Here is a 68,961-nt window from a genome sequence, read left to right as displayed (position 1 = left end):
TATTTCTCCCCCTTTTGACCAGGATTCTTCTATAGAATCTTTGGTCAAAACATTCAGTCATGGCAGCTGGGCACATCAGAGGATGTTTTAAATGAGCATCTGATAATGTCTCTCCCTAGCTTAAGCCCTCCAATGAGGGGAAGAACCTTCCATAGCACCCCATCACCTTCCATAGTACCCCATCACCCTCTGGAACCTTGGCCTGCAAGGCCTGTCTGGTCAGGTCTCTCTTGACATCATCTCCTTCATCTTCTACTGGGAAGAGCTGGAATTTTATGGTGGGAGGGACTGGTAACCCGTGGAGGGGTATACACTTGAGAGGGTTCAGGTGGACCGAAACAGCCTGCCTGCTGGCCATGAACATTAAGCATTTAACTGGGATTAAGTGGGGACTGAAAATATTTGAGATACAGTCTTCACATTCTTGGCTGGTGAAATCATTCATACTGATTAGGAAAGAAAAAAAAAAAAAAAAAAGATTTGAATGCCAGAAAGGGTCAGGGCAGAGAAAAATAAATTTTCCTTAAAGAGACAGATTTTAACACTGAGGGTTGTCTTCACACTTGTGATTATATTAGTGCATCTAATACGAATCATTTGGGGAGCCTTTAAAAAGAAAAATTAACGGTCCTGAGTTTCTGTTCAAGGTAGTGGAATGATTTGGAAAAGGATGCCGAAAATGGCTGCACGATTCAATGTTCCTGAATTGTACGTGTAGAAATCGTTGAGATGGCATGTTTTGTTATGCATATTTTCACCCCCCCAAAAAATGATGCCCCAGCCCCATCCCACACCAACACAGTCAGCGTCTACACTGGGGGGGCCAGGCACTGGTATTCCTTTTCAAAGCATACATTTTTACCAAGAGCTTACTAGGAGGCAGGCATTGTTCCAGGCACTGTGAATACAGCCAAGAAAGAAGAAAGAAATTATCAGAGTGGGACGGGGAATGATGTCAAGTTGTATCACCTGCTCCTTGGATTCCCCACCTAACCCTGTTCACCCCTGTCTGTGCTGAGGGTGACTCAGCACGAATCTCCTTTCTGAGGGCTCACGGCTACCCCTATGGTCACAAGACTCTCCCCCCCTCAACTTTTAGGTCTCCCTCGGTGATTATTGGGGGTCTTCTTCCACAACCACACACTGCTCTGTTGATTCCCCTCCCTTCCCTCCATCTCCCCAGCCCCCAGCCCACCCAACAACCCTTCAGTGTCTCCACCTGCCCCGAAACTATCCTACTATACTGATTTGATTATAACAAAGGGCTTTTCTGCCACCTGCCAGAAAATTGTCATGATGAGTCTACAAAGCTACACTGATTATGATGTGAATGGTGCCACCCTTTTAGGTGTGGTGTTCTTGCCCAGTGTGAAACCTGCACGACCATATAGGGTGTTATGGACTGAGTTGTGTCCCCCCAAAATAACACGTGTCAACTTGGCTAGTCCATGATTTCCAGCATTGTGTTATTGTCCACCATTTTGTCATCTGATGTGATTTTCCTGTGTGTTGTGAATCTGAACTCTATGGTGTTAATGAGGCAGCATTAGAGGCAGTTATGTTAATGAGGCAGGACTCAATCTCCTTTGAGATGTAAAAGAGAGGAGTGAGCAGAGAGACCTGGGTACCTCATACCACCAAGAAAGGAGCACTGGGACCATAATGTGTCCTTTTGGACCTGCGGTTCCTGCACTGAGAAGCTCCTTGACCAGGGGAAGATTGTTGACAAGGACCTCCCAGAGCCAACAGAGACAGAAAGCCTTCCCCTAGAGCTGAATTTGGACTTGTAGCCTCCTAAATCACAAGAGAATAAATTTCTGTTTGTTAATGCCATCCATTTGTGGTATTTCTGTTACAGCAGCACTAGATAACTAAGACAAACTCCTAACCCCTGGACATGTAAATATGATCCCGTTTAGAAGTAGGTTTTTAGTTATGTTAATGAAGTCACACTACATTAGGGTGGGTCCTAGACCTAAGCATTTCTTGCTTATAAAAAGAGCAGAATAGATATAGACAGACAGAAGGGAAAACAGATGACACATGAGGATTGTGTACAAGCAAAGGGACACAAGGATAACTGGCAGACACCAGAAACTAGAAGAGACATCTACAGAAGGAATGAAAATGGCTGAGACCCTGATTTGGACTTCTAGCCTTCAGAACTGTGAGAATATAAATTCTTGTTCCTTAAAGTCACCCACTCGTGGTACTTCTGTTAAGGCAACACTAGGAGACTAAGACAGATCCACCAGAGAGAAGGAGGAAAGTGCAGAATGTGGCAGGGCTTGGTGGGAATGGGTCATCTCCTCCTCTTTCCCTCCTTGTGTTCCTCCACCTCCACCAACTTGTCCCATGTCATCCTCGCTGTAGACTCCCCTAGGGTTAGGCTGTGACTTTGAGGACCACAAAGGATGAGGCCTGGGTCCCCTTCCAGAGTGAAGGCACATCCAACAAAAGGCCTCATAGAAGCCCGTGATGAGGGGACATGAGAGTAGACAGTCAGATCCACACTTTCTAACTGACAGGCTAGCAGCTCAAATTCATCTAGTGCCTCTTCAGAAGACAGACCTAGTGATCTACTTCCATAAAGATTACACCCCCAAAAAACCCCATGGGGCAGTTCTACTCTGTCACATGGGGTTGCTATGAGTTGGAATCAACTTGATGGCACCCAACAACAACAACTATATATATATATACATATAAATATTATACACAAAAAACTGCACCACAATCCAATTCAGTCATTTGAATGTCCAATGCTCACGCAAAAACCACGTAAATCTAAAACAGAAAATAATAAATGTTGGAGAGGCTGGAGGGAGATTGAAACTCTCATGTGCTGCTGGTGGGAATGCAAAATGGTACAACCGTTTTGGAAAATGATACAGTGCTTCCTTAAAAAACTAGAAATATCATACAACCGAGCAATGCCACTCCTAGGAATATATCTTAGAGAAAGAAGAGCCGTCACACAAATAGACATGTGCACACCCATGTTAACTGCAGCATTATTCGCAATAGCAAAAAGATGGAAACAGCCTAAGTGCCCATCAACAGATAAATGAATAAACGAACTATGGTACATACACACAAAGGAATACTATGAAATGATAAAGAACAATGATGAATCTGTGAAACATCTCACAGCATGGATGAATCTGGAGGGCATTATGCTGAGTGAAATAAGTCAATCACAAAAGGACAAATGCTGTATGAGACCTACTACTACAAAAACTCACTTAAAGGTTTATACACAGAAAAAAACAATCTTTGATGGTTATGAGGGAGGAGGGGGTGTGGAGGGAAAAACACTAACTAGACAACAGATAAGTGATAACTTCAATGAAGGGTAAGACAGTACACAATACTGGGGAAGTCAGTACAACTTGACCAAGGCAAAGTCATAGAAGCTTCATAGACACATCCAAACTCCCTGAGGGACCACATTACTGGGCTGAAGCTGGGGACCATGGTCTCAGGGGACATCTAGTTCAACTGGCATAACATAGTTTATAAAGAAAACGTTCTACATCCTACTTTGGTGAGTAGCACCTGGGGTCTTAAAAGCTTGTGAGGGACCAGCTAAGATACATTTACTGGCTCCACCCCATCTGGAGGAAGGGAGAATGAAGAAAACTATAGACACAGAGAAAGACTAGTCCAAAGGACTAGTGGACCACAACTACCACAGCCTTCACCAGACTGAGGCCGGGACAACTAGATGGTGCCCAGCTACCACCACTGACTGCTCTGACAGGGATCCCAATAGAGGGTCCCAGACAGAGCTGGAGAAGAATGTAGAACAAAATTCTCCCACAAAAAGACCAGGCTTACTGGTCGGACAGAAACTGGAGAAACCCTGAGAGTATGGCCCCGGATACCCTTTTAACTCTGTAGTGAAGTCACTCCTGAGGTTCACCCTTCAGCCAAAGATTAGATAGGCCTATAAAATAAATAATAACACATGTAGTTCAACCAAATATATAAGACTAAATGGGTGCACCAGCCCAGGGGCAAGGAGGAGAAGGCAGGAGGGGACAGGAAAGCTGGATAAACAGAAATGGGGAACCCAAGGTCTAGAAGGGGAGAGTGTTGACACGTCTCGGGGTTGGCAACCAACATCACAAAACAATATGTGTATTACTTGTTTAATGAGAAACTAATTTCCTCTGTAAACTTTCACTTAAAGCACAATTAAAAAAAAAAAAAAGCCAATCTTTCACTGTACTCCATTCAGTGACAAATCTCATAAACAGCTGCAATTCATTGATAGCCTCACCTACCAGTCTACTCGTTAGCTGTTACCAAGTCAGCCCTTGACGCACGGCAAACCCATGCACAAGGGAACAAAACACCCAGATGTGCACCATCCGCACGATCGGTTCCAGGTCGGACTGTTGTGATCCACATGGTTTTCACTGGGTGCTTTTTTGCAAGTAGATCTCCAGGACTTCCTTCCTAGTCTGTCTGAGTCTGGAAGCTCTGCTGAAACCTGCTCAGCATCACAGCAATATACAAGCTTTTAGTCACTAAGTTTGTGGTCATTTGTTACAGTAGCAACAAGAAAACAAATACAGTTACCAAGCTCCACAATGGGGAAAGTTGCTGGGAGGGAGGTGGGAAGTCTTGAGTGAAAAGTAAAGATGGTTGGTTTCATTGTAATTATTTTAACAAGTGGGAAGTCAAGAGCTGTATCTATGGTTTGGAGCTGTGCTGTCCAATGTGGTAGCCACTAGGCACATGTGCCTACTTACATTTCAACTAAAAATGAAATAAAAATTTAGTGCCTTAGTTGCACTAGCCACACTCCAAGTGCTCAGGGGCCACGTGTGGACAGCATAGATCTAGACCATCTCCATCATTCCAGAATATTCTAATGGACAGCGCTAACTGAGAGAATAAAACACAGAGGAGGGGTGTCATAATGTTTAAAGTTACAAGGGCAGTCTAAAAGTAGCGGGGAGGGAGGCAAGCCAGAAATTGACAGGAAACAGCTAAAGCTGACGTATTTTGAGAGAATTGGAGTAACCACCAGAAGGAATACAAAAGAATAAGTAAAACTCTTGCCTTTCAAATGGGCAGCTGGGGATAGGACAGGACGGGGGCAGGGTAGGGCAGGGATTACTGCTTTTCATCATAAGTTCTTCTGCACCATTTGATGCTTTTAAACTGTGCACGTGTATTGCTCTGAAATTGAAAATTAAACAAAGTTTGCAGTCTGTTTTCCATCTACCTGAGACAAGTCCTCCTCTGTCTCCTGTGAATTCTGCTGAGGTGACAGGGTTCCCTCATCTGAGGTTGAGTTGTCACTTGCCTTCCAGTTTATTAATATCATGTTGTAGATAGCTGCTGTAGAGTTGGTTCCCGGCTCATGGCGGCCCCATGGATAATGGAGCGAAATGCTTCTGGGTCCTGTACCATCTCCATGATCAGTTGGGGATCAGGCTGTTGTGCTCCACAGGATTTTCATTGGCTGATTTTTGGAAGTCAATTGCCAGGTCTTTCTTCCTAGTCTGTCTTGGTCTGGAAGCTTCCCTGAAATCTGTTCAGCATTGTAGCAACACAAGCCTCCACTGATGGAGGGGTGGAGGGGTGGTGGCTGTAATGAGGTGCACTGGTGGGGCATTGAACGTGGGACTCCCACATGGAACCTCCAGTGTCTCCACGGTTAACATCATACTGAGTCTCATTCGGCTTTAGGATGTTTCTGAACGGGGCTAAGGGCTAGGGTGAGGCAAGTGAGGCATTCATTCGCAGTGTGGTGAAGTGCAGGGCTGTTGCTTGAGTGTGAGCGCTTCCTTCGATGCTGCACCCTGGATGCCTCACTTGCCCCACCTTAGCCCTCCCTGGCGTTGTTCATGAATGAATGAGGAAGGAAGCCTCATTTCTGCTGCAGCTGTTATAAATGTGTTTCTCCAATTACCAACACAGCCAAGGCTGTGGCTATTTCTTGTTCTCAGTCATCTTTGCTCTTATTTTGATAAAGTTGATCCTTTTGTACCCAAGCTATCTCAGGCACCACCACCTCCCCCCCCCCACACACAACAGCCACTTGTTAACACCAAAGGTTGCTGCCTGTGTTAGCCTGGGTCCTCTGAAAAGTAGACGTCAACACAAAATAGACGTCCAAGAAATTTATTGGAGACAATGCTTGTGGGGACTGGAGAAGGCAGGGAGAGCCTTTAGACCAACTCAGGTCTAAGCCATGTGGAGAAGAGAAGGCAGGCAGGAATGCTGGGCAGGAAAAGTCTCAGACCGCAGCGCAGTCCTAAAGGAAGCTGAGCAAAGTCAGTGGGGACCAAAGCCAGCCAGCCATCCTAGGAGCCCCATGTCTCTTAGCAACCGGTCTGCCTGGGCACTCCTGCCACACAGTCAGTGGCTGGAGCAGCTCGAGGTTAAGCGTGGCCTCCGCAAAAACCTCCTCGTGAATTTTAATGTGCAGCAGGCAAGGATTTGGGTCAAGGTCCATCCCTGCAGTTGAGATGTGAGAGACACATTCTCAAGGCCACCAACCCTTCCACACTTGCTCATGTAGCCCATAGCATGGCACCCACAAACAATGAGAGATGCTCGGGATAATTGGGGAAGGCTGACATGATAGAAAAAGCCCTGGCGGCCCAGTGGTTAAGTGCTTGGCTACTAACCCAAAAGGTTGACGGTTTGAACCCACCAGCTGTTCCATGGGAGAAAGATGTGGCAAATTGCATCCGTATGTATTGTTGTTGTTGTTAGGTGCTGTCGGGTTGGTTGCAACTCATAGCAACCCTACGTACAACAGAACAAAACACTGCCTGGTCTTGTGCCATCCTCACAATCCTTGCTATGCTTGAGCCCACTGTTGTAGCCACTGTGTCAATCCGCCTTCTCAAGGGTCTTCCTCTTTATTGCTGACCCTCCACGTTATCAAGCATGATGTCGCTCTCCAGGGACCGGTCCTGTTGTTAACATGTCCAAAGTACATGAGATGACATCTCGCCATCCTTACTTCCAAGGAGCACTCTGGCTGTACTTCTTCCAAGACACACTTGTTTGTTCTTCTGGCACTCCATGGTATATTCAATATCCTTTCTCAAAACCATAATTAAAAGGCATCAATTCTTATTCATTGTCCAGCTTTCGCATGCATATGAGGTGACTGAAAATATCATGGCTTGGGTCAGGTTCATGTTAGTCCTCAAAGTGATATCATTGCTTTTTAACACTTCAGAGAGGTCTTTTGCAGCAGATTTGCCCAATGCAAATATGCAGAAGTTCTACTCTGCCCTATAGGGTCATTGTAAGTTGGAATCAACTCTACGGCAATGGGTTTGGATGTGGTAGACATTAGTGCTGTTCTCCAGATATTTTCAGCTCTCCCACTTCTGAGCATCTGGTAGGATTGCACTTCCTCGTCCCCTTGGAGTTACACTGATCATGTGACTTGCTTTAGCCAATGAAACCTAAGCAGGAGCAATGCTTTATGGAAGAATCATTTAAGAGCTGGTGCCTTATTCTCCATCTTTCCTTTCCTTTGTCAAGGTACCTGATGATGTTCCAAGGGTGGGGCCTACATCAGCCCAGGTCTGTCATGGATGTGATGAGCAGAATCACCTGCTGACCCTTGAATGAGAAATAAACTTTGGTAACTTTACTCCGCCGAGATTTGGAGGTTTGTGTTTGTGCAGCATGATCAAGCCCATTCTTACTGTTACAATTGATGTTGTTGTTGATGTTGTTCATTGCTATGGAGTCAATTCTGGCAACCCCATGCGTGCATTGTAGAACTGTTCCATAGGGTTTCCAAGGCTGTGGCCTTTCGAAGCAGATTGCCAGGCCTGTCTTCCGAGGGACCTCTGGGTGGGTTCAAACCACTAACCTTTCAGCTAGTAGTCAAGCACTTAACCAGTTGAATCAGGTAAACTCCAAATTTTTTTTTGTTGTTGTTGTTGAAGTGAAAGTTTACAAATCCAGTCAGTCTGTCATAGAAAACCATATATACTCTTAGTTGCTCTCCCCGGAGACAGCACAGTCCTTCTCTCCACCCTGTATTTCTGTGTCCATTTGGCCAGCATCTGTCCCCCTCAGCCTTCACATCTTCCCTCCAGACAGGAGCTGCCCAGATAGTCTCACGTGTCTACTTGATCCAAGAAGTCCACTCCTCACCAGTATCATTTTCTGTCTTGTAGTCCAGTCCAGCCCCTGTCTGAAGAGTTGCCTTTGAGAATGTAAACTCCAAACTTTTAAAAATTTGTTCCATAGCATTAAGAGCTCCTTACCAGGCTCACAGCATGGGAAAGGCTGTCAAGACAAAAAGCAGCTCATCTTCTTCTGGGTGGGTGTCTTGTAAACATCCAGAATGACTTACACCAGTAAACTGTTGTTCATGTAAGATATGGTTTAAAGGTTCTGTCTTAATCTGTGGATACATAGAAGCTTTCCCATGGGCAAGAGGTGTACAGTCATTGTCAGCAAAATAACTTTTAAGAGACTTCCAAAAAATTGTATTTCTGTTACTAATACCCTTATTAGTAACAGTCATGGCACACTTCCCAGGATAGATTACAAAGGAAGTTTGTAAACTCCTACAGAGTCATCAGAGCATTCACTGTCCACATCCGCTCAAAGAATCAAATGCCTCCGTGGAATTCAGAGAATAAAATTAGCCACACAGAACCCATGGGATGCGTGAACAGGAAATCTACTGCAGACTTTTCCGCAAATCTAGAATCAGCCTAAAATAAAGCTAAACACACAAAACAAATTAAAAACAGAACCTGGCACCAGTGAGTGCATATTCCTGAGGTGAAACAAACAAAAAACAAAAGCCATCACAAAGTCCAGGAAAACATAAATTAACAATTGAAACTATACAAAAAGACCTGCTGCTCTTTCCACCTGAGTGAGCAGACCTGCAAGAGGTCTGGTTAGATTCGCCCAGGATGGGTCGTGCATGTGGGCTAGATAATGTACCATTAAATAATGACAAAGCATTTGGGAACAGGCTGTCAAAGTATGCCTTTTCCAAGGAAAGGATATGACCAACCCATCTCCTAAACCTGCTCCAGATGATATCCTGATCGCCACCCTACTAATACTTCCAGTTCTTCTCCATTGCCCTTAGTACAAATCCTCAGATCTTTAACACGGCCTATGAGGCTCTCCTTGAAACCCTGGTGGCACAGCGGTTAGGAGTTCAGGTGCTTACCAAAAGGTCGGCCGTTCAAACCCACCAGGTGCTCCTTGGAAACCCTATGGGGCAGTTCTACTCCATCCTATAGGGTCACTAAGAGTCTGAATTGAGTTGATGGCAATGGGTTTGGTTTTTTGGTTATGAAGCTCTCCAAGGTCATTGGTAGTTCAGTGGTAGAATTCTGACTTTCCATGTGGGAGACCAGGATTGAATTCCTGGCCAGTGGACTTCATACACAGCCATCACCCATCAGTGGAGGTCTGTGTACTGACTGCTATGATGCTAAACAGGTTGCAGTGGAGCTTCCAGACGAAGATGGACTAGGAAGAAAGGGTGGTGATTTATTTCCGAAAAATTAGCCAGTGATCCACAGCCCACCATGGGAATGGTGCAGGACCGGGCAGCACTTTGCTCCATTGTACCTGGGGTTGCCATGAATTGGGGCCAACTTAGTGGGAGTGAACAGCAACAACGTGAGGCTCTCCAGAACCTGCCCATCTCCCAAACTTCCTTCTCCATGGAGGTCTGGCCCAAGCCAGCAAGTCATTTTTGCAGGGTCTCCAAGGCTGACCACAGGACCTGGTGGAGAGTAGATGCACACCTCCCTAAACATGTCAATGGATGGCCATGCCATTACTGTTACCACCACCGCCTGCCCCTCCTTTGCGGCCAGCTGAGCTCCACGTGTCAGGATGTGCACCTGCAAGTGGCTGCATGTCCGGATCTTTGCTCAGTCTATGGTTTAGTCTTACTCCCTTCTTGTCAGAGATTGACGTAAAAAGGGCCACATGATCTAATCCTGGCCAACGAGATAGGAAAGGAAGTCAGCTGAGGGAATTCTGGGAATTGTTTCCTGGCTCATGAAAAGATACGGTTCTTTTTCTGCACTTGGCTGTGTGAAGAGGTGGAGCCTGGAGCTCTCCTGGTTTCATTGCCACAAGGGGAGCTTGTGACATGTCAAGAATGGCCAAATGGAAAGGTGGCGTGAGCCTGGGAAATTCTGGAGCTCATTCCCAAGTTTACCATCTCTGGTGGCAGGGTGGTTTAGCACTTAGCTGCTAACCAAAAGGCTGGCAGTTTGAACCCATGAGTTATTCCACAGGACAAAGATTGGGCAGTCTGCTCCCGTAAAGATTACAGCCTTGGAAAACCTGCGTGGCAGCGCTACTCTCTCCCGTAGGGTTGTTCTGAGTCGGAACCGGCTTGAAGGCAGCAGGTTTGTAGTGGGTTGGGCCTACCCTACCAACGTTCTTACACGAGCCGATGCGCTCCCGGCTGGGTCTGAGCTTTCTGTTACAGATGGAATCATCGTTGTTCAGTATGGATGAGTCAGAGAAAATTCAAAGCTCAAATTCTGAATTTTTGGCATAAACCTAAAATTTACTTGTTCAGATCATCAACCAGCGTATGGGCAATAAGACCATCTTCCCTATGGAATGTTCAGAGACCCCAATTAAAAGACATCAAAAATGTCCACATCCTAACCCCTGGAACCTTACATAGCAAGAGAGGCTTTGCAGGTGTGATTAAAGAAACTTAGGTGGCGAGATTATCTGTGTGAGCCCAATTGCATCAACTAAAACCAAACCAGTTGTCGAGTTGATTCTGACTCACGATGACCCCGTGTGTGTCAGAGTAGAACTGTGCTCCATAGGGTTCTCAGTGGGTGATTTTCTGGAAGTAAATTGCCACCGCTCTTTTCCGAGGTTCCTCTGGATGGTCTCAAACCTACAACCTTTCAGTTAGCAGCCAAGTGCTGTAACTGTTTCCACCACCCAGGGGCTCCTCGTCTTGTTGTAAGCCCCTAAATCTGTGACAATTTGTTGCAGCAGCCACAGAAAACTAACACAGGCCCACAGAAACACGGAGGCCAGAAAAGGCCTAAGGAGGCTACCTACTGCCTTGCCAATTCTCTTGACCTTTACGCTTCTTTTGAGTATTGCTTCTTCACAGAAGTTGTTGGTGCTATCGAGACAATTCCAACTCATAGTGATCCACGTGACAGAGCAGAGCTGCCACACAGGGTTTTCTAGGCTGTAACCTTTACAGGAGCAGATTGCCAGGCCTTTCTCCGGCAGAGCTCCTGGGTGGGTTACAACAGCCAATCTCTCAGCAGCCAAGTGCTTAATTAACCATTGTGCCACCAGGGTTCCTCTTGTTTCTCCTCTAACCTACGTGCGAAGCCAGTTGTCCCAAGTCTGTGTTCACCATCGGCCTCTTCGTGAGCTCAGGGATTCCCCCCGCCCCAGGATCCTGGATGTTCAGAGACTGGCCCCAGTGGGAACTCAGCAATCAGCGGCTGCAGTTGTGGGCGGCAGTTCTGCAGTCCACTGTGGAGGAAAGCTCAGGCATATGAGGCACAAGTTCCCACAGTGTCATCAGAACTGCTATCCTGGGGCTGAGGATTGGGAGAACCAATCCAAGCTTCACCCCTCCACCCCCTGGGGCCACCTCCCACCCTCCTCCTCGTTCACTCTCAGGTCAGGGACGCGGTGCAGAGAGACCAGGCCGGCAGGCTTTTTAAAATAACTGCATCCTTTAATGGCAGTAATACAATTACCGGATTAAGAGACCACAGGAGAAAGGGCAGGTGACGCGCTGGAAGACAGATATGGAGTACAAAAAAGGGTAGAATAGAGTCATGCGGCGATCATTGTAAAAATACAGTACGTTATATACATATTTGCACCATCAACTCTCAACTCTGAAATTGTATTTACACTTTTGTTACAATCCTGGTTAGAGAACAATTTTTCTTTAAAAGCTCCGGCTTGATGGCAAATGGGGATTATGGGTGAATTCATAGTCCCATGAGGTTCTCAGGCTAAATATGCTGGGAGAGGATTCCAGCTTCTAATTCATCCACAGATTTCGGTTTTTAAAAAAGTATTTTTCTTTTACAAAAGAAAAACCTCAAAGATGAGAAGGGGGTGGGGGGAAAAAAAAATCCAACGGAACACCACCACACTTGGTTCTTACTTGTCTTACAAACACCAAGGGCGGCAGCCTTCTCTTTCAAGGCCAACACTGGTGGCTGAAGGAAAAATTTCACTAATGATTGCTTAAAAAAACAAAAACAATAACAAAAAAAAGACGAAAAGACAAACCAAACCAACCTGATCATGGCGTGGTGACCTGGGCCCTCTCTGCCCACAGGCACCGCCTCCCACCGTTGCTTCTGGGCCCAAACCCCAAGAGTATTTGGGGGGCTTCTACAGGCACCTTGCTCGAGTCCACCGAGGGGGAGGGAGGGGATTCTCTGGCTGGGGGACCAGGCTTCCCCCGTCAGCAAGGAGCAGAGATGGGGCCTTGGGTGGGGCAGCAGATGAGGAGAGAAAGGCAGGAGGCAGATGAGCAAACACCTCACCACCTTGGGGCAGGGGGTGCAGGCCTTCTACCAGCCCCACCAAAGGCCAGGCCTGCCCTCAGCGGGGACCTGGGAGAGGCGCCCGGGCAGCCATCTCCACTCCAGTCCCAGCCGCAACTGGTGCAACCCCACTAGGGGGTAGAGGCCAGGCTCTGGTCTTCTCCTGGAGAGAGCCCAGCAGAGCCCCTGCCACCCTGGCTGCAGCCTGAAGTCTTCTTCTCAGGCCCCGTCCATGGAAGCAGCCACACATCCAACACGGTTTCAAGTCTCTGAACATGGCTTAGGACAGGAGAGCCACACACACCAACGCCACGTGCCCTACCAACAAGGTGCAAAAAGGGGGGCGGGGCAGAAATACTTGAAGACTCACCGGGCCTCCCCGGGTCAAGGGGGGTAGCGGCCACGCCACGGATCCGTGAGCTGTCTCCAGAGGGTGGGGAGGGGTCTGGGGCAGACAGTGCAGACACACTTGGTGCTAAGAGGGGCGTGGCCGCAACGGGACAGGTAATACTGACACACAGAGCAGGGATCCCCAAGGCTGCCCCACAAGGCAGCTCTTCTGGGGAGGCTCCCTGACACTGGCCCCTGCGTCTCCGTGTCCGCCGCTCACCCTGGGGCCTCCGGACCCAAGGTGGGGTGTCAGCTTTTAAAGATGAACCCTGGACGGAGGTGGCTGGGAGGGCCCCGCAGACGAATCCAGGTGAGAGACACCAGAGGCAGAGGACTTCGGCCTCCCAGCCACAGGGAACTGTCGAGGGCTTTTCTTTCTCTTTTGGATGGTTTTTGACTTTCGCCATCTCCTGGGGTGGTGCACCACCACCCACACGTTATGGGGGGGCAGTGTACGCTTGCATTCTAGAAAGGCCTGGGTCCTGCTCCACTGTCTCAGTTCCAGCTCTCTTCACTGGTATCACACAGGACGAATGGCCTTCCGGTGCCTTCTTGATTGCCCACTGCTCCCTCTGTCCTGAGAGTTAGGGTAGGCAGGAATTTTCGGCAAGCAGAACAGGGAGGAGGGACCAAGCTTTGCCGAGAAACCCCAGTGGACCCCCAGCAACAGGAGTGGGGCCGGGGACCAGAGGACCCGAGGCCACAGTTCACGTGTGCAGGGACGTGTTCTCGGCAGGAGCCCAGAAGCCCGCAGCACTGACCAGAACTAAAGGTGGTTATATACAATTCATGTTTCAAAGAAAGTACTACTTAAAAAAGAAGGTAAAGGAAAAAAAAAGAAATGACACCCAGGCCCCCTGGCTCCTCACCAAGTCCGCGACTCTGCCTGCTGCACTGCATCATGACCTGGAGGGAGCGTGCACTTGGGCTAACACTACTGGCAGAAAGGAGAGGCGGTGGGGTCAAAACCTTTAAAAACATCCTTGAGGGACCCTGTGTCCTGATCGCCCTCACGGGCCGGGCTATTGCCGGCAAACGGGCTTCCAGAGCCTGGCTTGGGTGCCTGCTTCACGGTCCCGAAGAGGGTTGGCACGGGCAGGTTGTGAACCCCAGGCTGGGGCGGGGCGCCCTCCGGCGGCGGGGTCGGTGCTACGGTGGTGGTGGGGGTCGCAGCAGCCTTGGGCCGGGGCCGGTTGTAGCTGTTGTATCTGTCTGTGGCTGTGCCCCCGTCCGTGCTGGCCTTCGCCACTTCGGGCTGTTCCAGGGCAGACTTGCGGACAAAGGGAGGCTCCTTGGCCTTAGCAGTGGAGGTACCCTTGCCATTGCCCTCGGGGCCCTTGGGCTGGGCACCCCCATCAGCAGCTGGGTCTGCGACAGCCTTGCCCCCTGTGTGTGGAGTCCTTGGGTCATAGAGACTGATACCGCTCAGCACACTGCTCTGCCCACTGCCACTGCCCTGGCCCAGCCCGCCAGCTGCCAGCACGCGTGGGTCATACGGAGCAATGGCTGGGGGTGAAGACTCGCCAGTGGGGCTGCCAGCCGGTGCAGGCACCTCAGCAGGGCCAGGCTTGGCTGCCCGGGAGGCGGCTGCAGGGTCAGACGGCTTCTGGAGCCGGGGGTCAGTGGGGGCCTTGCGCACCCGGGGGTCACTGGGCTTGTCGCTTGGGCTGGGGGCCGTGGTGGGGCCAGTGGCACTGACAGTCTTGAGGATGCGAGAGAGCAGCTCAAAGTCAGGCAGGCTGGAGCCTGACGTGCCAGGCTCCGTAGGGGCACCTGGGCGCTGCCGGGGGTTGGGGGGTGCCGCGGCGCAGGGGCGGTGCAGCCGGGGGTCCAGGGCAGGCATGGACTGCAAGGCTGCAGGCACGGGCGGCACCGCGTCCTGCTTGGGGACGGGCAGGGGGATCAGGTCCTCAGGGTTCCAGAGCACAGTGCGGGCAAAGCTCGGCCGGCTCAGGGTGACGTCCTTCTTGATGTGGCTGAACTGCTGTAGTTGCGAGCGCGGGTCCCTCAGCGGGTGTCCAGGCAGCGGGTCCAGGGGTATGTTCACTGCCTTTTCCCGCAGGGCCCGCTCTCCTTCTTCCTCCTCAGCGGGGGGCAGCCCGGTCCCCTTGGCGCTGCCAGGGCCTGAGGGGCTGGTGTGGAGGCCGCTGTCAGGCTTGGGGGCAGGCAGTGAGCGGGCTAGCCGGGGGTCGGAGGGCCCTGCATCCCCGGGCCCTGGACCACTGGAGGTCTCGGCGTGGCGGATGAGTCTGGGGTCTCGGCTGAGGCGGGGGTCTGCCAGCCGGCCACCTGTGGCATGTCCCTTCTGGAGGCGGGGGTCCCCTAGCCCGCTGCCGCTCAGCTCCCCGACTGAGACCTGGGGTCGGTTGGATGTTTGCTGCCGCAGGCTCTTGAGAATGGACTTAACGCTGCTCCCGCCCTCGTCCTCATCACTCGAGTACCAGTTTCCAGTGTCGCCTGAGAAAAATCAGAAATGAGCGGTCAAGGGTGGGTGGCCACTCCTCCATACCAGCGCTCTGGGACCCACAGGCCACGCACAGGCAAGTGGCTCCTCCACCTCTTCCCTCACAGCCTCAGTTTCTCCTGAGAACCGCCGCCCCTTGCAGGCTGCCCTGAAAGATCCAGGGAGGGCGGAGCACAGATCGCTGGCTAACGTTTACGGATTATCGGCACTGTTCTCTGTTCCTCATGACACCCCAGGAGACAGCACTACGATCACACCCATCAGACAGAAGAGAAAACAGAGGCATAGTACAGCCGCGTCGGGGTACTCCCAGCCCAGGGCTCTGCTGCCTGCTGCTCAAACCCTGGCGGGTGCTCCCACCACCACCACCACCACCAGTTCTGGGTGTCTGGCCCACTAAGTGAGCAGGTTGGGAGCTCACACACTGGGCCCCAGCCCCTCACCATCTCCATGTCCCAGGGAAGGGCAGGTAGGTCTGTGACCCATCACAGCTAATAAGAGTGGGCAGTCTGCTGACTAGGGGGAGACCAGCACAAGTCCCACCTTCAAGGCAGGTGAGACCTGGGCCACCAGGAAGAGGACTGCCTGCTCCTGCTGTCCCACTCTGGTCAGGAGGGCCCCAACATATGTCCCGCCCCACCTGGGGAGGAGGCCCCAGGTTGAGTGAGTGGGCAGCTGGTGTGACTGTGATCACCTCTGGCTCACGTAAGCGAGCACCTCTGTCTGCTTCCTGAGACCTGGTTTGGGAGAGGGGACCGTGAGGGACTCCCTAAAGCCTGCTCTGCAAGGACGCGGGTAGTGAGTCCTGGCGGCTGCTGTCTCTGCTGTCTCAGGGAAACCAGCCCACCCCCCTCCTCAATGAGATCAGAACTCCCCAGCCCAAACACTGACTTCCCAGTTCCCCCCATCTGATTTCCTCAGCACATGCTGTACTCCAGCTGTGTGCTCTGGGAAGGGGTCCTCCCTGGCCACAGGTTCCTTTCCGACATGACACCCCCCAACCCAGGTGTTATCTGGGAGGCCTGCCCCGGGGAGGAAACATGCCTTCCTCATTCTCCCGGTCCTGCTTGCTGCTCTCGGCCAGCCTCCTCGCTCTCTCCTCCTCCTCCTGCTGCTTCTGCTGGATCCGCAGGTACAGGGCCCGCTGGGCCGAGGGCAGGAAGTCGGGGACACCGGCGCCCGGCTTCGGCCGGCCTGGAGGCCCGCCCTCAGAGAAGCTGTCAGGCTCCAGAGGGAGCTCGGGGAAGAGGTGCTCCCCAGGTCCCCCCGCCAGCTCTTCGCAGGGCCCGTAGTCCTCTGTGGCGGGAAGAACCGGGGATTCACGTCGGGCAGGGTCCAGAGCGCTGCCTCCAACCCACCCTCGCCCTTAGCTCAAACACTCAACCGCTGATGCAGTAGGGCAAGAAGGCACAGCCGGTCCTGCCTGCCACTCCCGAGGGCCGCCAGACCAGGGCCCCACGTGGGCAATGGAGCAGCCAGCTGAGGTGTCCCTGCCCCCACGGTACAGCCATTAACAATGAGGTTCACAGAAAGATTTTGGGGACGTGGGCAGATGTAGATGAAGTGGAAAAAGGACGGAACGTTGTATGTATGTTTGTAAGAGGCACAGAAGAGACTTCCAAAAGACAAACGTAAAACAGGCCCCCTGGGAATGGGAGAGAGGAGTGGATAGATGGTCCCCTTTTTACACTACGAGCTGCTGGTTTGTTTTAATCATTTGTGGTGAGCATTGATTTCATGCTGTCTTTTCATAACCAATCAAGAAAAAACACATTACCTCACAAATGAGCTCTTACCATGAGCTTAGCCACGCTCACAGCCAAAAGCCAGCAAGACTAAAATGAAACACACCAAAACGTTGTTGTGGCCACATGTCAACCCAGAGGCTCGTGGAAAACTCCTCCTTCTCCTTTCTCATGCGTTTCTCAACTCCACGTACTGTTTGCTTCCCCTACGGAGTATCTGAAGGAGCCCTGGTGGTGCGAATGGTTAAATACTCGGCTGCTAACCGCAAGGTTGGCAGTTCAAACCCACCAGCCACTCTGCAGGAGAAGGATGTCGCAATCTGCTTCCAGCCTTGGAAACCCTACAGGGCAGTTCTACTCTGTTCTACGTGGTTGCTGAGTTAAAAAGGACTGGACAGCACCTAACAGCAGCAAAGGCAACACAGTATCTAAAAAAGCACAGGCTGAAAGGTGCTTTTACCCTTGAAAGGTGGAGCCCAACATCAGCCACCTCCCTCCACTAACGCCACCAACGCTGCGCCAACAGGAACTCACCCACTTGGGGTGAGCAAACTTTGGAAAAAAGCAGGCTTAGGGCCACTCCAAGGAGCCATGGTATGGCAATGGTTAAGCACTTGGCTGCTAACCAAAAAGTGGGTGGTTCAAACCCACCCAGAGGCTCTGTGGGAGAATGACCTGTTGATCTGCTCCTGTAAAGATTACAGCCTAGAAAACCCTATGGGGCAGTTCTATTCTGTCACATGGCGTCGCTATGAGACAGAGCCAACTCCACAGCACACAAAAGACCACTCCCCTGATACTGTGTGTGCACATGTGCATGCACTCGAGAGAGAATGACAAAGAGAAAGTCAAAGAAACCAAGAGTGTCTACAGCCACCAGTGGCCCGCAGAACACTGGCGTGTGGAAGGAAACGTTCTCTGTCTGCAGTATGCACTCTGGCCGCCACCAGCCACACCTGCCTGCTGTGCATTTGAAATTTACCAAGTGCTAGTGAGCAGCTACATTTGTCATTTCATGTTGTTTAAATTCATTTAAACGTACACAGCTGCGTGTGGCTAGGGGCTACCCTGGTGGACAGAAGAGGGTGGACGCACACAAGTCTATTCAACATGGAGCTGAGATTATGGAAGAAGGGACACTTCTGACCTTTTAGTCTCTACATTCTGCATTATTGAAACTGTACGACAAAGAGAACTGATCCTCATTAGTCATGGATTCCGTATTCGAGAGCCCCCGTTTGCAGCATTTTTTTTTTTTTTGGGCGGTCATTTGCAGACAGGAGCAGAACGAGCACCCTCAGCAAACGTTTCCAGTGAGAGTGAACAAGGCTGTTTCCACAGTGCCTGCTAGTTCAGTGCTGGCGGGAACTTTACAGACCACAATTACTGTGAATAATGAGAATCGACTGTGCTCTTTCTACATCATAGACAAACAATTAAATCTATACATGTTTCCCATGTGAAAGTTTATCAGGCAAAGAGTGAAAGGTCCCCTTCTTCTAGCCCCTGAACTTGGTGATATAACTCCATGGGACACCAGCTCCAGGCCACACTGTGGGCTCAGAGCTGGGGACACATCAGGAAAGGGGACAGGCATGGTCACGCCATCATGGGACTTACAGTCAAGAGAAGCTCACACACCTGGGAAACTACGGTGAAACCTGTGAGAGCCAGAACTTGACGGTACTGCCTCATTTTTTGGGTCTCGCAAGTTTTTCGTTACCACTTTTCTAACCTCTCTATTGGTGAAAAATATTTGAGTTTTCCTTCTCTGCCAGGTTTCTGACTTACACACGTCAGGCTTTCGCAGGTTTTACTTACTAAAACCCACTGGACTACACACTTTAGACCTCGTGTATGCGAATTCTATTGTGGTTTTTTTTTCTTTTTAAAAAAGGGAATTACTCTAGAGACCTGTTAACAGCTTTCAGGTGGCCTTCTCCTCCCTCCCCCCCCCCCACCTTTTCCATGCACGTCTAATACACGCTTTTTAAAAGGGGCTGGGGGAGCCAGCCTGCTGTTTTCACCTGGGAACATGTCCTCCTTCCTAAAACCCTGGCTCCTCTCCCCAGCCTCTGACGGCGCCTGCACAGTGGTTCTCAGTTCATACGCCCCCACGGCTGCAAATACCACTGACAGGCAAGAACGTTCACATTCAGATCTGCGGCCTAGCCTTCTTCCCAGCTCCCCTCCAACCATCTCCTCCAAATTTCCACTTGGCCAACAAACAGGCATCGCACACGCCATGTGGCCAAAGCAGAAGTACTGACACCCACCCCCAAGCCTGTTCTGCCCCTCAGCCCTCCGTGTGTCCGAACCTAGCACCAATCACTCCACCCTGAGTCTAGGTACCGCCCCACATGCCTCTCCTGCCCGCCTGAGAACCACACACACACACACACACACACAAGCACACGCACTCACCCTGGCACTACGGTGCCAGCTCCAAACCAAAATGCCCAAACCTGCTACTGCCTACCACCTCCAGTTCCACTCTGACCCCTACAATCCACCGCCTAACTCCACTGGCCAACGTGGCTCCCTCCACTTCTGACCCCACAGCTCTCCCAGTAAGGCCCACACCTCCCTGTCCTTGTGTTTGGACTTCTCTCCCTCCGCCCTCCTTTCCTGAGCCACATGGCAGCCTTTACTCTTCTCAAATCCTTTGCTCTTTTCAAATGAGCTGGGCTGAGCTGGGGCCTCAGTGCCTGCTGTGCTTTCTTCTCAGACTGCTTGCCCGTGGCGGCCTCCTCCTAGCACACAATCCCCTGCACAGAGAGGTGGCAGCCTCTCTCAGCCCACCTCTCCTCACTCTCCCTCATCACTCCATTCTATTTTTTCCTCACTGAAAGCACCTTACTTGTTTAGTGACAGTTGGCTATGTCCCTCCACTTGGATGTTGCTAAGGCAAGGACTCGGGCTGTCTTGCTTGCTGTGTGATCCCCGGGGCCTAGAGCCATGCCTGGCACCTGGGGCCTTCAGGTATGCCCTGATTCCTTCTAAAGGCTGCCCGCTGGGGCTCAATGGGTGGTGTTGGCCCAGCTCATGTAACCACCTCCCGAGAGCCAGACGTTTAGGCTGTGGCCAATAAGCCGTGTTATTTCAGTGAAAAAGGAAAGAAAGAAGGAAAACTGTCGGTAATGGGAACACAAAAAGCAGTCACGAAGGTGGACACGGGCAGCTCCCAGCCATGAATGGTACAGCAGGAGGCCACTCTAGCCAGGACATGCTACTTATTAACACAGAACCATGGGTTTCTTAGCCCGACACAGCTTCCCACTCCGCCCCCTAACTTCCCACACTCTGATTCCAGGCACACCAAGTAAAGCATTCAAGAAGTTAAATCAATCAGTTACTATCACCACAAAACTCTCTGACCCGAAAAGGTAGTGAAAACAAGGCACTAAAGACACCAAGCAACTGGACGGACAAGAATGGAGGTGGATGTATGCTTTGAGAGGCTCGGACTAAGGACGAAAAACCCCACCTTCTCGCCTAGACTTCCCTGTTTGAGAACCGGTAACCCTGGCCATGCCAGAGCCCTGCATACCTGCATCTCCAATGAGCCCCGGCTCCATCTCCATGCCTTCCTGCTGCTGGTAGAAGTTTTCATAGAAGTTCTGGGCTGGCGGGATGGGGGGCATCATTCCAGAATGCGGGGAGTCTCCAGGGCCGTAGGGCATCATGGGAGGGCCGCCGGGCCCCATGGGTGGGCCAGGGTTCATGCCAGGGCCCATCGGCATGTCGGGGTGCATGTCTGGGTGCATGTCTGGGTGCATGTCCGGATGCATGTCGGGGTGCATGTCTGGGTGCATCGGTCCCCCCATTGGCCCTGGGGGTCCCATGTTGGGCCCAGGGCCCATAGGCCCTGGAGGTCCGCCGGGTCCAGGGAACCTAGGTGGAAGAGGAATGGGTGACTGTGAGGAGGGTAGGGAGGAAAGGTGGAGGCCACCTGCCCAGGAGGCACAGAACGCTCCAAACCTAAGTTGAAGGCTCAGCAGCCCAATGCTCCAGCCCAAGGCTTGAATGGCTTTGGAGGGAGCGGGGACCGCGCCCTAGCCAGGCCCTCCCCCGACAGCCCCAAGCACAGGGAGGAGTTTGATGGAGCCCCCAAACAGCCCCATGGGCCTGGCTTTGGGCCAGGGCACTCACCTCACACCCAACTTCTCGGCCAGCTGCCCTGTGGGCCGGACCACAATCTCAAACAAGGAGGGAATCTTTTTGTTGTACATGTCTTGCTGCTGCTGCAGCTGCTGAGGGGACAGAGGCTCATGCACAGACATGGGCATCTGCGGGGGCCCGGGCGGCGGGGGTGGAGGTGGGGGAGGGGGTGGGGGGCCACCCTGCATGGGCCTGCCATTGGGAGAGGTCGGGGCTGGGGGGCCAGGCGGGCGAGGGGGGGTAGGTAGGAGGCCCACACCGGGCGGTGGTTTGGGCAGGGGGTTGATGCCCTGCTTCTTCAGTTCCTCAACTTCCTTCTCGTCCTCGGCACCTGCTTCCGCGTCGTCAGCCAGCATCTGCGGGGACAGAGGGCACAAGGGGAGTAAGTCTCTCACAAGCTGACGGCACCACTGCCCTCCTTAGAAAAAAAAAGGCCCCTTGCTAGCACATCGTTGAACCTAAGGGTGGTCTTGGGGACCCTGACACAGATCCCTTAGTGGACCCTAATTTGGGAGCTCTGAGGTGTCACACTGTAGCCTTGGCACTGCTCACAGGAGATAAAACTTTTCTGGCTCCTCTGCCCCAGGGTGGCGGTGGCAGGAGGAGGACCCCTCTAGGAGGAGCCCGAATGGGGGATGGGGCTCCCCCTAGAACCAAATGGCCAGGCTTAGAGCAGGAAGGTGTCAGGCCACTCACAGCTTCTCTCCCCACCCCTACAGCATGAGCAGTATCACCTGAGGGTCAGAGAAGATGGGGGGTTCTGGAGGGGTGGAAAAAGGACAAGCAGAAAACCATGTGTGGTCTTCGGCACAGGGAGACCTGCTGACTGGAAGCCACGTCTTAATATGAGTCTGTGACGGGCTGAGAAGCAGCACTGAGAGCAGTCGGCCGGGGCCAGCCCAGCATCTCCCGAAGGCACATAGCTGTCCTCAGGGTGAAGACACCATTCGTGGGACTGCTGGTCTGCTGCCCTCACCACAGTCTGCTCACTTCCCTAGGGCAAGTTAGCCCTGTAGAAGGCTCCTCTCCAAGTGTCAGCCTCCAGGGCAGGGCCTCAGAGGAACTCCTTCACTGCCCTGGCCCAGGTGTCACCAGCACCTGCCCTAGGGGCCCGACTGCCCGTGCTCCTCACTGCTGCACCTCTTGCCAAAGGCAGCACCTGGCACACACTGAGAGCACACGTGTTGGGTGGATGAGCGAGAGAAGCAGTTGCCTGCTTCTCCCTTTGCATTCCGGTCCCCAGAGGGCATCTCGTCGATACCCAGAGAGCAGCGGCGGCGCTGGAGGTGAAGGAGCTGGCCGCTCCCCAGTCACTTTCCCTAGAGGGCCTCCTGTGCTCTGCCAGCTCCCCAAGGTCCTCCTCCCCCAACACCTTTAGTTACCCCAGCGTGGTACTGGGGCGCCCACCCCACCTCCCTGGCAGGGTCTGAGGAACCACCATCCCTTGCTGCACCCCAGTCATGAGTCTGGAACCACAGCTGTCATGGTGTTCCCCACACCGCCTCCTGCGCTACCCACGGACCCTCCATTCACCTGTCGGGCTCCAGCCCCTCCCTCCTCTCATCCCCACGCCCAACACTGGCCTGGGGTTGTTGCCCGGCCCCCTCAACAGCTCATTGCCCACTTCTGTCCCATCTCTCTTTGCACTCCAGCAGGGTAGGCAGTCCTCCTGTCACAAAGATGACCATGCCCCCATGGCTAAATCCTTTCGATGGCGCCTCACTGCCCGCAGGGGAAAGGCAAAGGTAACAGGGTCATACCTCATTATACACGAACAAGCTTGACCACAATCTTCTTCTCTCCACCCTCACCTCCATGGCGCCCTCCTTGGTCCAGCCTCTGGCCCCTCGCACCCCCAGCTGTCACCCAACACACCCCGTTCCTCTCCCCCACATCCTGGTGCCCCTTCTTGTCTGCATGCAGGGGGTCCTGCCCTCTTGTGCCCATTTGGGGCTGCAGAACATGCCGTACTTGTCCCAAAACTCAGCACAGCGCACTGACAATCCGGCCAGCGCCCCTCTTCTCCAGTGACCAAGACTGTACTGATCTTTTCACAGGCGTTTGTGTAATACTCAACACACAGAATAAAAAAAACACCCACTGCCATCAAGTCGATTTCAACTCACAGCGACCCTGCAGCACAGAGTAGAACTCCCTGAGTCTGCACGTGGCGCCTAAGCTTCCCAGCCTCACCCTGGTCGGGGCTCCCGTCTCCCCTCCCAGGCTTGGCACCTCATGCTCCGCTCCCCCATCCCATGCGGACCCCACACGTCCTGAAGAAGATTCCATCTCTGGATGTACACTGCCTCCCTGTTCTCATCTCTTCATTCATCTGCAGTCTCCCTGGGCCACAAACGCCACCTTGAAGGCAGGGGTGGAATCTCACTTGTCTTTGTTGCTCCAAAGCCCAGAACGTTTTCATTTAAAATACATAAAAGGAGCCAATATTCCTTTCAGAAGAAAGGGTGTGCTGTCCCTGCAGCTCTGACCCCTGGTCCAGACACCTCACACTGTCCCCAGCCTTTCAGCCAGCAAGGACAGCAGCCCAATTTCCAGGCCCTTCCCGTCAGACGAGAGCAGTCAGCAATCCTGCCTCATTCACAGGACTGGTCCTGACGTGCTGAGGGGGTTCCAGAAATCAGAGTCACCCTCTCAGAATCTCAAGGGACAGGACTGTCACACTGGCAGAAATGCAAAGGTCTGTGGCCAAGCCTGGAAGAGCGAAGTACCAACAGGCCAGCACTCACTGCACAAATAAACAAACCCAAGTCAACTGGTTAAAAATTCTACATTTTTCCCAAAACTGGGAACAACCCAAATGTCCTTCAACTGATGACTGGACAAACAAAGATACATCGATGTGTCTACAGTAATGGAAAAGTATGGGTCTATGTTTGTTCATCTACAGTAATAGAAGAGTGCCCAGCAACAAATACCAATGAACCACTAATGCTTGCCACGAGAGTGCATCTCAAATACACCAAGGCGGGTGAAAAAAAGCCAGGCTCAAAGGCACCCCCTCTACACACACACCCCGCCATATGCATATGTATTTTTAAAGGCTTTCCACACTGTAGAAGCCCACTGATAGAATACTCTTCAGAAAGCAAAACTAAAGGGACAGAAAACAGGTCAGTGGTTGCCAGAGGTTGAGGGGGAGGAAAGCGCAGAAGAGTTTTTGAGGTGATAGGATGGATTTTCTTTATCTGATGGTGAGGTGATTATACGACTCTGCATTTGTCAAAACTCATAGAACAATAGAGGCAAGACTTCACTAGATACATATCATACCTCCATAACCCTGACTAGGAGTCTCTGGGTGGTATAAATGATTAACTCACTTAGCTGTGGTGCCATGGATCCCTTCTACATAGCCTCTCTCACCTACAAAATGACTGGGTGGGATTATGCAAATAAGGTACTTGTGGCCCACGCAGGGGACTGGATAGCTTGCTAACAATGCAAATAAGGTGGCATGAAACTCCTGCTGGGGTGGAACCATGCAAATACAGTGTATGGAACCCTAACGAGGGGATTAGTATTGCCATCCTGCTAGGCTTAAAGCAGAGACGATCCCAAAGCAGAGAGGGGACCTTACTACGAGCAACAAAGAAAAGCAGGGAGTGGGGCACGTCCGTTGGACCCGGGGTCCCTGTGCTGAGAACCTCCTATACCCAGAGAAAACAGTAATGCCAGAGATGGTGCAAGACAATGAGAAGCTGTGGCAGACGGATGGTGGCAGCAGACCCAGAACATTAACATGAGATGGCATGGCGGAGTGGGGTGCCTCTAGGCAATTACTGGCAGAGCTGAAGAGCTTTGTAACCCTTGCCCTATGAGCAGGGCAGAGGCAAGGCCAAGAGGCCTGCCCGCAGGCACAGCTGAGATGATGATGTCCTGATTGAATAACTGTATCCTGAGTCATTCCTGATCCTGAATTATAGCCCATTACTTCCCTAATAAAAACCCCCTAATCGTGAGTATGGTCTGTGAGTTCTGTGTGGCCACTGCAATGAATTACTGAACCCAGCAGAGAAGTAGAGAGTGCTGTAGGAGGGACGGCTGGGGTCAGAATTGGTAAAAAAAGCTTAGAGGGTGGAGGTATGTTTGACCACCACTTCACAGGAATCAGCCTTGGGCTGATGTCAATCTTGACTCTCCTCTCCCCTGAAGTTAAAAGACCTCTAACTCCACTTCACCATTTTGCACTAACCAAAAGGCTGGCGGTTTGAATCCACCCAGAAGCACTTCAGAAGGCACGCCTGGGGTCTAATTCCAAAAATTCAACCACTGAAAACGCTATGGGGCACCAACCTACTCTGAAACACATGGAGTTGCCATGAGTTGGAATCAACTCAATGGCAATTGGAAAAAACCTGGAAATCTGACTCCAAAAAACGAGGTGTCGCTGAAGTGTTTGAGTAAAGGGCCATAACGCATACAACTTACTACTCTTGAATGGTTCAAGAAAAGATCCACATATGCGTATATATATAAACAGAGACCAAATGCTAAAGCAAATAGAGTTAAACACAAGTAACAAATGAATCTGGGTGAAGGGAAGTCTGTATTGCTCTTGCTGCTCACTCCAGGTAAGGTCAATACTCATCCCAAAGGCAGGCACATTTTCACATCTGGACTGAATGGCTAGAAATAGAGGTTTCTGGACAGACAGAAGTGTTACCGACAAGTGGGAAAGTCAAGTCGAATAAAACAGCACAGACATTTCGGGAGAGAATGGCTTAAAGGCCTAACCCTAAGTGGCACCACAGCCAGGACCCAAAGCTGCCTGGGAGACCCAGGTCTCTAGCTCTGGTCAACCACACCAAACACTTTCTGGGCCATGACTTCATCTAGGTCCTTCCCTTTCTGTGGCAATTAAAAGAACAACCTCCTAGAGGGTCATGTGAGGAACTCTGACAGCAGTGGGTAAGGACTCAGCTGCTAACCAAAAGGTTGACGGTTCGAACCCACCAGCCACTCCGCAGGAGAGAGATGTGGCAGTCTGCTTCCATAAAGATGTACAGCCTTGGAAACCCTACAGGGCAGATGACTCTGTCCTACATGGTCACTATGAGTTGGAATCAACTCAACAGCAATAGCGCTAGAGGGTCATTTAAGTTTTACTTTTTGACCACCCAGAGTTGATTCTGCTGTAGCTATTCCAGGTTCAGGACTAACTTCTAATCTATTGGAGCTTGACTTTAGGTAGGGAATGGTACGGATGCCTTTAAAACGTCTGTGGCCAGAAGTTGAAATGTGCTGCCCTCTTTGCTTTGGGTTTTCCTCACAGCCTAGAGCTGTGTCGTTAAGTACGAGGGCCGCTGGCCACCTGGCTACTGAGCACCTGAAATGTGTCTAGTTCGAATGGAGATGGGCTGCAGGTATAAAACAAGCACCGGATTTCAAAAACTTAGTGCAAAAAAAGAATATATCTTAATAATGTTTTCACATTTATTGCTTGTCGAGATAATATTTGGACATACCGGGAGAAATGACATACGTTGCTAAAACTTATTCCACCTGTTTCTTTTTACTCTTCATTGTTTAATGCAGCTACTAGAAAATTTTACACGGACTCTATGGCTTGCGTTGTGTACCTATCGGACTGCGTCTTGAGCACAAATGCTGAGCCACCAGCAGGGGGCAGGCCTCAGTCAGATATCGTGTTCTTCAAATGAGAAACGAGGCGAGTCATTAGTCTTCCCACTGGTTACACTGCAAAATGACCCACAGACTCTAGGTAATTTTTTATTACAAAACCCTAAACCTAGGGAAGCAGGCTCCCCAAAGGGGCTGGCAAAGATGAGAACTTTGCCAGTGATGAGTGGATGCCGTCTCACTTTTGCTTGTACAGGACTTCCCCTGGGCCGCTTCACACAGCACCTACCACCGTTTAAACACGCCAATCAATGAGGAATGGATTCTGGAAGCTGGCTGATGTCCTGAGGGACTTGACCTTTGCCATCCAGAAAAACAGCCCATCTCCTAAAATGTTTTCAGAACTAGAAATTCTAAACAAGTAAGCCTTCATTTAAAAGAAGACCTGTTCTCTCACCCCATTTGCACCTCAGGAAGCACGCACAGGAACTGGGGACCCCCAAAGTCCTAAGCCTGACTCCTAGGGGAGAACAACAGACAACAGGATGAGTTTCAAGTGCTACCTGGTGAGCAAGAGGGTGCTGACGTCTCATCCCTGGAAGTCCCCCTTCCTACAACTCTCTACTTCCCTGTACTTCCTCAACTGCCTAAGAGAGTCTGTCAGTCTATCGTACTGTGCTGCGCTGCTGGAAGCTATGCGCCAGCATTTCAAATACCAGCAGGGTCACCCAGAATAAAACAGACCAGGAAGAAGGACCTGGTGATCTGGAAAAATCAGCCAAGGAAGAGCCTTTGATTCACTTCAGAATACTGTCTAATACAGTGCTGGAAGATGAGCCCCCAATGTTAGAAGACATTTAAAATACACGGCAGCCGCATCAAGCATATCTACGATCATAAAGATGGTGCAGGACCAGGCTATGCTTCGTTCTGTTGTACATGGGGTCACCGTGACTCGGAGCCGACTCGACGGCAGCTAACAACTCTCAAGTTTTGTGAAGAAACACTTGATGTTTCCATCAAAATAGAATCATCCCAAGTCTCCCTTCTTTTTTTGCATATCACAGGGCTCTCTAATCGATGAATGAGAAGTCACAGATGTGTTCGAAGACACACTAAGTAACATTCCTTTTATACAGCTGCCCCTTTACCCCCAAGAGGAGCCCTGGTGGCACAGTGGTTAAATGCTCGGCTGTTGGCCAAAAGGTCAGCAGTTCAAACCCATCAGTGGCTCCGTGGGAGAAAGATGTGGCAGTCTGCTTCTATTAAGATTACAGCCTTGGATGCCCTATGGGGCAGTTCTACTTTGTCCTATAGGGTCACCAAGAGTCAGAATTGACTTAACAACTAAAAACAGCTGTAGCTTGCCCTGGCTGGAGGTTAAGACACATGCGGGACCACCTCATTCATGTCCCCCTGAAGGAAACAATGTGGTTCCCATTTCCTCCTTAAAATGGCCCAGCTTGGGACTGATGCAGCTGGGAATTCTGACCCCGGCCCCAAGAGTGCCCAGTCGGTGAGAGGCGACTCCCCCGGCTCCCACTGGCTGACTCCCACTGGCCGGGGACCCGCCGCCTGACTCCAAAGCGGGCGCTCACCTTATCCAAGAGCTCCCTGGTCTCCTCAGTCAGCGGGTCGTGGGAGAACATGCAGTCGTCGCCGTTGATGCAGTTCCCAGTCGTGTGGTACAACTTACATGGGAAATCACGTTCACGGCAAGTCAAGGTAAACGCTTCACCTTGTGGAACCCACCCGAGCGCAGAAGGCAATCCCTTTTGTTCTGGAAGCAAAGAAATGGGAACTTAGCGAGGTGAGGTGCCTTGCTCAAAGTGGCACAGCAGGCAGGTGGCACATCCAAGGTCAGCCCCGGATCTCAACACATGCGCTCCCGAGCTGCTCCTGCCCTGCCATGGTGGCCCTGGGGCCGGGTCCCTGGATCCTCAGGGGGAAAGGGGAAGTTAGGCAACTCGTCCCAGCCTACACAGCCAGTTGGAAAAAGCTCAGAAAGCCAACAGGCGAGTCTCAAGAGCGTATGTAAGAGAGACTACATAGCGTGTGTGTGCCTCAACGTTCTCAACTGCAAAATGGGAATAGCAGCCCCACTTACACGGCAGGTGTGAGGGGTAAGTGAGGTGGAGACTCACAGGGCCTGGGACAGAAAGGCCAGTGAGGTCAGCTGTCATCCACTAACGAGAAGCCCTACCCCTCGACCAGGCCTGAAGCGGGCTACAACAAAGGATATCATGCATGTAGGGGCAGTTTTCAGCTCGGGCGCAGAACCCAGTGATGTAAAACTTGCACAGTTCTCGCTTCTTTGGTAGTTCAATATCGTGGCTAAAATTGCAGTGGTCGCCCTGGAAAAGAAGAGATGAGAAGGTAACGCAGCAGCACGGTGAGCCCTAACAACGCTGTCACCACAGAAAAACATTCCCTCAGGAAAGGGGAGGGACAAGCAGGGCTGCCTGGGGAAGGGGCCCAGGTGGGGTAGGCTCACAGGCTTTCAACCTCATTCCCCTCCAGCCTTGAAGCTTCTGACTCCCGACTTCCAGAACAGCTGTGCTTTCTCTCAGGCCTCGGCCTCCCTCGCCATTCCCAAACCTCTCAGCTCTATCCCACTGCCTTCAACTCCTTTCTCCCTCTGCTCTTTTATCTTTCACTTTCTTGCTCTCTCCCCTTTTACTACTCTCCATAGTGCTTTGCGTTGTTAACTACGTGGCAGCCAGTGCTGGTCCCCTACCCAGTATTCAATCCTATGCTTTTTAAAAGAATTCCAATTTTATTTGGGGGAAAATGTATCCAGCTAAAAATACTCCATTTCCCAGCCTCTCTCACAGTTCTATCAGTGAGATGTTAGCAAAAGTCCCTGGGGAGGATAATATTTTCCAAATAAAAAGACCCCTTCACCTGTATTTGTTCCTCCTAGCCCATGGTTGTGATGCCTAGAGGCACAGCAGTCATCATGCAACCATGAGGACAAAAGCTGCATGTTTAAAGACGGCAGAACAGAAGGCAGGAAGCAGCCCGGGTTCCCAGGTGCCCTATGAGTGAAGCCGCCCTTACCCATGTGCACCGCCCTTCCACGAAGTACTTGCAGATGACTTTGCCTTTCTTGTCTGACTGCTGGTGGGGCTTGTCATGGTCGCTCCTTCTGTAGCTCCCACCGCCATCCTGTTGGGGACACAGAGCCTGGGTGAAAGGGGAACTCAAGAGAAGGTAGGGGGAGACAGAGTAGAGAAGGGGTGAGTGGACAGACTGATAGGAGAACTTGGTGGATGGGGGTGGGTGTTCACTTGACAGGAGTGTCTCCATGTGATGTGGGTGTTTACAAACAGGATGTCGCCAATGCCAAGGCTCGCATAAGGCTAGAGCCCGGCGTTATGGTGTCGGCGCTCTGATGGAAAAAGCTCTGGCGCTGGGAGGTGCTGGCAACTGAAGGTTTGCGTTCAGCATCAATACCCAGGAGGGTGTATGCGATTTCCTCTAAACGCTCCAGGCCCTACTGGGTGAGCCGCCCAGAGCCTTTCTAAACACGGAGACTCATTTTCAGGAACTGCCAAGGCTGCCAGAGATGTGTTTAAAAACAGAGGGTCTCACCAGCAGCGGCTCCCCTGTGGAAGATGATTAATGCTGATCATTTCTATGGGGAATGGCTGACAGGAGCCAGGAGACAGGATCTGACTCACAGGACCACTCATTAAAAAAAAACACCAGAGGCTGAGAATGGTTGCACAACTCAAAGAATGTAATCAATGCCGCTGAACTGCCACTTTCAGAAGCTGGAAATGGTGTATGGCCTGCTGTGTGTACATTCTCAGCAACAAATATATTATTTAAAAAAAAAAAGTATTGAGAAAATTCTGTCAGAATAATCAAACTTTTATAGTGCTTTTAATTCATATTAATAAAGAAAAATTTTCAACTATTAAAATAAATTAAAAAACACCCAAGACGGGGCCTTGGCCAAGAATGTCACATCAGGGGGAGACCGGACTCACGCCCATGTCATCATCGTAGAAGTCCTCATCATCGTTCATTCCGCCCTTGTTCATTCCTCCGCGGCTCCCTCCACGACCACGGCCCCGACCCATTCCTTTCCCTCGGCATCGGGAACCCCGGCCTCGGCCTCGACTTAAACCTGCGGAGGGGAGAGGCAGCGTTAGCCCACAGGCCCTCGCCTGGACCCAAGACCCACAGCTGCTGAAAGCAGCACCCGCCAAGTGGGTTGCCTCCCGGACCCCTGCCCACCTCGTCCTCGGCCATCCTTGGACCGACGGTACTGGTTCAGCTCCTTGGAATAGTCATCGTAATCGTCGTCACCCATCGGCTCCTCACTTTCTCCATACTGGAATTCCAGAGGGAAGGACAAACACAGCAGAGAAGTGTCATTAGGCAACACAAACACTGTCCCTAACCGGATCCAATACACACTCTGCCCCTTCCTCTGTTTCTATACTCAGGATGCCCTAACTAGAGAGGAGAGGGCAGGTGACCAACCACAGGGACTCCTGCCTGTGACCCCACTTCACCCACCACCATACCCGAGTGTGGGAGTCCTCATCCCCCCTGCGGTCTTCACTCCTAACACCCCCACCCCACTGGGCAGACCACCTGCAGCACCTCATCCCTCCTGGACAACTGTGCACCTGCAGAAAGAAGGTAGGCTCGTCCAGTACTGACAGGCAGGGACAAAACGGTGACGATGGTATGCATGTGCGTGTGCACGTGTGTGGGGGGAGTAAGCGAACATGCACAGACCGTAAGGACATAAAATGTTTCCAGAGGACATTTAGCAAACTCCAGGGACAGGAACTGAATTGCCAGGGGGAAAAGCGGTGGAAGAAAGACTATTTTCTCTGTCCACCCTAATGCACCTTTTCAGTTTTTCTATCCCTAGATAATAAACGACCCTTTTAAAAACAAGGAGCACACGCCACTCAATGCGTTCTTTCCATCAAAATGCTCACAGTCCTACCACCTCTGTCTTACAGGTGCCCCTATGGTGCGTACAGCCCAGCAAGCCCACCAATTGCCCCGCCAGGGCTAGAGAAACCTTACTTCCATCTCCTCCTCATAGAAGTCCTCCTCATCTTCTGGGTGGTCTCCTCCCAAGGAGCCTCGGCCCCTGCCTCGGCCACCCCGGCCCATGCCTCGGCCTCGAGACCCTCCACGGCTTCCTCGGCCCCTGTAGCCCCTGCCACGGCCTCGGCTGCCTGCAGGGAGATTCAGACAGGTGAGCAGAAACGGAAGTGGACCCACCATCAAGACATAAGTTAACTAAGGCTTGTCCCTACGGTCAATCACTGTTCTCCTCCTCCAGGGAGTCTTCCCAGCCCCCTGGCAGACTGATGGCACCCTGGATGCACGCCTCCCAGGGTCAGCCTACTCAGCCCTGAGCCACCAGAGCTGTAGCCCCCAGCCATATGTGGCTCCTGATCACAGGACATGTGGCTGGTTCAAACTGAGAGACGCTCCAAGTGGACAACACACACCGGATTTCAAAGACTTAGTACAAAAGAGAAAGAATACAGCTCATTAATATAACAAGTTTATATGAATTTTTTTTCCAGCTGCCGTCAAGTAGAAGCCTATTCATGACAACTGTCTTAGTTATTATAATCACTTGCATACAGGTTAGGATTTACGACATTTATTTTTGAGGAACACAATTCAATCCATAATGTTCTACCCTTTGGCCCCCAAAAATTCATGTCCTTTTTGCCATATGCAAAACACATTAACCCCATCACATCATCCCAAAAGTCTTCAATCAACTCTAAGTCCAAAACCTCTTCTTCTGAAGGATCTAAATCAAATACGGGTAAGACATTAGGTGTATTCCGTCTTGGGGCTGTGAACTTGTGAAATCTAGATTACGAGTTATCTGTTTCCAAAGTACTACGGTGGAATAGGTACAAGGTAGACATCTCCATTACGAATGGGAGAAATGAGAGGGAAAGAAGGGGTAAAAGACACCAAGCAAGTCCCAAACCCAGCAGAACAGTTTATACTAGCTCTCAAACCTTGAAAATAATCCCCTGCTCTTTGGGACCATGTAGGCAATGGCCCTACCTTGAGACTCTGGGTGGAGACCCCTTGGCTTCACTATTGCCTTCCAGGCCCACTGGGATGGCAACTCTGCTCCCTCGGCTTTGGGCAGCACCATTCTCCTAATCCATCTGGGTGACAACCCCACCAGGCCCCTTTCTTCTTCCCCTTGGGCATGGCAGCCTCACCCCCTCAGCTTTGGGCAGAGGTCTCACTCCCCAGGCACACCTTAACAGCAGTCCCACACTACGGAATCAAGTTGGTGAAGATTCCACTCTTTGAAACCTAGGAGATCCAGGAGACTGTGGCCCTACCCTTTGAAACCCCAGAAGCCATGACCCCACCATTTGAGACTGAGAACATCCTGCTTCCTGTGATCCTTCCAACCTCTGAGCTGATCCAGGGATGATTCTTTCAGTGGCGTTCTTTCAGAGGCTAGCGCCACCAGGGGAAGGGCCACCAAGGCAGTGGCGTCACTAGGGTTGGTGTCACCCACCACCCAGTGCAGTAACTTGTCACAGCCCCTGCCACTGTCAGTTACTAGGATTAGTGTCACTTAGTGTGGTAACTTGCCACCACCACAACCACCCCACTTCCAGTCAGGATGTGGGCAGCCAGGCAAGGCATTTGCCATTGGGCAAAGAAGAGGGTCTCTGGCTCGGCCAATGAGAGAGAGGTGGGGCCATGATGAGCTGTGGGGGCAGGGCTGCACAAGCGCTTTGGGTGGGGTGCTTCCAGCTGGCCCTAACACCCCTGGGTGGGAAGGGTGATACCATGAGTTACCACACTGTGTTGCACCAACCCTAGTGATGTCACTGGGTTCTCTTCTTTTCTGGGAGAACTAAAGATGTAGCTCCTTTGCCCTGTTTCCTGCCTGTAGAATTTCAAGATGCAGACAGAGAGCATTCTCCTTTCATTTTCATTCTTTCTCTGTCCCCTTCAGTCTAAACTGATAGGTTTCCTGCTGTGGTAGCTGGTTAGATCCATCAGTCACAGGCCTAACTCATCCCTTTAACAAAAGTTTGTGCAGCCACGTCCTTGGTGAAAATTCTAGGACATGTATCCTTAGTTTAACAGAATTTTCCCAATCTTTGTAAGTTTTGTTTTCATTTTACACAGTTCATTTTTAAATCTATTTATTTTCTCTCATATTTTACTATTAAGTGGCAAGGAGAAACCATGCGGCCCTTTCAAGATCTTGCTTAGAAGTCTCCTCAGCTAAATATCCAAGTTTATCACTTGCAAGTTCTACCTTCCAGCAAACATCTGAACATAGTTCAGATGAGTTCTTTGCCACTGCATAAAAAGTACTGACCTTCCTCCATTGCCCAATCACATGTTCATCATTCTCTTTTAAAGCCTCACCGGAAGCACACTTCACATCTGCATTTCTAGAACATTCTGTTGCTGGCACCACGTGTATCCTCTAATACTTCCTTCTGAGCCCTCACCAGAATTGTCTTTGATGTTCCTAATTCTACCAACAGTCTTTTCAAGGAAATCTAGCCTTCTACTATTCTAAAACCAAACCCAGTGCCATCGAGTCGATTCCAACTCGTAGCGACCCTATAGAACAGGGCAGACTGCCCCATAGTGTCCAAGTAGCACCTGGTGGATTCAAAATGCCAACCCTTTGGTTAGCAGCCGTAGCACTTAACCACTACACCACCAGGGTCAGGCACCTTAAAACTCTTCCAGCCTCCACCAATCATTACCCATTCCAAAACTGCTTCCACATTCTAGGTGTCTGTCAGAGCAGCAGCCCACTCTCAGTACCAAGTTCCAGCTTAGTTATCTAGTGCTGCTTTAAGGGAAATACCACAAGTGGGTGGAATTAACAGGTATTTATTTTCTCACAGTTTAGGAAACCAGAAGTCTGAATTCAGGATGCCAGCTCTAGGGGAAGGCTTTCTCTGTCGGCTCTGGAAGAACGTCCTTGTTTCTTTGAGCTTCTGCTACTGAGAGAACTTCATGTGGCTTGGCATCTCTAGTCCTCCATTTCCGCTTCTTTTGCATGCTTGTTTAATCTCTCAAAAGAGACTGACTTAAATTACACCCTACACTAACCCTGTGTTGTTAACATAACAAAGATAACCCATTTCCAAATGGGATCATAACCACAGGCATAGAGATCAGGATTTATAGCACGTGTTTTTGGGGGACACAATTCAATCCATAACAGTGTCCCCATGTGTGTCAGAGTAGAACTGAGCTCCACAGGGATTCATGGCTGATTTTTCAAAAGCAAATCACCAGGCCTCTCTTCTGAGGTGCCTCTGTGTGGACTTTACCCTTCAGTCTTTCAGTGAGTAGCCTAGTACTTAACCATTTCCACCACCCACATATGTTAGTATAAACACATTTACACTTACTACATACTGACATAACAAGATTCTGATTAGGTTAAATAAAATGTTGTTACAGTTAATTTCACCTGTTTCCTTTTACTTTTTTTTAATGTGCTTACTAGAAAATTTAAAATCGCGTGGTAGTGTGTGCTGTGTTTTCACTGGACAGCGCTAGTCTTAGAAGCTCCCCAAGAGTGAATACTGTCCAAGAAAGGCTGCTGAAAGAAAGACTGAATGCCCACCAAAACAAGCTGGGCCTTGGGCAGGAAATCACAAGTTGCCACAGTAGAACTACTGAGCTGGAAGGTTCCAGAAGCCCCCTGGGGCCAGGACATCTTTCTGGCTGGAGATGGTTCTAAGAAGTCAGGCTGGGTTGCCCTCTGTCACCCCCCTCCCCCACTGTCCTCCTAACTGCCACAGGTCAAGGTTCAGAGGCGTGGCAGTCACACCTTGTCAGGTGATGGGAGCTGGGCAGATGGCGGTAGGGGCTGAGGGTCAGGCAGCCAGTTGTGTCACCCTGGCCCATCCCTTCTCTCTCCTCATAGCTAAACAGTAACAACCTATTGGGTAACAACCCCATTGTTGTTGGGTGATGTCAGTCAATTCTGACTCATAGGGGTCCCATGTGACAGAGTAGATTTGGCCCATGGGGTTTTCTAGGCTGTAATCTTTAAGGATTACCAGATCTTTCTCCCACGGAGCTGCTGGGTAGGCTCAAATCACTGATCTTTTGGGTAGCAGCCAAGTGCTTAACAATTTCGCCACCAAGGCTCCTTGAACCAGGGTTAACCAAAAAACCAAACCCACTGCCATCAAGTCGATTCCGACCCATAGTGACCCTACAGGACAGAGAAGAACTGCACCATAGAGTTTCCAAGGAGCGTCTGCCAACTTCTTGGTTAGCAGCCATGGCACTTAACCACCACACCACCAGGGTTTCCGAACCAGGGTTAGAGGGGTATTAAAGATCAGACCAAAATGAGGCTTTCTCCTAGACTTAATGAGAAGGCTCAAAAGAGGTCAAAAGAAAATGTGCATCTTGTACGATATAAGGTGATGAATAAACCAAAAACCAAACCAAACCCACTGCTGTTGCATCGATTTCAATTCATATATGTAGGTGCGATTCTTATACCCATGACCAGGAAGTAAATTAAAAAAAAAACCAAAAAACCCTTCGGCAGCCACACTAGCTTCTCTCTGACCCTCACACTGGCCTGGTTCTGCCTCAGCCTCAGCACAGGACCCTCTTCCCACCGTCCACAGGTCCCCCCGTGCCATGTGTGTGCAGCTCCCCGCCCTCCTTCACAGCCCTCCTCTCAATCCTGCATGATGCCATGTCTCTCCCACTGGGCTTAAGGCTGCTGCTACACCCCAGCCCGCACACAGGGCCTGGCGAAGGCCCTTCTTGTCTAAAGAGGCCCCTTGGGCCTGGCTCAATGCTCTGGCACGCCACCACAGGGGCTCACCTCGGCCCCGGCCGCTGCCCTCCTTGGCGCGCCGGTACTGGTTCAGCTCTTTGGTGAAGTCGTCATAGTCCTCCTTGCCCAGGTCCTCCTCCTCGTCCCCTTCGTACTCCCCATACTGCTCGTTCTCATAGTCCTCGTACATGCCGTAGCCCTTGCTGTCCATCTTGGAGTAGGATTTCTTGGGCAGCGATGTGGGGTGCGATGAGGGATACTGCTGGTGGGACTGCCAAGCCCAGAGAGAAATGCAGGAGAAGGGCTGAGCCAACCGCCCTCCCAGTCTGGACCACCAAGGCCCCTAACACTCCCTGATAGGACATCTTTCTGTGCCAGTCTGCTGTCCTCTGGGTCACAACACCAGTCCCCTGTCCCTCTGGGCACCACATCTCCCCTGAGGGGCTGGGGGCAGTAGGAGGTGCTCAGATGGTTCTGTTATTCGGAAAGAGCCACAGTTTGAAAGAAAACTGAAAATACAGGCCCCACAATCCCTGAAGAACTATGGGGAAAGGAAGGGGCCATTTCTCAGAGATCTACAACAAGCAGAATTGGAGAGAGGGCCCAGCAGGCTCTAGGGAGGCTCCTTAGTCAAAATTTTCCTGGGTCCTTGAAATTCAACTGATGGCCTACTAGGTAACCAAACTAGAAAGCTATTTCAAATGATGCCTTCCAAAGTATGCTGGTGCCAAGTGGTGCTGGGTGAAGATAGGCAGATAGATGATAGAAAGGTTGGTCAGATAGATAGAAAAACAGACAAAAAATCACTTGCCAGCGAGTCGACCTCAATTCATGGCGACCCCATGTGTGTCAGTGTAGAACTGTGCTCCATGGGGTTTTCAATGGCTGATTTTTTGGAAGTAGATTGCCAGGCCTTTCTTTCAAGGCACCTCCGGGTGGACCTGAACTACCAACCATTAGGTTAGTGGCCAAGGGCATTAACCATCTGCACTACCCAGGGCTCCCAGACAGACGGACACACACACACATACACAAGTACTTCTCCAGATCTCAAATCCCTCAATCCCTAGTTCATAATCTAAATGTGCTGTGTTCCCCCCACTTCCTGTGGTGTACCAAGGCCCCGGCAGATTTGAGGCCTGAAGCTACATCAGTAAAACAATCTCAACTAGTATATCTCATAACAAGTAATCCACTATGATGAATGAGGCCGAGTCACGGGATACCTGGGACAGCTTTGAAGAATTGCTAACTTGAAAACATCTCTTACTGAAACTTGGAAATACAAGTTGATTTTTTTTTTCTTTCGGCTTTTACTGGGGCAAGGAAAAAACGGTATACAAACCGAACAAAGCACTGAAATTTAGGCTCTAGCTTGGAGATCAACTGGGAGAAATATTTAACTTCTCACTACATGACACTTGAAATAACTTACTCCCATAATCATTTCATGGTTTTGCCAAGTTTCCACAAAAGGCCATTTCTGAACAGTGGAAAAAGGGTCAGCTCTGACATGGGCAAGTCAGCATCTTTCTCCAGGACATACTGAGTCTTGCCACAGCCACGGGGAAGAGGCAGCAGAGACAGGGATTAAGAGCATAGTTTATGGAGACTAGGTTTCTGCCTGGGTTTGAATCCCAGCTCCTCCGCTTGAGAGCTGTGCAACCTGGCTGACATTTCCTAAGCCTCAGTTTCCTGACCTGTAAAATGGGGATAAGAACAATACCTAACCTCACCACATTATGTGAGAAACTCCACGTCAAGTACCATGCAAGAATACCCAACATGAGTGACGTAAGGGAGACACAAAAGGACAGTGTATGCATGATCCCACTTACAAGTATGGAGAACAGGTAGATACATACGTAGAGACCGAAGTTCATTAGTGGTTACCAGGGGTGAGTGGAAGAGGGAGAGGGATTTACTGCTTAGAGAGTACTGAATTCCTGTTAAAGATGACAGAAAAATCTAGAAAGGACTGTCACTGTGGTTGCACAACATGGGGAATTAATGGCACTGAACTGTACATATAAAAATGGTTGAAATGGCACGTTTGGTCATAAATCCATTTCACCACAGTGGGGCGGGGGGAAGCCTAGCCTGTAATAAGTGCTCAATAAACTCACCGGCGCGTATGGGGGGCTGTACTCCCTGTATTTCCGGTGCCCCTTTTCACTGGGGCTGAAGTCCGAGTCATCTGAGAAGTCAGAGAAGTCATCGCTGGAGGAGGCGTGGCGCTGGAACGACAGGGCAAGCGGACTTGGTGATTCCGCTGCAGGCCAGCAAGGCCTCAGCCCTGGGACAAACAATGCTGGAACGTGCCAGAAGAGCCCTGGGCTCTACCTAAGACACCTCACCTAGGGGCATCTGGTGGCAACAAGGCATGAGCTGTCATCTCCTTTTTTTTTTAAAAAAAAAAAAAAAGGTCTTTACTCAACTTGGGGAAGGAAAATACATTACTGAGTGCCTACTGGGGCTGAAAAGACAGCTCAGTGCCTGCGGCTCTCTGCAGTCAGGCACCAACCCTCCACACCTACTTTGTGCTTGGATTTCCTCCTCTTCTTTGACCGCCTCTTCTCCTTCTCCCGCTCTTTCTTCCGCTTCCGCTTCAGCCGCCGGTGGGCCTTTTCCTCGTCTGAATCGCTGTGGTGCTTCTCCCCTTTCTCTTTCCGGCTCCTCTCTGGCCCTCCAGAGGTGTCCTGGGTCTCCTCGGCCCCATCATCCTCAAGTTCGCCTTCTTCCAACTCACCATCTTCCCTACAAACCAACCCCAGAGCCAATGTAAGCATGGGGTCTGAGAGGAACAGCTAATGGCTTTAGTGTGGCCCATGCTGGTAGGAGTGGAGGCTGAGAGCGGTCACACCCCTAGAGGCCATGCGTCCCGTCCCTTGTCCTCCCCCCAAGGGACTGTGTTCAACTGGGCTGAACTGCTAACACCAGGACAAATCTAGCCTGTACTTCCCACAGGGTCCACAGGACTAGTGTTCTTAGGAGAGAAAAGCAGAGGTTCTGTGGTCAAATGAGTTTAGGAAATCCCTGTCTTTGGAACTTGTCATGCTTAACACTACCACGAAGTCCCAAGAAATCTTGCAGCCAAGAAGCCCGCCGAGCTCCACTTCGGAGCGCTGTTAAAACTCACTGGCCCACAGAGGTGTCTTCTCCCAAGGAACCCCAAGGAGAATCCCTCACAGGGAGGGCACAGGGGAGCACGGGGCTTGGGGTCACCTGCTCAGCCCCAGTTGCTGGAAACACCTGCGAACTAGGTGTCACTCTACCTGGGGGCTTGGGTGGGGGAGCTGTAGACAGTGAGTGGAGTGAGCTTTGGTTCAGATCTAGGGGTGTCCCTCAGATTCCTGACCAGCCCCCACCACCAGAGACTCTAACTGGTGGGCCTCAACGGTGGCTGCAAAGGCAGAAAATACTTTACAAAACCCCATTGAGAACACTGGTGAACAGGACCCCAGGTTCCCAGGGTGGACCCACCCAGTCAGCTGCACTCCACTGGGTGGGAGAAAAGGAGCAGGGGTGTGGGCGGGGTGTGGGGGGGGTGGGGACAGGGCCCGCCTCGTCCCCTCTTGGTCCTCACGTGACTTCACCACCGAAGTATCACCCACGCCTCAGCTGCTACCACACCTCACCTGCTGCCGACCCTCCTCTCTCTCCTGCTCCCCCCGGCTGGCCTCACCTCCCATCTCCCCATCCTATGGCTTTCCCGACTTTGTCCGCTCCCCTCCGTCATTCCAACCCCAGTACTTCAAAAAATTAAAGTGCTCTCTGAACGTGATCAGCTCTGCAAACAGAAGATTCTACACATCTAGCTGGTGGGGTGGGGTGGGGTGGGGCGGGATGGGGGTGATGAAGGTTCATAAGGGAGCCACTGGATAAAGAACCAAGCTACTGAGCCAAACCCACAGACACAGTTGTCACAAGTACAGGAGCTGGTTAAAAAACAAAATTTCCAAAGTCTTTCATGAATGACCATGGAAAGGTTTTTGGGCAAGAGTATAAAAATTCCTCCTGTTACAATTAATCAGGACACAGAAAGACAAGGGGGAGAAAGTAAAGAGTGACACAGTGAACTTGGGGTCCAAAAGGCTAACCAGAGAGAGAACTGGCCAAAGCAGAAGCGCCGTCACTGCTCAGGTGGGGCTGAGGTCAGCCCGGGATAACAAGCTAATTAGGCAAGCCTGTCCCCACAGCCCCCAAAGGTTCTAAGGGGCTCTCTGGAAAAACAAGCCCCAACAACCCCTCCAGAACCCTCCACACTCCTTCCCTCTGCCTCCACGCCGCTCCCCCAATGTCAAGGAGCCCTTGGAGGAGGGCTTTTCTATTAGCGCTCACTCCCAATTCAAAGGGAATGATCCCAGCTTAAACCCAAGGAGCTTGGCCCCCCGGACACCCCAGGCAGAGGTCAAAGGCAGCTTTCAAGACACAAAATGCTGGACACGAAACTCTTTTCTGATGTTTAACAGGAAACAAGGAGAGGACACTGAGTTGTGCCTGATGCAGCTTCCTGGGCAGAAGGGCTGGGAGCGGGGGAGAAGCTAGCTAGCATTCTAGACAAGTTAGGCACCTCCCAGCATGGGTGTGGCCCCCCAAACAAGCGGGGAGCACGACTCCCACCAGAAGGAGGCACCACTGCCAGGGTTGCCTCGCCCCAATTCAAAGCGCCTCAGACTGGGGAAACCGGTTTCCTCCAGCTTGCCAACCCCAGCTCCAAGCTGTTATTCAGGGACGTGGAAGACTTTCCACTGCCACGGCCAACACTGGGAGAATGGTTACTGGGGCAAACCCAGTGGCAGTGCACCCCAATGGGAACACCACGGCAGCTGACTCACCGCACCTCACAGGAATGCTGGGAGGGAGAGCCAGACAGACAGACATCATGGTACTGGGAAGGCTCAGAAAAGGCCCCATGAAGACAAGCTGAGCAGCAACACACTCAACCATTCAGTGTGAAGGAAAAAGCTGAAAGGGGATCCAGAGCAGGGATGGAGGCAACATTGGGAAGAAAGTACACAAAACCCCTGAGCACAGCAGCTCCTCAAAAGGCAGGAATGCCCTGGCTCCCCAGAAAACGAGATTAAATAAAATAAAGCCCAGAGTGGCAATGGGCAGAAGGCCCAGCTGGAATCTGGAAAAGCCTGTCAGAGTTGGAAGGAGTACCGGAAAGGATCAGCCCGTGTGTTTCAGACATGAGGAACTTAAAGGGGAGGGGTCAAGGGACTTGGAGAGAGACAGCCAGGGGGTGACAGCAGCAAAAACCAGGAACTGCCTCATTCCCTGAATCCAAGACAGGAGATGTCTACAACTGTGGGAAACAGAAAGGGAACGGGGGACCACTCATCGTCTGCCTACTCAATGTCCCCGACTCTTCACTCTCCCACCCCGTCAAGCTAGAAGCCACTGTCAGCTCCAGTACGCAGACAGGGACACTGAAGTTGCAAAAGGTCTGGGGACCTCAGCATCAGTGCCCAAGCCCACAGGCTTCCTTCAGGCCACAAAGGTTTCTGTAGCACCTACTGGGTCCTGGTGCTTTGCCTCCACTCCCCGCCCCCCCCCCCCCCCCCCCCCGCCGCATCTTCCTTGTAGATCAAAGATGCAAATGACAGCAGCCACAGCCCACAAAGCCCTCTCCCTGATAAACACAGGTCAGGGCAGGTCGAAGGGACCAGAGCTGGGCGGGACCTTAAAACACCCCCTCAGCTACGCCTTCTCACTGGAAGCAACAGCAGGTGAATGTTTTACCCAAGGTCCACTGAGGCCTCCACCCTGACTGGATGCCCCACACTGGCCTAGGCCAAGGCACAGGCTGCTCCACATCTAATGTCTAGGAGCAGAGGGACAAGAGACTATCCGAAACCCCAAAAGCCTTAATCGTCAAGAATGATTCCAGAAGACCACCTTTCCATGCCAAAGGCCTCACCAAGGCAGGGAAGTCCAGCACACCACTCTGCCCCACAGACTGCTGGCCACAGAGGGACTCTCACCGTCAACGACATTAGCCGCCCCGAGTGTTTCAGGGCTCAGTGAGACTCAACTGCAGGACTCTTTACAAAACGGGTAATAAATGCTTGGAACTCTGTCTCCGTAGAGTTGGGGGAGACTGGGAAAGAAACAGGATTTCTTTTTTTTAATTGCTGGTGGTTTATGGAGGAGGAGAGATGGGACACTGGAAGGGATGGTGACACCTAACTTATCGCTGTGTGCCTTGAGGCCACCGGCCTCCCCAGGCTCCCAACTGCCTCAGAGCAGGAGCTGGGTCTGGGGTGCGCTCTGATGGCAATGGAGATGCCCTCCCAGCTGTATATCCTGCCTGGTTAAACCAGCTGCCGTTGAGTCAATTCTGGCTCATGGCAACCCCATGGGTGTCAGAGCAGAACTGCACTCCACAGGGTTTTCAACAGCTGTGGTCTCTTGAAAAATTGCCAGGCCTTTCTTCTGAGGTGCCTCTAGGTGGACTGGAACCTCCAACCTTTGTTAGCAGCTAAGTGCCATTTGCACCATCCAGGGACTCTGGTATAACCAAAAATAAACTGCTGCCATTGAGTCGATTCTGACTCACAGTGATCTCATGGGACAAAGTAAAACTCCCCCATAGTTTCCAAGACTGTAATCTTTATGAAAGCAGGCTGCCACATCTTTTTCCCGTGGAGCTGCTAGTGGGTTCAAACCTCTAACCTTTCAGTTAGCAACTGAGTGCTTAGCCACTGTGCAACCAGGGCTCCTTCCTGCATGTCTACTGGGGTCTTATTATTGCCGATAGACTCTGTTCAACAGAAAAAAAAAATAAACCATCTGGGACGGAGGGTAGAAACCCTGCGGGCCACCGGTACCACTGCACAACGGCAGTCTCTGCAAAACAGCAACAAGGTCTACGCGGAGCCACTTAACAGACTGCCAGCACAATCCGTGTCAGAGTGGGATTAAATACCGAGGGAGCACGCTTAATAGACTGTGACATAATCCCCCAAGAAAAGTGGGGGAAGCCCCATTGCGCTAATCTTTTAAATCTAGGCCTGCCAAGCCCTCTTGAGACAAGCAGGCAGAGAAAACCCTGCTGGGGTAGACTGCGCAGAGACTGCTTGATTTCAGGGCCTGCACCACCAGGGCCCTGGTACCTGCCTGAGCCATCAGGGCCAGGAAACCACCTCTTCTGGATCAGACTTGGAACTGGCCCCCAGGAGGAAATGGGCAGAGGCCAACGCCTTGCCTAGAGGCAGTTCTGCCTTGTGCCTTCTGAACTAAGCTTCCAGGACATTTTCCAGTTGCATTTTCAGAGCCAGTACTAGCCCTGAGGTTCTCTCTCTCTAGGGTCAAGGAATAAATCTGGATGCCCACTCATTATAAAGAAATGGCTACTGGGCCAACTCCACAAGGCACAGAAGGGCATGGTGTTCATCATGTACTATGCGCTTAGCAAATCAGTACTTGGTAAAGAAATTCTGTGTCCCCAAAGAAAGCTAGCACCTTTCACTGTTCTCCGGATTTGGGCACCTGGCTTCTTGCTCCCTCTTTTTGCATACCAACATAACCCAAGTGGCTCTGCCTCTTCCCTGTAGCAAGAGCAGGGCATGCTCTTGGTACCGAACCTGAGTCTTGTTTTTCTCAGCTGCAGGATAAGAGAACAGTAGTACCTACCTCAACGGGTTGTGAGGATTAAGAGGCAATACAGATAAAGCCCTTGACATGGGGGCCAGGCACAAAGTTGTTGTTGTTGTTGGGTACCACCAAGTCAATTCTGACTCACAGTGACCCCGCCTGACAGAGAATTGCCCCATAGGGTTTTCTAGGCTATAATCTTTATGGGAGCAGATCACCAGGCCTTTTCTCCTATGGAGCTGCTGGGTGGGTTCAAACTGCCAACTTTTCAGGCAGCAGCCAAGTGCATAACCATTGTACCACCAGGGCACAAAGTAAGGGCCCAATAAATAGCAGCTATTAGTTTTAAGAACCACCCAGCTCCAGCATGCCTCTTACATGGAGAACCCTAACCAGGCTGGGTGCTCAATGGAAAGAAAGCATCTTCTCTATGGGGAAGGTACAGTCAACCCCTCTAAGGTGGCACTGTTGACTGTTGGCCAAGACCTTTCTACCTCACTCAGCCCTACCGTGCCTGCACAGCCCTCTCCCAACAAATCCTGCTAACAAAACTGACAAACCGATACTTCCCCTTCTTCAGTTCTCATGGGGTGGTGCCAGAAGGCACAGGGAAAGCTGGCCTGCGGGAAGATGGGACAAAGGCCCCTTAGAAAAATGAAGTTTGGCCACGTGGAAACTAGAAAGTTAAGAGACTGGGATGGGTGTTGAAAGGGGCCCAGGTTTATGGATCTACCTCATTTAAAAAAAAAAAAAAAAAAAACGTAAAACACAACAAAAAGATTGAAACTCATGGGAGCAGTGGTTGTTACCTGAAGATCATGAGAGCCCTTGACAAGAGGCGGCTAAGGTTAATGTGAAGGTCAAGATTATGATCATTAACTGCCCAAACTCTCAACGAATTGCCTTTGGGTAGGCTTAGAATGACCCATTAAGTAGGGACAAAATTACAAAAATTACGAGACTCCGCCTCTTCAAATGTTTAACCAGCCTAGATGCAGAAGTCCAGAATCCCCAAATGCGACCCTGTGGGACGGTCGTTTACTAGGAGCAAAGCACGGAGCCTTTCCTTTAGAAAATCAGCTCAGGGCTCATGCCTGAAGAAGGCCCCATGACCTTCTCTCGGTTTATGGTGAAGCAGCCTCGGGATGGGGGGAAACCTCACTGAGGGATTTTCAGAGCCAGGAAATTCTTGAAATAAACCTCTGGGTCTTGCATATGTTTTTCAGTGTCCTTACAACCTAGGTTCATCGACCAGAAATCAAGAGCAAATGGCTCTGTGTATCCCTTCCCCTCAGCATTCTCAGGGGTGGTCATAACCCCCCCTGTGACTGCACCATCTCCATGGCAACAAAAGCAAACAAAAGCCAACCACAGAGAGAAGAGGAATCCAACCGCCAGCATCCTGAAGGAACCCCTCACTTCCACGGGATCAAGATGGCCTGCAGGGTGCTGGGATACAGATTCAAACAAACCTGTCTATTGTTAACAGTCAACGTGGGGAAGATGGGAGAAACCTGAACCCCGACTGAGTATCTGAGATGTTAAGTAGTTAACTGTTCATTTTGGTGGGAGTGATGATGGTTTTGTGGCTATGTTAAAAAAACATCCTTAAGAGATCCAGACTGAAGTATTTATGGGTAAAATGAAATGAGATCTGGGAGCAGCTTTCAAATACACAGTGGAGATGGAGGGAGTGAGATGAACCAAAACCTGGCAGAACGTACATTAACTGCTGCAACTGGATGATGGCTATACGCAGTTCATGACACTATTTTCTCCTCTCCTGTGTATGTCAGAAACTTTCCATGATAAAGTTAAAAAAGAAAAAGATGCCCCATGTGCTTGGGACAACCTCAGCAACACGGGGAAAGGCTGTTGAGGTCCTCGAGACCATCATTTCCCAGAAATTTCAAATACCGGCAGGGTCACCCACAGTGGAGAGGATTCAGTGGCACTTCCAGACTAAGACTATGGAGAAAGGCTTGGCCATCTATTTCCATTAATTAGCCAAAAAAACCCTATGGATCACAACAGAATACTGTCCTACTTGCACTGGAAGATGAGCTGCCTAGGTTGAAAGGCACTCAAAATACACAACAGCTCCAACAACAGACTCAAGCATACCAATCATCGGGAAACTGGCACAGGGCTGGGCGACATTTTAATCTGTTGTACACAGGGTCGCCATGAGTTGGAACCAACTCAAAGGCAGCAGTAACAACAACAAACCTATGCGGAAGTAATTCATTAGCCTTCCCATTTTATAGACAAGCAAAATGAGGCTCAGAGATGGGAACAAATTTCTCCATTGAATAACAGGAAGAAGCAGAACTGGAACCTGAGTCCAGGACTTTCTGACCCCAAGACCCAGATCTCAGCCCCTACGCTTAAGTAGAAATTATCTGGAGAAGAATATTTTACTCAACATATCAACTGACAAAACGACTCCCACCCTGAAATTTTAACTGAGTTAGAAAAATAAGACATACGTACATAAAACATTACATGAAACAATATTCCAAGAAAAGTCTAATGAGGTAAGGAACACTTGGCAAGTCCCTTATGTGCTTTGTGCCATTTCCTCAACTGCAAAGCAAAAGCAATGGTGGCATCTCCCCAACAGGCTATGGGGAGAATTCCATAAGACCACACAAATCAAGTGCTTAGCAATGACCTGGCACAGAAGAAATGCTTAAGAAGTACAATCATCTCAATGCAAAGACACAAGGCCAAAACTATTCTCCCAATATCTGAACGAAAGGAATTGTGGCATTAATAAATTTGACAGAAGACATTTGGATAGTTAGGGAATAAGAGGCATGCAGACAGGAATCCTAGTGAAAAATACAAAATAGAACGTCTCCCAAGATGGAATGCAAACCCATGAGGTGAAAAGCCCAAAGTCCCCCAAGAAAAGAAGGAATGCTTCATCTCCAAATGCGCAGCATCCATAATGGCGTTAGTCCGAGGACACAAACCTCTTAGGTAAAACATTCTCATTTCTTCAGAATCTGGAATTTAGGGTCACCAAGAAAAGCCAGTCTGCCAAGGAACCGCACTGCTGCGTCCACCCTGTCACTTGCTTTGCCTAAGCGGCACTCTTCCACTCCCACTAGTTCAGGAAAACAGCTCATATGCTTAACTAAAGATATCTCTTGCGTACACCTGATAAATCTTTCGCTGCCATTTTAGACCTCCCGACACACTCTGATCCAAGTTCCTCCTGGCAGATGAACCTCAGAAATTCGCTTCTCAGCAACAAGTTTGTTAACCCCTTTGTCTCATGCCAACCATGCTTTGGATGGCTTACAGCTAGGAAACCACTGGTTTTCATCCAAGTAGAGTTGATTTCTATTAGCCCAGAACAGAAAGGTCTAATCATTTAACCGGCAACCTAAGATGTTTCCTTGTTGGTAATTATAATTTTCCAGAGGAATCAATTAAGGTTCCAGTCAACTTACATTCGCCAAAAACAAGGTATTAATATTTTCCTCTAATAAAAGAGGCCTGGATCTAGGGATACTGAGACTATTTGTTCGTTCACCACAAGACAATTTCTTACAAAGAACTGCAATTATCTGCATGTAACTACAAGGAGCCCTGATGGCACAATGGTTAAGTGTTCAGCTGCTAACCAAAAGGTTGGCAGTTCAGACCTCCCCAGCCGCTCTTCAGGAGAAATGATGTGGCAATCTGGTCCCACAAAGATTACAGCCTAGAAAACCCTATGGGGCAGTTCTACCCTGTCACATGTGGTCATTGTGAATTGGAACCGACTCAACGGCACCTAACAACGACATATACAACTATAGGCCCATGGGTGGTACAATTTGCACTCAACTACTAACCTAATGGTTGGTGGTTCCAACGCACTCAGTGGCTCTACAAAAAAAAGGCCTGGTGATCTGCTTCTATAAAGATTCCGGCCAAGAAAGCCCTACGGAGCAGTTCTACTCTGTAACAAACGGGGTTGCCAGAGTCAGAATCAACTTGATGGCAATGACTCTAGATTGTTTTTTGGATATACAACTATTTGCCAACTTCGGGTCCACTGTGGCCTCCTTGAGAGCAGGCCAGAAAGAGGTTCTCAGTTACCCTGGATGTCCAAGAACCCAGCACAGCCCCAGGGACAGACAGGTGGGTGCTCAGGACACATTCTGAATGAACAAGGCATCAAGCTCCACTACCCACAACCTTTTTTCAATTTCATCATCGTAGACGATAGAAAACTAGCCAGGAGCCCCCTTCAACCACCTGGATCACTTAAATATCTGATGAGGTGTTGTCTTTAGTCACCCAGTGTTTTTCAAAGGCTTCCTGATAGACCAGAAAAGGGCTGATAGGAGCCCCTAGGTGCATGGCGCACCTACGGAGCACAGGAAAGCTGCACTGGTTGGGCCCCCCCAGAGAGGCAGCCTATCACCCTCTACATTGCTGAGAGGCTGCAGGTAACACCACTGCTATGGTTCCCAGTGTGGTGGCAGGGCCTGGGGCCCTAAGGAAACTTAAGCCCTGGTGTCTGCTAGGAAAATGAGAAGGGCAATAATCCAAGCCACCTGCAAAAGACATCCAGCCAAGTGACACTCGTGCTGGGCCCAGCTCCCTTGGGTCAGCCATGGCAGGGATGTGCCAGCTGCGAGCCACTTCCGCACTGGGCCTCCAGAAGTCTCCAGTTACTTCTAATGAATGAAAATCCCTTTGATTTAGGGGTTCAAAAGCCCGACCCTATGAAAAGCTGGGAAGTAGTTGCCATGGTGGGGACAGGAAAGAATGGTAGGGCTTGAGGGCCTTCTGCTCAGCTCACCTGCTTGTGGTATTGACTCCAAATTCTGCATATATAACTTAGACTCCACTCAAAATTAACGTTTAAAAGGTTAACTCAAAATGCAGAGTGTTAAGGGGCACTGAATTTCTATTAAGAGTGGTAAAGAATTTTGGAACAGATAGGTGATCGCACAACATGATAAACCTAATTAATGTCACAGAATGGTACCCATAAAAATAGTCAAAATGGGCAATTTCGTTATACATTTCACCACAATAAAAATTTTAAAAATGCAGAGTAAATCCTATCACTGATTTTACTCTACGTACATAAACCATTTAGAATGCGCGTGAAGAATAGATAATGTTAGAATATGAAAAACCAGTGGACTACAATTACAGGTAACCTTTCACTTCAGGATATTTAAGTTGCTTTTTTGTTTTTGATACTACTGAAACCAATGCCGTAACTGAGTGGCAATGAATCCAATTGTGCTACGAAAGAATTCATGAAAGTCTTCTTCATTCAGGTTTAAAGGAATCCTAAAAAACATAAAACGCTAGCTTTCCTTTAGGAACTAGATTCATTCACTAAGAATACACTGCAGCCACACTATAGCCTTATCTGTGGAGTCAAACATATGGACCTGCCTTTGGGTTGTGGTGAAATAATCTTAAGACGTGAGTCCTTTTAAAACTTGAGCAATTAACTATCCTTGGGCGCTTGCCAGAAAGATTGTCCTTCTACAGAGTTGTATTCTATCAGGAGCCGTGCTACAGCTTGGCGTTCCAAGGTATGGTACAGTATTCCCGTACTAGAAACTGGCTCAGAATTAAACACACCCATGAAAACGTAAGCTCGTTTATTAGTGGCAATACAAGGAACACCGTATGACCTAATTAAGTAAAATGACTCCACAAAACAAACCCATTTTATTTGGAAAAATAAATGTTAAAATTTTTTTTTTTTTTAATTAAAAAGCCAGGTATGGGCCTCTACATTCACCAGAAGAAACTGAACTGCAGGGATGATGGAGCCACTCGGGGTACTGACCAGGGTGGCACACCCCCTCTGGGGCCAACTTTAAAGCTAACGCCTGCATTCTCACTCACTCCCCTCCACCACCGCCACCAGCCGCTGCACACACCACACTAGCACAGGGGCCAGCAATTGTTTCCATGAACAGCCAATAAATAAACAGCGTAGGCTTTGCAGGCCGTATGGTCTTTGTCCTACCTGCTCAATTCTACTCTTGTACTGCAAATTTTTTTTTTGTTTTTTACTGCAAAAGCAGCCACAGGCAATAGATACAATGAGCAGTGGCCAGGTTCCAATAAAACTTTGTTAACAAAAGCAGACAGGGTGAGCTGGATTTGGCCCAAGGGCGACAGTATGCTGACCCCTGTACTAGATGTGGTGTCTCTGGGTGGTGCAAATGGTTAACAGGCTCGGCTATAAACAAAAGGGTTGAGGTTCAAGTCTACCCAGAGGCACCTGGAAGAAAGGCCTGGTGATCTACCTCTAAAAAATCAGCCACTGAAAGCCCTACCGAGCACGCTTCTACTCTGACACACACATGGGGTCACCAAGTCCACTGGTTATTATGGTACTAGATGCAGTGGCTTTCAAACTTTTTTGACTTTGACCCACATCGCCTCCTTTACATTTCTACCACACAAAAGTTGTGCAAAGCCACATTCAACCTTTACCTCACTCTGCTTTCTCCAGCCTCTTCCATTTCTGATTTTAAACGAGGGAGAGGACTCAATAAATGAACTTCATATCCTGCGAATGGCTGCAACCTGTAGTTTGAACACTGTCTTACCAGACCAGGGACAGCGTTAATGGGTCTGGGTACAGATAGCCAGGTTCCGACTCTGATTCCACCAGCCACTGGCGCTGCGACCTTGGACCAGTGCCTTCACCTGCCTGCTTCAGTTTCTCAGTGTAGGGCTGGGGTGAGGGTTAAAGGAGTTTATGCACGTGAAGCATTCAGAGCAGCCCCTGGCAAGTAATCTTTGAACCTCACGCCAACATTACACAAGAGCCACAGTCACACCTTCGGGAAAACAAGGAAACTGACTCAGGATTAGAAGAATTTAGGAGTCACGTCCAGTCTGCCTGAATCCCATGTCTATACCCCATCTACCACTCCCCACCCTCTCTCAATCACAAGAGGGCAAAGGCTGGTGTGGAGGAGGGAACAGGGCCACATCTATGCTGTATTAAGCTTTATGGCTCTGGTGTTTGTTTCTAGGACCACCGGAGACAGACAACTGGGGGCAAGGGAACCAAGTGCTCACTCTCCCAATGGGTCTGCCTGTCATCTAGCCACTCAGCCTAACCTTACAATTAATTTTAAGGCATCTACTTTACAACTGGGTATCAGTTAGCTGAGGAGCCCTGGTGGCACAGTAGTTAAGCACTCAGCTGCCGACCAAAAGGCCAGCGGTTCAAACCTACCAGCCGCTCCACGGGAGAAAGATGTGGCAGTCTGCTGCCGTAAAGATTACACCCTTAGAAACCCTGCGGGGCAGCAGTTCCACTCTCCTATAGGGTTGCTGTGAGTTGGAATCGCCTTGAGGGCAGTGGGTTTAATTTTGGGGTATCAGTAAGCTGCAGCAGCAGCAGCAACCTCTTATCATGGCCAGGAGCTCCAGAAGGTAGGTCAGACACAGGGAAGGAAACATGAGGCCTGGTTAAGGCAGTACCAACCTTTGCCAACTCTCAATAAAGTGCTCAAAGGAGAAGGGTTCCTTGAACATTCTGAATTTTTCTGCTCCCAGCAAAGCATGAGACAAGCCTGCCTGCTGAATAAATAACGCCTTAACTGACTCAGCCAAATTACAAAAGTGGGTAGAATCTCGGAGCTAGGGCAGATCTTGCTCATTTCTCTGAGACTTTGGAGAGCACAAAAAAAAAAACCCCACCAAACCCACTGCCAGCTAGTCAATTCTGACTCCCAGCGACCCTATAGGACAGAGTGAAACTGCCCCATACAGTTTCCTAGGCTGTAATCATTACGGAAGCAGACTGCCATGTTTTTCTCCTACCTAGCAGCTGGTAAGTTCAAACTTCCAGCCTTTCAGTTAGCAGCCGAACGTTTAACCACTGCACCACCAGGAAGAGAGCAAAGGACTCCCCTAAGGTGCCATGACTGCTTGGCAGGGGCACGAGGTCCTAGAACCCTTGTCTCCCAGTTCTCAGGAAGCCTAAGAAGGGTGTATCACCGACTCAGATTCTAACTGCAAAGGGTGAGCGCAGGCAGGTACAGCCAGCATGAACTCAAGACAGTATGACTGTTTTGACACCTATAACAGGGACACTGAACAAACAAAGACATGGGGCAAGATGGTATCCACTCAGTTTCAACCCCAATCAGCTCCTGGCAATTAACTCACCAGAACCCTAAAAGCTGACTTCCTTCAAAAACCATACATGTTTTTCTTACTTTTTGTTTATACACCAGGCTGTTAAAAAAGTTCTATTTAGAATTTTTCTGATAGGGAAACGAGGAAGATACAAAAAACAAGATCCACTGAACGCCAGGCATTGTGTGGGTGTTCGGCACGTACCCGTCTGACCGCGGTGACCCTGACAAGTGGGCCTTATCCGCAGTGCCCACTGCACACTGCCGGGGAGGGGCCGAGTCTGAACACAGTCTTATCTGACTCCACAGCCCACGCACCGTCCTTCATATCCTGTTACCACCTCCGATGTCCAAATAGGAGATGTCGCCACTTGCCTTACAAATAGGGAGCTGAGTCACTAATTCGCATGGATGCAAAATAACAAAAAATAGGCACAAGAACAAGCCTCTATGCAGAACAATTTTAGCCAGGAGGAGCAAACTGCTCTGGGCAAATATCCTGTGTTCTGCTAAAAAATTATTCCCATAACAAGATACAACTAAGTCCACACCAACCAAGACGCCGCATGACTTCATTTCTGTCATCAACTGAATTAAGTCACCCCACGGGTGATGTGCCAGAGATCTATTTAAAAACTGCCCTCCTAACCTCATGTCATTTCTATATCAATTCAGAAAACCTCAGCCAACTATCAATATCTTCAAGACCACATCTATGCTAACTACCACAAACGAGAGATCTGCAGCAGAGACTAGGCCAATAAATTTGGAAAGCCAAATCCATCCCCTAGAAATCTTATTTTAATTTAACATCCAAATTGACTTTATATGCCACCCAGATCAACTTAACAGACTGCCTCACCTCATTCCTACTAGATGTTAACTATGAAACTGGTCTCAAGCCATTTCGTCTGACAGGAGACCACTCCTATAGGTCCTCAAACCAGATAATTAAATAACTGCCAGAAACCTCCAGAACCATCCTTTCTCTTACATTACCAGTAGTTTTGTTGCCAAGGTACAGGTGAGCACCTTGAAACTCAGCTTTTTCACTTACTACTTACTCTGAACTATTTTGCTCTGTCATTCAGCCTCCTAACGTGGGTCACACGCAGTTGCTACAGCATTAACCAAAACCTAGATCCAAAATCCGGTTCTCCGGAAAATGGTTTGACCTAGAACTACCCATCCACAATGCCTTGGGAACTGTTTCATTAGCAATTTTAGCCATAGAGGTATTTACTGTAATTGGATCCGGTCTATATGGCAAAGTGTTCCTAAGGACTTGACAACCGAAAGAACATAACATAAGTGAACGCGTTAAGGTACGATTAGAGACCTACCTTAAGAGCAAGGAGCAGAGATGGAGGCGTTATTAACTAATAAATTACTAACCCGGACCCATATGGGACTGTCTACATCGACATATGGAAACATACAAATTCAGAATCAATTGTTCATCTTTAACGAAGTAAACAGCTGGGAAAGCCTCCATTTCTACAGGTGCAAAAGTTTCCCCTTGGGATCAGGCTTCCTGGCTGAGGAAAAGCCACAGTAATGGCTTTCTTAGCTAAGAGGTTTTTTTTTTTTTATAAATTAAAAAAAAATCTCAACTTCTACTAAAGAGTCAAATTTTAAGCCTTCAGTGCAATGGAAGCCCTATCTGAGAGACAGGACAGACTGAATTAGAAAGCCTTTTTCGGGAATCATTTTCCCTGTTCTGAAGAGCAAATTAGGGGTGGGGGGAATTAAAAATAAAAGGTTGTGATGACCAGAATAGTCACAACTGATGTGGTTGCTACTGTGAGATTTTTTGGATTTGATTTCAGACCAAACCTTTCACCCAGAGAAAATACAAATTTAAAAGTTTACAAGTGTATTAGGATTTGCTGTTAAACCAGGGATTCTGAATGACACCCTTTTCCTTTTTTGCAACATCCATTAATTTCAATTTTAACTAATACTGGTACATCAGTTTGGGGAAAAAAAAAAAGCAGTACTGTGACATATCAAAAACAAAGATGACTAAAATACAGTTTGGCATTAATTACTGGGGCTTCTTAGACTCAAAGGATGAGATTCCTTTGAGAACAGAAAACAATAAACCCTTGTGTTGCTAAGCCTGAGAGTTTTAAAATGTTGGGGGAAATATTTTTAAATTCTACAACTTAACGCTAGAAGTGGCACTTACGAAAGAAATCTCATTTCCTTCACATTTCACTGGAAAAGTAAATTTTAAGCATCCTTCTATAACTTCGTAGCTTTTGACACTTGGAAGGTTGACCTGTTAGCATCCAGTTTCAGCTCTTGGCTCCTGGAGAGGGAATTTCAAAAAGGAAGGGAAACTTCAAATAAATGCTTTCCGCTGCCCCTGCACACTGGTTCATGTGTTGTTTGTGCTTCAGACACTTTTTGCAGAATACTGTGCTGGGTGGACACTTCTTGCCCCCATCACTGATGTTCCAAACTTAAGACCACTGTTGCCTGGCAGTTAAGTTGTGAACATATTAAGAGGAAGAACAAAACAAGGGCGTCAACTGCAGTTTAGATGTTTCCTGATCTATGTGAGAATGAACTTTGTTTCTTTTAAGAATGGAAAGGAAACAGAATCTTACTTCTGGATGGGGAACAGGGCTGTGTGGTAAAAAGTTCAACAAAGTATGCTGGTAACCAAAAGTGGGCAAGAGGGAAAATGGAACTTCAACATGTTTTCGCTTTGAATGGAGAAACTTATGCTTGTAAAACACATCACAAGTACAGTGTTTGGTTCTGCAAGTCATTTCTGTTGCTGTTTTTTCCTTGTTACGTGTAGGGGTGGACTGGGGGCTGGAGGAAGTGTCCTCTCCACCATTGACTGGGCGTGTAACACATTCACATCAACTTTTCACGGTCAGGCATGTGCTTTCGAACAAAGGAGCAGTGGAGACAGGCAGGGAAAGATACTGAGACTTGACACAGTTTACAGATTTTGTGCTTAAACAGTACTTTACAAATGACTTGCTCAATTTAAACGTCCATCACCGTAAGAGACAGTGGAGAAAAATGAGGAAATTGGATCTACTTGAACCAATCTTTTCTTGGGGGGAAGGGTGGTGCAAGGGGGAGAACATTAACTCGGATGCAAGTTTATCATAAACCAAAATTGGTAACCTTGTCTCCTGCAAATGGACTTCTCTTCAAAGATGAAGGCTGGAGACAAAGCAATGGATCAAAACGGAGAGATGCCAACGGTCTGAAAGCATAAGGGGGCTTTTTTCATAGGTTTTTGTCATGTTACAGTATTGCACTTTTTGGGGGGGGGAGAAAACTGTGTACATCAAATTAAAAATTAAACACTGAAAGGATGTGCAAGTCTAAAAGGGCTCAACAGGGTTAGAATCCTGATTTCAACATATAAATTCACTTTCTCAAGCATCACTCTGGTCTAAAGGCTAAGACGAAGGCAGGCAGGAAAGGGACAAAAAGAGGGAGATAATTGAATTACTCAATAAAAGAGACTACTTACCATCCCAACCCATTGTAAGACATACACTTCTGACATAAGAGAACTCCTTAGAGGTCGAATAAATCATGTAAGCACCTTTGGGTAATGCACCTGCCCCTGGAGAGGGGGCCAGGAAGCCAACATGGGCTTAGCGTACAGACCTTTGCTAATCTGTTTATTTCCTTGAACTGGAGTCAGGCTGCGATGGGCTGCGATTCCCAAGACGATACATTTAATTAGAACAAAACAGAACAAAACAAAAAAAAAAAATTTTTTTTTTGTAAAAGCTCACCAAACTGCTGCACTTGTGTCTCTGAATGTGGGTGGCATTTCTTTTAAAAGGCAAAATATGGTCTGTGAAGGAGAAAGGGAGAAAGGGAGGTGGGAGTGGGGAGAAGGTGCCCTGGAGCCTGGCTGGGAGGCCTTGGTTGGGACCCCTGTCTAGGGGAGGGTTTTCAGCTACTGCCCGGCCCAGGCTGCGACGGGGCAGCCATCTGTCCAGAGTATTCTCTCCCCCGCCCCCCCAAGACTCGCCTTCCTGCCGGTTGAAACCCTCCTTCCATCACCAAACCTGCTCCAGACTCCTTTCCTTCCTGCCTCGCAAGGAAAAGCCGAACAAACCCTGCACCCCGAGACTCCTTTGCTGGAGCAGGGGAAACGGGGCCCCAAACTCGCTCTAAAACGCGCCGGGCTGGCCCCATTATCGCCTGCCAGGGAAAGGCATGTAGGGAGCCCATTTCGCACATCAATAAAAGGGGAAGAGGCACTCTCTTTCACCCCCGCCAGTGCACAAGAAAACCTAATTTTCTTCCCCGGAAAGAATGGCACCCCATTTTACCCCGAAAGGGGGGACACCAAGAGGAAGGTAGAGACCAACTTTCCTTCCCTTCGAAGGCTGGAAAACCAAACCTCGCCCTCCCAAAAGAGGCTGGGGACCCTCCCCGATGTCACCTACCTACGAAAAGCAAAGGGACCTCTCCCCATAAAGAAAAACATGGGGCAGGATCTCCCCCTCCCAAAAAAAAGGAGGCTGGGACTTCCATTAAAAGGACTGGGCAATTCCACCCCAATTTTGCCCCTTAGGGAATAGTTAGGAAACACCTCCCGCCAAAAAAAAAAAAAAAAAAAAACCAGAAGGGCAAAAAAGAACCCCCCCAACCCAAAGGGTCCCCCATTAGGGTGAAAAAGACTGAGCGAACCCCCACTTTCTGCCTAAGAAAGCTTGGGTACATCTCCAAGTAGGGCAGGGCACACCTCCCCCAAGAGAAAGGATACTGCCGGGGACTGGGAGACCCCCAACTCCAAACCCCTAAGGGGCTGCTGCTCGACATCCCCCCAAAAAGGGTCCGGGAGCCCCTCCCCCATCCCCTTCCCCGAAGCCAGAAGACGGACGGGCGGGCCCGTGGCTGCCAGCTCGGGGCTAGGGGTAGCCAGGACCCCCATGGGCCTCCGCAGGCCCCCCCGGGCGCCCCCTCCCCAGGGCGGGCGCGGGGGGTCCGGGGGGCGCCTCCTCACCTTCCCCTCAGCATGGCGCCCAAAAAAGACAGAGCGAGAGCGAGGGAGAGCGGGCGAGCGCCGCGAGGGGGGGGAAACGCATGAGGCCGGGAGAGAAAGCAAGCGAGAAAGAGCGAGCGAGCAAGCTAGCGAGAGACACCCACCGACCCCGCCCTTCCTCCTCCTCCTCCTCCTCCTCCTCCGCGGCCCGGCCCAACATGGCGGCTGCCCCCCTTCCTCCTCCTCCTCCTCTTCCTCCCCCCGGGGACGCTGCCCCGGCCCGGCCGGGGGCCTGACCTGTCGTCAGGGAGCGGGAGGCGGTGGTGGAGGAGGTGCGGGGTGGCCGGGCGGGCGTCGGGGGAACACGGAGGAGGCGAAGGCGTTGATGGCGGCGGCGGCGATGGCGGCGACGGCGACTCTGATGGCGGCGGCGGGGGGGTCCCGGGCGCGGCCTCCATAGTTCCTTTTGGGGGGGGTTAATGCACGAAAAAGGACTGCTTGGGCGTGGCGGGAGGGGTACACTTCAGCTCTGAGGGCTCCTGATGGGAATGGATATATATTTTTTAGCTTTCGGAATCACCTCTGAGCCGACCTCCGCGTAGGCCGCGCGGCCTATGCCTCGGCGGGCCGCTCGCCGCCTGGTTTCTCCGCAGCCCTCCCCTGCGGTCACTCGCTCACGGGCATGGGGCCCTCATCGGGGCGAGAGCCCCACACACACCCCTACGGGCCCGGGAGTGGGAGACCCGGGGGACTCGGACACTGGTGGGTGGTTGGGTGTAATTAGCGCGAGCCGCGCGCGATGGAGCAAGCGAGGGGAAAGGGAGGGTGAGAAAAGCGAGCGAGGGGGGAAAAAAAGGATTATGGAGAGAGAAGGAATGGGCCGCGGAGACGGGCCGACTGTCAGTCTGTCTGTCTGCCCGCCCCAGGTGCCCCGGCTGCCCGGCCCCCGCCGCAGTCAGGAATTCACACAAAATGGCGGTTCGGCCCAGAAGAGCCGAGAGGCTGAGGCGGGAGGAAGGGCGAGGTGGGAGGGGGAACTGGGCGGTGGAGGCGGAGGCCTCGTCACGTGGAGGAGACGGGCAGAGGCGTAAAGAGTAACCGGGAGGGAGAGACGGAAAAAGCCGAAGGGAGCTGAGCGGGAGATAAGGGAGGAGGGAGATGGAAACCGGAAAGAGCCGAAGACGGTAAAGACGAAAGGAGACGGAAAGAGCCGAAGTTGATGGGGGGGCGATGGGTGGAGGAACGCGAAGTCCACGATAGCCAGAAATAGCCGAAGTGAATCTGGAATAGGGAGCAAGGCGAACCTGCGGAGGTCCGGAAATAGCCGAAGGGGGAGTTTGGGAAGGCAAGTGGTAGGAGCTGGAAATAGCCAAAAGATCCCGAGTGAGAATAACAGGCATAAATCCAAATGAGCCGAACGTGGCGCAACTGATGAGGCGATTACCTAAGAGAGTAGACGACTTTAAGGAATTCGCCCGAGGGCAAATGGGAAAAACCGAAAAGTGCCAGCTTCAGGGCAGGCAGGAGAGCTGAACGCTTTAGGTGGAAAAACGGAAAGGTGATCGGCCTATGAACACAAAAAATAACCAAAAGCTGGAGCTAGAAGCCTGCCATCAGGAAGCGGAGGTTTCGGAGAAAGGGGTGGAATCCAACCCGCCCGGAGCTGACGTCATCGTGGGGGCAGCACCAAAGGGGCGGGGATTGATCCTGATTTGGGCGAGTTTGAGAACATGGGGCGTGCCTCGTGGAAAGCTTTCAATAAATAGCCAACGGCGAAGCACTGGACTGTATAGTTAAAGAGTGTACAATCATAAAGTCGTTTGATCCTCACAATGATCCTAAGAGTTGCTGCTGTTCCCATTTTATAGATGCAGAGGCTGAAGCTCATGTTTAAATAATTGGCTCAAGACTTGCTGTATGTACGCAATTGTTTCTCCCTAATGAGACAGCACACTCCTTCTGTCCACCCTGTATTTCCCTGTCTATTCAGCCAGCTTCTATCACCCTCTGCCTTCTCATCTCCCCTCCAGACAGGAGCTGTCCACTATTATACTCTTATGTGTCTACCTGAGCTAAGAAGCTCACTCCTCACCAGTATCATTTCTTATAGTCCAGCCCAGTCCCTGTCTGAAGTGTTGGCTTTGGGAAAGGTTCCCGTCTTGGGCTAACAGAAGGTCCGAGGGACCATGACCTCCGGGGTCCTCCTAGTCTCAGATCATCAAGTCTGGTCTTTTTATGAGAATTTGAGGTCTGCATCCCACTGCTCCCTGGAGCAAGGTTTTTTTTTTTTTTTTTTTTTAGTCAATGCTGGCCTTCCACTGCCCCCATCAAAAATTTTTTCAGTTCCTTTGATTTGCATCCTGGGCTCTTTGGTTCAATACTTCTAAGAACTCATTCTGTAGTGCCAGTCCCTGTGATGGGCCTTGGGGGCAAGATTACTTATCTTCATGAAGTTTAAAAATCGATAACGCCCCTAAGGAGAGAAACCAGGAGTTAAGGAATAAAGTAGGAGGGCCCTGTATTTGAGAGGTCAGGAAAGACTCCGAGGAGTTGTTTAAACTGCGATGAGGAGGAGAGGTTCCAGGAAAGGAAATAACTATTTCCTTTGACAAGGAAAATTCCAGTAACTGAGAGAAAAACCTATGTTAGCAAGAGTAACAAGAGCCTGGGGACAGAGGGGCCAGGTGACCTGCTAGCATTTTGATCCTTCTGTGAAAGAGAAGGAAACCCTGGTGGCTTAGTGGTTAAGTGCTACAGCTGCTAACCAAAAGGTCGGCAGTTCAAATCCTCCAGGTGCTCCTTGGAAACACTATGGGGCAGTTCTACTCTGTCCTAAAGGGCAACTATGAGTCAGAATTGACCCAGCAGCAGTGGGTTTGGGTCTTTTGGGTATGAAAGAGAAAGGAGCCCTGGTGGCTCATCAAGAGCTCGGCTGTTAACCAAAAGGTCAGCAGTTCAAATCCACCAGCGGCTCCTTGGAAACCCTATGGGGGAGTCCTACTCTGCCTCTAGGGTCACTACGAGTCAGAATCGACTCAAGGACAACTTTTTTTTTTTTATATATATGACAGAGAAAAGAGCCCTGGTGGAGCAGTGGTTAAGACCTCAGGCTGCTAACCAAAAATCTGCCATTCGAATTGACCACCTTGGAAACCCTGTGAGGCAGTTCTACTGTGTCCTATAGGGTCACTGTGAGTTGGAATAGACTCAAAGGCAATGAGGTTTTTTTTTTTTTGGGGGGGGGGTTTACACATATTAGTTTCTTATATCCTTCTTTGGAAAACAAAACAAAACCAGTTGTTTTCCAGTTGATTCCAACTCATGGTAATCCCATGTGTTACAGAGTAGAACTACATTCTATACATCAGGCCTTTCTTTCAAGGCACCTCTGAGTAGGCAGCTCTTCCCCTGTCATCTTTCAAGTGCCTGCCAACCAACCTGAGGGGCTCATTTTCTATTTATAAGGTTTTCACTGGCTAAATTTTTTCAGAAGTAGACTGCTGGGCCCTTCTTCCTAGAAGCATCTAAAGAAGATGGAAGGAATACACAGAGTCACTATACCAAAAAAGAAGTGGTCAATGTTCAACCATCTCAGGAGGTACCATATGAGGAGGAACCAATGGTACTGGAGGAAGAAGTGCAAGCTGCCCTGAAGACATTGGTGAAAAACAAGGCTCCAGGAATTGATGGAATACCAATTGAGATGTTTCAACAAACGGATGCAGTGCTGGAAGTGCTCACTCGTCTATGCCAAGAAATTTGGAAGACAGCTACCTGGCCAACCAACTGGAAGAGATCTATATTTATGCCTATTTCCAAGAAAGGTGATTCCACCGAATCTGGAAGTTATCAAACAATGTCATTAATATCACATGCAAATGAAATTTTGCTGAAGATCTTTCAAAAGCTGCTGTAGCAGTGTATCAACAGGGAACTGCCAGAAATTCAAGCCAGATTCAGAAGAGGTCTCAAAACCAGGGATATCATTGCTGATATCAGACGGATCCTGGCTGAAAGCAAAGAATACCAGAAAGATGTCTGTCTGTGTTTTATTGACTATCCAAAGCATTCAACTGTGTGGATCATAACAAATTATGGATACCGTTGCAAAGAATGGGGATTCCAGAACACTAAATTGTAACTTAATTGTGCTTGTGAGGAACCTGTACATAGATCAAGAGGCAGTCCTCAAACAGAACAAGGGGATACTGCATGGTTTAATGTCAAGAAAGGTGTGCATCAGGGTTGTATCCTTTCCCCATACCTATTCAGTCTGTACACTGAGCAAATAATCTGAGAAGCTGGACTACATGAAGAAGAATGGGACATCAGGATTGGAGGAAGAGTCATTAACAACCTGCGTTATGCAGATGACACAACCTTGCTTGACGAAAGCGAAGAGGACTTGAAGCACTTACCGATGAAGGTTAAAGACTACAGCCTTCAGTTTGGATTACACCTCAATATAAAGAAAACAAAAACTCACAACTGGACTGATAAGCAACATCACGATAAACGGGGAAAAGATTGAAGTTGGCAAGGACTTCATTTTACTTGGATCCACAATCAACAGCCATGGAAGCAGCAGTCAAGAAAATCAAAAGACGCATTGCATTGGGCAAATCTACTGCTAAAGACCTCTTTAAAGGGTTGAAAAGCAAAGATGTCACCTTGAAGACTAAAGCGCACCTGACCCTAGCCATGGTGTTTTCAATGACCTCCTCTGCATGTGAAAGCTGGACAATTAATAAGGAAGATGGAAGAAGAATTAATGCCTTTTAATTGAGGCTTTGGAGAAGAAATATTGAATGTACCATGGGCTGCCAAAAGAACGAACAAATCTGTCTTGGAGGAAGTACAGTCAGAATGCTCCTTAGAAGCAAGGATGGCAAGACTACATCTCACAGACTTTGGACATCTTGTCAGGAAGGATCAGTCCTTGGAGAAGGACATCATGCTTGGTAGAGGGTCAGCGAAAAAGAGCAAGACTCTCAATGAGATAGATTGACACAGTGGCTGCAACAATGGGCTTAAGCATAATGATTATGAGGATGGCACAGGACCAGACAGTGTTTCATTCTGCTGTACATACAGTCGCTGTGAGTCAGAACTGACTCAATGGCACCTAACAACAACAACATTTGCTACACACACTTTGAGAACCTTTGGATCTGTGGGTCATAAGACCCAAATGGCAGAGCTATTTGCAGTACATCTTGGGCCAGGTAGAGAACCTACTCTTGTACTAGGCCTCAGCTGCCTTGATGAGGAAAAGCAGCTCTCTCAACCATGATACAAATCACCTCCAAAATCCCAAAAAGTCCACCAAATATTGTGACTTCTTCTTAGTGGGAAAGAGTGCAAGTTTCAGCCACTTGCTCTTTGTTTTGGAAAAAAATTTCAACATTCCTCTCCCACTGGGTCAATAAACTGGAAAGCTACTGTATTCTTCTGAGATTGAACATTCTCTGGTGCCCACAAATCTGACCAGTACTTCCATGGTATCTGTTTCTTCCTGCTTTTATTATTATCCTGGTGAAAGACTTTTTTTTCTAGTTCCTGGGATAGCTTTAGGATGGGTTCTTTATAGTATGGATGAGGTAAATTTCACAGAGAAGACACTCCACAGAGAGTGGAAGAAACATCAGCAAGTTTCAGTGGTGGCTCCAATCTTTCAGACACCCTGGGGATGAAAGGAGAAGAACACTGGCCAAAAAGATGTGTTATGGTGTGCTGGAGCCCACTAATTGCGAGCCCAATAGCTATTTCCTGATAGGAGATGAATTATTGGTCTACCACTTGTTCTCAAGTGGGAGATATCGCCCCCTAGGGGACATTTTGGAAATTATTAAGGGAATTTAATGAATGTCTTTTTTTTGTTGTCAACTGGTTCTCTGGGGTGTTAACAGTATTGCTCCCCTGCATTTTGGAAATTTGCAGAGGCTTTTTTTGGTCAGCACAATGATGAGTGGGTTGTTACCAGCACCTCGAGGACAGGGCCCAGGGCTACTAATACATACTACAATATGACGTTGACAATGAACCATCATTTAATAAACAAAGTTAATGATAGGTTTTTTTTTTCTTTTTGAGGAGAGGGTGTATTTTGACTATTAGATTCTTTTTTTTTTTTTTTTACTGTGCTTCAGATGAAGGTTTACAGAAAATTAGTTTCTCGCTAAACAATACACATATTGTTTTGCGACATTTGTTGCCAACCCCACAACATGTCAGCACTCTCCCCTTCTTGACCTTGGGTTCTCCGTTACCAGCTTGCCTAATAATAGTTTTAAATAATGGAAGGGACGATTGATACTAAGTTATATTAAGCCGTAACACTGAATTTTCCAGTTCTTTCTAAAATTGTGTATATTCTTGGCCTTTTTAAGACATATATCCCCAAATTTGAAAACATGCCATTACATTTATTTTTCCCTCATAAAATTTAGAAAAGTATAAGAGAGGTGGGGAGAGAGATGATTTTAGACCTTCAACAAGTCTAGAAGTACAGGGAAAAATCATTTATAGAGCAATTAGCTTGATTTTTACAGGACTTTCACAAAGAAATAAAGTGATAATTTTACAAGAGTTACTTCACACACACAGATAAGGGATAGGGTCACTCCCTAACCAATTACAAATTACTACATGCCATAGGTTTTCTTCAGGGTTACTTTCAAAGTTGATGTATTAACTAATTAATAATTTATTGCTAAGAGTCTGTTTTAGCTCTTCAAAACCACTTGACTCCTTTATTTATCCATATATACTCCACAGAATGTCTCAATTTAATATGTCTCAATTTAATAGTATGAGACATCAAGATAGAAGTGTTTATTTGCAGAACCTTATCCAAAAGATACCTGATACAGAGAGGTCATTTACTGAATTCTAAATTTCTTTCCTGCACAAAAAGGTTATTTGGTCCTATTTGATCCTGCCACCTAATCCTCAGACCCTATTCAATTTTTACCAATTGTTCCAATAATGTCCCTTAGAGCAAAAGGATCCAGTCCAGGATCACACATTGGGTTTAGTTATCAAGTTTCTTTACCTGTTTCCATCCAGTCGATTCCAATTCATTGTGACCCTGTAGGACAAACTGTAACTGCCCCATAGGGTTTCCTAGGCTATAACTTTAAGGGAGCAGACTGCCATGTCTTTCTCCTGCAGAGTGACTGCTAGGTTTGAATTGCGAACATTTTGGTTAGCAGCCAAGTGCTAACCACCAGGACTCCTTTTTTTGAAGATTGAAACTCGTCGCCATCGAGTTGATTTCAACTGATAGTGACCCTATAGGACAAAGTAGAACTGCGCCATAGGGTTTCCAAGGAGCAGCTCGTGGATTCAAACTGCTGACTTTTTAGTTAGCAGCTGAGCTCTTAACCATTCAGCCACCAGGGCTCCATTATTTTGTAGAATGTCTTTGAGGGTTGCACCAGAATTTGAACAGGCAATCAGATTCCAGAGTTGATGCTTATTAATAACTCTATTATACTGCTTTTTAGTGTTATTAGCAATCCCTGGGTAGTGCAAGCGATTAACGTGTTTGACCGCTACTTGAAAGGTTGGAGGTTTGAGTCCATCCAGAGGGGCCTCAGAAGAAAGGCCTACTACTTTCTTCAGAAAAAGTAGCCTTTGAAAATGCTATGGAGCACAGCTCTACTCTGACACCCATGGGGTTACCCTGAGTTGGCACAGACTCTACAGTAGCTGGTTTAAGAGTTGTGTGGTTTTTATGAGTGGTGTCTGGGGCTTAAAAGCTAACAACTAGCCATCTAAGATGCATCAGTTGGTCCCAACCCACCTGGAGGAAAGGAGAATGGAGAACATGAAAGACATAAGGAAAATATAAGCCCAAGAGACAGAAATGGCAACATAAACCAGAGACCCCATCAGCTTGAGACCAGAAGAACTAGATGGTGCCCAGTTACCAATGACCACCCTGACAGGGAACACAACAGAGAGTCCCTGATGGAGCAGGAGAAAAGTGCAGTACAAAACTCAAATTCTAGTGAAAAAAAAAAAAAACAGACTTGATAGTTTGACCGAGACTGGGGAGACCCCAGAAGACATGGCCCCCAGACTGTTAGCCCAGAGCTAAAACCATCCCTGAAGCTAACTCTTCAGACAAAGGTTAGACTGGACTACAAGACATAAAATGATACTGGTGAAGAGTGTGCTTCTTGGCTCAAGTAGATGCATGAGACTAAGTGGGCAGCTCCTGTCCAGAGTTGAGATCAGAAGGCAGAAGGGGACAGGAGCTAGTTGAAGGGACACAGGAAATACAGGCTGGAGAGGAGGAATGTGCTGTCACATTATAGAGAGAGCAATTAGGGTCACATAACAATGTGTGTATAAGTTTTTGTATGAGAAACTGACTTGGATTGTAAACTTTCACTTAAAGCACAATTTAAAAAAAAAAGTATATGGTCCTCATGGTCTCGGGGAAAATCTAGCTCAATCGGCATAACACAGTTTATAAAAAAATGTTCTACATTGTAGTTTGCTAAGTAGCATCTGGGGTCTTAAAAGCTTGTGAGCTGCCATCTAAGATGCTCTGCTGGTCTCACCCCCTCTGGAGCAAGGGAGAAGGAAGAAAACCAAAGACACAAGGGAAAGATTAGTCCAAAGGGCTGACAGACCACAACTACCACAACCTCCACCAGACTGAGCCCAGCACAACTAGATAGTGCCTGGCTACCACCACCAACTGTTCTGACAGGGATCACAATAAAGGGTCCCGGACAGAGCTGGAAAAAAATATAGAACAAAATTCTAACTCACACACACACAAAGACCAGACTTACTGGTCTGACAGAGACTGGAGAAACCCTGAGTGTATGGTCCCTGTATAAACTTATAGCTTAGTAATGAAGTCACTCCTGAGGTTCACACTTCAGCCAAAGTTTAGGCAGACCCATGAAACAAAATGAGACTAAATGGGCTATACCAGCCTGGGTCAAGGACAGAAAGCAGGAGGGAACAGGAAAGCTGGTAATGGGGAACCCAAGGGTGAGGAGGGAAGAGTGTTGACATTTTGTGGGGTTGGCACCAATGTCACAAAACGAGTGTATTAATTGTTTAATGATAAACTAATCTGCTCCATAAAGCTTCATCTAAAGCACACTTAAAAAAATAAATAAATAAAAACAAGGCATAGGAAGAAGAGGAAAATAATTTAGATTAGAGTGAAGCAGTAAATAGATCTTTGTTCCATGGTTCTCCACCCTGACTGCATTCTAGAATCATCTGGGGAGTAATTTTGTAAAAATCCCAATGTCTCAGTGCCACCTCAGCCCAATTAATCAGAGTCTCTGAGGGTGGGGCACTCTATTTGCAGGAAATCTCCCCGGATGATTCTAATGTACAGGTGGGATTGAGAACCACTGCTTTGGTTAATGGTGAGTTGTCACCTGGGTGGAGGTAATTATGTAATCCCTAAACCCAGGAGCCTGAATTACTGAATAACTGCTCTCCATCCTTTTTAAGTTAGAGTCTCAGTTTTGCCAACTGTTCTGATTAGTTATTGCTGAAAAAACAAACTGCCCCCAAAACTTAGTGTCTTGAACCAATAACAATCATTTTATTGTTTCTCACAGTGTCTGTGCGTCAGGAATTCAGGAAGGGCTCAGCTGGCTGGTTCTAGTCTGGGATTTCCCACGTGGTTACAGGCTTTTTTTTTTTTTTTTTTTACAGGCCATATGGCTGGAACTGGGAGAGTAGATGGCTGTAGAGCTAGGGGCTTGACAGGAATCTCTGACTTCATGCTGTCTCAAGAGTTCTCCATGTTGTCTCTCCCCCTGGGCTAGTGACATTGCAGGACTTTTGTATTAGTTTTCTAAGGCTGGTGTAACAAACCTTCAGATGATTATAGCCCCTAGCTTTCCAGCTGCCCCAGCTGACACCAAAGGGAACACAGATGAATCATTCCTGCTGAGCCCTGTCCGGATTGCTTTAAACAACAGAAATTTATTGCCTCGCAGTTTTGGAGGCTTGAGGTCTAAATTCGAGTGTGTACAGGACCAAGTTCTCTCTAAAGGCTCTGAGAGGAAATCTTTTCTTGCCTCTCTCAGCTGCTGGTAGCCCCAGGCATTCCATGGCTTGTAGCTGCAGCCTAACTCACCTTTGCATAGACATCTTCCCTCTGTCTGTTCTTCTGTGGTGCTTCTCTTTTATACACAACCATTCAGATTGGACTAGGACTCACCCTACTCTGGTGTAACTGCATGTTAACTGACGTTGTTGTCCTTAGTTGCCCTTGAGTCATTTCTGACTCTTGGCAACCCCATGTGTGCAGAGTAGAACTGCTCCATAGGGTTTTCACAGTTGCAACTTTCTGGAAGCAGATTGCCAGGACCGTTTCCCAAGTTGCCTCTGGGTGAGTCTGAATCGCCAATCTTTCAGCTAGTAGTCAAGCACTTAACCATTTGCGCTACCCAGGGACTGCTTCTATGTATTAGTTATCTATTGCTGGCTAACAAATAACCGCAAACGTAAATACTTAAAATAACACACATTTATTCTCTCACAGTTTCTGTAGGTCAGGAGCCTGGGCATGGGGTAGCTAAGTCCTCTGCTCAGGGTCTCACAGGCTGAAAGCAAGGTGTTGGCTGATGTGATGGTTAATTTTATGTGTCAACTTGACTAGACTATGGCACCAAGCTGTCTGGTCAAACACTAGTGTAGATGCTGTTATGAAGTAGTTAAAACATGATTAAATCAATTAATCTTAAGTAAAGCAGATGACACAGGAGAAAAATGCAGCAGTCTACTTCCATAAAGATTGCAGCCTTGGAAATCCCATGGGGCAGTTCTGCTCTGTCCTATAGGGTCACTATGAGCTGGAATCGATTTGACAGCAGTGGGCTTTTGAGTTTAAAGCAGATGACCATTGTAGGGTTTTATCTTAGAAAATTAATAGAGAGATATTCAGGTTTGTCGTACATAAGCCCATTTAGTATATAGCAAGGTAGTCATGCCAAGGCACCCAAGTAAGACCTCACAACATTCACTTAAAAAAAAACAAACAAACAAACCTGTTGTCGTTGAGTGGATTCTGACTCATAGTGATCATCTAACATTAACTATAATTCAACAGAATCTTGTAAAATCATGAGAAAGCTGTTTAGAAAATTTCTGAACTTAGACGTGGAAGCATGTGATGTATGTAAAGAATGTAAACAACTTTTAAGTTCACTTTGACCCAGCATGCGGTGACACAGGAAAACATCTTCCAAATCTAAGCAACCTCCCTAAGGCATCATTTGGCTAACTCTCTAACCCTGGAAAAAAGACATAATGTACTAGTCTTTGACTTCATGCTGGCCATTGTTCTGTGGAGCCAAGGTGACAAACTCACATATAAACCCTGAATTTCTGCTCACTCACTGAGAGAAGGCAGAGATGGAACTGAGATTCTGTCCACCGACAACGACCTTGGACCCTAGCTATGAAGGACCTCCGCCAAGTTTAAGCCTTGGTCAACCCTTCCTCCTAAGACCTCTTGTTAAAGATAAAAGCCTGAAC

At 49.1% G+C, this 68,961-nt stretch overlaps 1 protein-coding gene across 7 annotated transcripts; it reads right to left on the bottom strand.

The window, feature by feature from the left end:
- Positions 1-11,695: 11,695 nt before the first annotated feature.
- On the bottom strand, positions 11,696-58,961 carry ZC3H4 (zinc finger CCCH-type containing 4). 7 transcript variants are annotated; one of them, XM_049900660.1, is made up of 16 exons: positions 56,231-56,262; positions 56,100-56,147; positions 54,646-54,768; positions 39,255-39,474; positions 38,844-38,954; positions 36,766-36,988; positions 31,959-32,113; positions 31,149-31,245; positions 30,899-31,038; positions 29,964-30,071; positions 29,146-29,257; positions 28,502-28,611; positions 21,294-21,658; positions 20,692-21,035; positions 16,441-16,692; positions 11,696-15,389 (listed from the first exon to the last, which is right to left on the bottom strand). In XM_049900660.1, exons 3-16 carry the CDS (start codon positions 54,657-54,659, stop codon positions 13,867-13,869), a joined length of 3,774 nt encoding a protein of 1,257 aa, XP_049756617.1. In that variant the 5' UTR covers positions 54,660-54,768; positions 56,100-56,147; positions 56,231-56,262; the 3' UTR covers positions 11,696-13,866. The 7 variants fall into 7 exon arrangements, with proteins under 7 accessions (XP_049756617.1, XP_049756611.1, XP_049756610.1 ...); XM_049900654.1 differs by lacking the exons at positions 54,646-54,768; positions 56,100-56,147; positions 56,231-56,262 and adding exons at positions 57,730-57,895; positions 58,877-58,961; XM_049900653.1 differs by lacking the exons at positions 54,646-54,768; positions 56,100-56,147; positions 56,231-56,262 and adding exons at positions 57,730-57,971; positions 58,877-58,925.
- Positions 58,962-68,961: the final 10,000 nt, after the last annotated feature.

Source organism: Elephas maximus, chromosome 11 (genome assembly GCF_024166365.1).
Source record: "Elephas maximus indicus isolate mEleMax1 chromosome 11, mEleMax1 primary haplotype, whole genome shotgun sequence".
Taxonomy (NCBI): domain Eukaryota; kingdom Metazoa; phylum Chordata; class Mammalia; order Proboscidea; family Elephantidae; genus Elephas; species Elephas maximus.
This window is presented reverse-complemented; position numbering and strand designations above follow the sequence as displayed.

Excerpts from the sequence above, each read along its gene's own strand:
- ZC3H4 (XM_049900654.1), bottom strand. The coding sequence starts at position 57,890 with ATGGAGGCCGCGCCCGGGACCCCCCCGCCGCCGCCATCAGAGTCGCCG. Across the intron at positions 38,955-39,254 it reads GGAGGAAATCCAAGCACAAA|CGCCACGCCTCCTCCAGCGA; the intron begins GTAGGTGTGGAG and ends CTGTCGTTCCAG. Across the intron at positions 31,039-31,148 it reads CAAGGATGGCCGAGGACGAG|GTTTAAGTCGAGGCCGAGGC; the intron begins GTGGGCAGGGGT and ends TCCCCTCCGCAG.